This window comes from Aspergillus viridinutans, assembly GCF_018404265.1.
Source record: "Aspergillus viridinutans IFM 47045 DNA, scaffold_8, whole genome shotgun sequence".
Classification (NCBI taxonomy): Eukaryota; Fungi; Ascomycota; class Eurotiomycetes; order Eurotiales; family Aspergillaceae; genus Aspergillus; species Aspergillus viridinutans.
Window position 1 is genome coordinate 793,952 of NW_025091224.1, and position 72,089 is coordinate 866,040.

Here is a 72,089-nt window from a genome sequence, read left to right on the forward strand (position 1 = left end):
AGTATAGATAGGGGTAGTATAATGAATAATACTATAGTTATTTAATACCTTTTAAAAGTATTTACTAGTATATTTAGATCTATTATTAGAAAAGAATTCTATTATTCTTTTCTTATTATTATTATTCTCTACTTCTTTAATATAATTTATAAAGGTCTGAAAAGCCTTATTTTTATACCTTAGCAGGAATAACTATAAATACCTAGAATTCTTATCTAGGAAGGTTATATAATACCTATATTTATTATAGGTAGGTAATAAGGGGCCTCCTATATCACTATAGATCCTTTCTAGGATATTATATTCCTTTTTATTAAGGGATTCTTTATTAATATATCTTTTATCCTTAGCAAGGATATAGGTAGGGCATGGATTACTTTTAAAATTATCTAAGTTATACTTAGATATAGTTATTCCTATATTACTTAATAGTAATCCTAGGGGAATAGCATTTATATGCCCTAGCCTTATATACTATTTCCTAAATTTAGATAATTCTGAATTATCTAGGCAGGCATTAATATATTCCTTAGGATAGAATATAGTAAGTAGAATATAATAAAGGTTATTAGTTTTATATCTAGCTATAATAGGCTGGTTATTAAGATATAGGGATACTATATCTTTAGTAAAGATAGTAGTTATTCCTAATACCTTAGATATTCTATCTATACTAAGAAGATTAATTCCTAGTTTAGGGATATAATAGATATCTTTTATTATAGTTATAGATCCTAAAGGATATTTTATAAGAATATCACCTTAATATTTAGCCTTTAGGCTTTTAGCTTTACCTTATAATATTATTTTATTTATTTCTTTATACCTAAAGAAATAGTCTATACTGATAATAGTATTTATAGTAGCAGTACTATTAATAATAAAATCCACTTTTAATCCTTTCTAAGGAACTAAGTAATTATTAGTAACTAGATAATCTAGTTTACTATTATTATTAGTGACTGCCCTAGTATTAGGGGTTATTAGAGGTAGATATACCTTATCTCTAGCTATATTAAATAGCTCATCATTAGGGATATCATTCATAGTTAATGGATCAGAGTCCATAACATGAAGAGTATAAATTTTAGGATCCTTAGTTATATCTTAATCTAAATAATCAGATTAATGACTATTAGGAGAATCATAATTAGGATTATGATTAGGATTTATATTAGAAGAATTATATAAAAGATTAGGATCTAGACTAGATAGGACTGCTACTAGGCTATCCTTATCTTTTTGTCCTTTCTGATTCTTTTAATTCTTCTAATTCTTATAAATCTTTAACTCCTTTTAATTATTATTCTTATTTCCCTTTTTCTAACCTTTAGGGGCCTTATTAGGGAATAAGAAATAGTAATTACTAGTATTAATAGATGCTATATTAAATATAGCTTCTATAGGCTTAGTATAAGTATATAAGGATATTAATTAGTATATAATTAATAGTATAGATTACTAGGTTAAACCTAGTATAAAGTATAGCCTTTGAGCAAGGCTGGGCTCATAACCTGTGAAAAAGAATAAGAATACTAGTAAGTTATATATATGGAAATAATAAAAGGAAATTCACTAGTATAAAGGAGAATAGATAGCTTAGTAGAATATTTAAAGGAATAGTATAAGATAAATTATGATAAGTTAATTAGGAATAAAGATGTAGACTATAGAGAGGATATTAAGGGTATATTTATAGGTAATCCCTCCTAGGCCTAGACTATTCTATACTTTGAATAATCTTGCCACTGGCCTTATATTTGCCACTGACCTCATAGTGATCTAACTAGTGATTCATAGTTAGATCATAGGCCCATGATGACCCATGGTTATAGTCAAGGGTTATCCATGGTTATAGGTAATGGTCAACCATGGTAGGGATCTACCATGGTAAGTATGGATATGACTAGGGATGAACCATAGTATAACTCCTTTTCTAACACTACTATATATCTATTAGGTTCTAAAATAGTATATATACTAAGTAGGTATAATTATTTAATCTTATATAGACTAAATTATTTATATTAAAACTTCTAAAGGGATTTATTCTAAATAGGGATGTATTAATTTTTTATAAGTTAAGATTCTTTTATATTACTATCTTAAATTAAGTTCTATTTAATTATATATACTAATAGCTTCTTATTAGCTAGGGATTATATATAGTTAATATATTATAATTAAGTTTTAATATTCTAGGTAGTTAGTTAATTAGTTTATAGATAACTAGATAATAATAGATATATACTATAGAGAAAGTAGAATAGTAATAGCTTTATCTAGATATAGATATATACTCTAGTAGTAAAGATAGCCAGAGATAGGTATTTATCTTATAGATATATTAATTTATCTATAAGATACTTTATTAATATCTTTCTTAGTAAGCTATTTATATTTTTATTCTTACTATTAMTTCTAAGATAGTTTAGAGTTATTATATAATATTTTACCTTAAGAATCCTAAGGTATACTACTATAACTTAGGATAGAAGGTTAGAATTATTATCTAAGAGTAGTTCAAATACTCTATAATTAATAAAGATATCTTTATAGAAAAAATAGGCTAATATATCCTCTTTTATATTAGGTATAGCTTTTACTGTAATCTAACTAGTTATATAATTAATAGCTATAATAATCTATTAATTACTATTTAGTATTATAGATAGACACCTGATAAGATTAATTCTTTAATATTTAAATAGATAAATACCCTTTTTTACTAAGTGCTATATAGCTTTATATTTAAGATTTAGTCTTAAAGGCTTTATTACTTAATAATTTAGATAGGTCTTAGTAATATCTTAGATATCTTTTTATATTATAGGCTACTAGGTATAGGTATAAATTATACTAAGTAAGGCTAGATAAGCTAGATAGCTAAACTAGTTATAAAGTTATAATATAAACTTCTTTTAAAAAGGAATTTTAAGATATAGTATTTTAGTATCTTTATTAATATAATATAGGTAATTAGTAGATTATCTATTAATATATTCTATCTTTAGTTAAAAGTTTAGTACTAATATCTTAATTTTTATTTTAATATTATTAGATATATCTAGATTATTACCTTTTAAGAATAAGATTATTAATAGATGCTATTCTAATATATAAAGATATTCTTTACCTATTATCTACTATAACTATAGTATAGATAGACTAAAAGTAGATATTTATACTTAATTTACTAGGCCTTCTTTAATAAAGTCTAGTTAATAACTTATTATATTAGGGATGACTGCCTTAGATTCCTTATAATACTTAATAACTAGATTATATATTTAAAACTCTTTAATCTATTATATAAGATATTTTAAATATATCTTTATATAGGTAAGATATTAAAGGCTTTTATAGTCTATTATACTTATAATAGGCTAACTACTATTAATATAATAGTCCTATTATTAGAGTACTTCCTTAATTATAAGAAGTTCTTTCTTATATATAGGATAGTTCTTTTTAGTATTATTAAGCTTTTATCTATTAAATACTATAGGATACTACTATCCCTTTTTATCTTATTATAATTATAGCAGGCAGGGCCTGCTAGTGCTCATGCTTACTAAGCCCTCGCGAACTGCCTTAGGCACTAATAAACTCTCATCTAACATAGATAGTAGTAGTTATATAACCTTACTTATTATTTATATACCCCTTTTTATGTTCAGCCATTACAGCCCTAGTTAGAAACTCTTTAGTGATTTCTTACCATCTAAATATAGGTTATAGATTTATATAGCTTCTAGCCTATGATATTAGAAATCACTTACTATAGATAGTTAGATGAACTAATAGGACAGCTAGACTGAACTAGTAAGAGATAGCTAAACTAGCTAAACTAGCTAGATAAATAGATGAACTAGTAAGAGATAGCTAAACTAGCTAAACTAGCTAGATAAATAGATAAACTAGTGAGATAGCTAAATAGAACTAGTAAGAGATAGCTACACTAGCTGAAATAGCTAGAATAGCTAAGGTAGATAATATAGATAGTATAGATAGTATAAGTTATAATAATATATTATTATAGATATTAATATCTCTAGAGGGACCTAATAAAGAATATCTATAGTAATAGAACACTATATAAGAAGACCCCATGGCCTAAATAGCCTAGTAGTTATAGGAGATTATAGATTAAATAACCTAAATTAAGATATAATAAGCTACTACTACCCCCTAGATAGATACTACTCCTATAGTAGTAATATCCATCCCTTAAGTAATATCTATAGCACCTACCCCTGCTACCACCCCTATAGATAAACTAGTAAGAAGGCCTAAACTAATTCTACTAGATCCTAACTAATATAATAGTATTAATAAGGCTATATATAATATTTTCTACTCTAACCTACTATAGAAGCTAGAAGTTAACTACCTTATATTTAGTAGTTACTATAACTATATATAGTATGCCTTTACTAAGCTTAAGGATTAAGCTACTACTATAATAAGGTAATTACCTCTTTTATAATATACTAGTAGACTTTAACCAGCTGCTAATAGAAGCTAGGGGTTATAGCTAGACTAATAATATAAAGTAAACCTTTATTAATAGTATTTTAAATATAGAGATATAGATATAACTCTTTAGTATAGCTAAAGAAGCTAGATTTAAAGGGTATTATTAGTAATTATAGATAATTATAGACTAAATTAAAGCCTTCCATGCATAGGGAATATGTTCGAAAAGGAGTTATACTATGGTTAATCCCTAGTCATATCTATGGGTTAAACTACTATAGTAGATCCCTACCATGGTTGACCTTTGACTATAACCATAGATGACCTTTGAATATAACCATGGATCCATTAACCATGGATCACCATAATAATATAATCTAATTATGAATCATAAGCTAGATCACTATGAGGTCAGTAGCAAACATAAGGTTAGTGGTAAGTTTATTTAAAATATAGAATAGTCTAGGCCTAAGAGGGATTACCTATAAATATACCCTTAATATCCTCTCTATAGTCTAGAAGTGACTTTCTTAATTAACTAAATAAATTATCTTATACTATTCCTTCTAATATTCTAATAAGCTATTTATTCCCCTTTATACTAGTGAATTTCCTTTATTATTCATACATATATAACTTACTAGTATTCTTTTTCTTTTTTATAGGTTATGAGCCCGGCCTTGCTCTAAGGCTATACTTTATACTAGGTTTAACCTAGTAATCTATATTATTAATTATATACTAATCAATATCCTTTTATCCTTATACTGAGCCTATAGAAGCTATATTTAATATAGCATCTACTAATAAGATTAGCTTACTAAAGCTAAAAGGCTCTAATAATTATATAACCTAGTCTATTAGGACTAAGGCTATCCTTATAAAGGAAGATCTATCTTCTACTATAGAGGAAGATTCCTCTAGTAAGAAGAATAATAAGGTATTAGCTATTATAAAACTATTATATAAAGATAGACCCCTTCTTTATATAAAAGATATAGCTAAGGCTAATAAGGCCTGGCTAAGGCTTTAAGATCTTTATAATCCTAAAGGATTTACTACTAAATATCTTATCTTAAAAGATTTCTTTAATACCACATTGGATGATTTCTAATTAATAGAAGAATATCTTAATAAGGTTAAGGCTTTAGTAGATAATCTAAAAGGAAAGGATATCATCTTACCTAATTAGGTTATTATAGCCTGGGTTTTAAATAGCCTAGGTAATAATTATAAAGGGTTTATATCTAATATTACCCAGGCCCTTAGGAATAACCCTAAAGCCTATACTATTAAATCTCTATTTTCTAGCCTTGCAGATAAGGCAAGAGGAAGGGAAAATAATAATTATAGACTACTATATACTAAGGGTAAATTCTATAAAAGGGCTTCCCTAGATAAATATTACTAATATTATAAGCTTACTAGTTATAATACTAGTAATTACTATTTTTTATTCCCTAATAAGGCCCCTAAAGGTTAGAAAAAGGGAAATAAGAATAATAATTAAAAGGAGTTAAAGATTTATAAGAATTAGAAGAATTAAAAGAATCAGAAAGGATAAAAAGATAAGGATAGCCTAGTAGCAGTCCTATCTAGTCTAGATCCTAATATCTTATATAATTCTTCTAATATAAATCCTAATCATAATCCTAATCATGATTCTCCTAATAGTCATTAATCTGATCATTTAGATTAAGATATAGCTAAGGATCCTAAAATATATACCCTTTAAGTTATAGACCCTAATCTATTAACTATAAATAATATCCCTGATGATGAGCTATTTAATATAGCTAGAGATAAGGTATATTTACCTCTAATAACCCCTAATAATAAGGTAGTTACTAATAATAATAATAAACTAGATTATCTAGTTACTAGGAATCACTTATTTCCTTAGAATAAATTAAAAGTGGATTTTATTATTAATAGTGCTGCTACTATAAATACTATTTTTAAAATAGACTATTTCTTTAGGTATAAAGAAATAAATAAAATAATTTTATAGGGTAAAGCTAAAAGCCTAAAGACTAAATATTAGGGTGATATTCTTATAAAATATCCTTTAGGATCTATAACTATAATAAAAGATGTATATTATATCCCTAAACTAGGAATTAATCTTCTTAGTATAGATAGAATATCTAAGGTATTAGGAATAACTACTATCTTTACTAAAGATATAGTATCTCTATATCTTAATAACTAGTATATTATAGCTAGATATAAAACTAATAACCTTTATTATATTCTACTTACTATATACTATCCTAAGGAATATATTAATGCCTACCTAGATAATTTAAAATTATCTAAATTTAGGAAATAGTATATAAGGTTAGGGCATATTAGTGCTATATCCCTAGGTTTACTACTAAGTAATATAGGAATAACTATATCTAAGTATAACTTAGATGATTTTAAAAGTAATCTATGCCCTACCTATATCCTTACTAAGGATAGAAGATATATTAATAAAGAATCCCTTAATAAAAGGGAATATAATATTCTAGAAAGGATCTATAGTAATATAAGAGGCCCCTTATTATCTACCTATAATAAATATAGGTATTATATAACCTTCCTAGATAAAAATTCTAGGTATTTATGGTTATTCCTACTAAAGCATAAAAATAAGGCTTTTCAGACCTTTATAAATTATATTAAAGAAGCAGAGAATAATAATAATAAGAAAAGAATAAGAGAATTTTTTTCTAATAATAGATCTAAATATACTAGTAAATACTTTTAAAAGATATTAAATAACTATAATATTATTTATTATACTACCCCTATCTATACTAAAGAGCCTAATAGCTTAATAGAAAGGATAAATCTAACTTTATTAAATAAAGTTAGATCCCTTCTGATAATAGTAAATACTCCTAAATATCTATAGGGTGAAGCACTATTAGCTAGTATTTATTTATATAATAGAATCCCTTATAAAGCTTTAGAATTCAAAACACTTTATAAAATATTCTATAAGGATAAGCCATATATTCTAAATATTAGAACCTGGGGATCTATTACATACTATTATAGTAATATGCCTAGGAATAGACTATCCCCTAGAAATAAAAAAACAATTATTATTAGCTATAGCCAATATAATCACTATAAACTATGGGATATGAATAAAAATAAGGCTATATGGTCTAGGGATGTTACTATCCTTAAGAATAGTTTCCTAGACCCTAAGCTAAATCATAATACCTCTATATCTAAGGATTCTAATTAATATGATTATATTGATATAAAGGCTGATAATAGCCTTATAAAGGAGTCTAGTAAATCCAGCCCTAATTAAAACAGACCATTAATAAGGTCTAATATAAAGGAGTCTAGTCAAACTAGCCCTGATTATTCTAAAATAAGGGATATATTAACTATTCCTAATCATAGGATTGAAATTCAAATTCCCTAGAGAAAAGAATATAATAATAAAATAAACTTCTCTATAGTAGGAGAAGATAGGGCCCTATTCACTATTAGTAATACTATATTAAGGAATTATTTAAATTCCTTAAATAAGAAGAAAGAGGTAGTAAAATTTCTTCTAACTACTACTATTATAAATAAGCCTAATATCTTCTAAGAAGCTATAAATAGCCCTAATTCTAATAAATAGCTAAAGGCATGCTTAGAGAAAGTAAATAAGCTAGAAAAGTAATATACCTATAATATAGTTAATCTTCCTAAGGGGAAAACTATCCTAAAGGGTAGATAGGTTTTTAAAGAAAAAGCTATAAATAATAATATTAATAATAGCTATATAACTAATAGTGAAAAAACTATTAGATATAAAGCTAGATAGGTGATTTAGGGTTTCTATTAAAGATTAGGAATTAATTTCCTAGAAATCTTTTCTACTACTTATAGAATAGAAACCTGGCATCTACTTCTAATAATAGCTATTAATAAAGGATGGCATATAATATAATATAATATTAAAAATATATTTATGCATGCTAATATTAATACTAATATATATACTATATTACCTATAAGGATCTATAATATTAATAACCCTAAATATAGGAATAAGGTCTGCTATCTAAATAAGGCTATTTATGGCCTAAAACAATCCCTAAGGCTTTAGTATAAATATTTAACTAAAGTACTAAAAGAACTAGATTTTTATATCCTTCCCTATGATAAAGGTATATTTATAAATGCCACCAATAAATACATTATTATATGCTATATGGATGATATTCTTATAATATATGAAAATCTAGCCTATATTAAAGAGATATTAAATAAGGCTTAAAAATATATAAAAATAAAAGAAATAGGTTCTGTAGTAACCTTCCTGGGGAATGATATCTCTATAAATTATAAAGAAAAATTAATATTCATCTACTAAGGATCATATACTAAAAAACTTCTAAAGAAATTTAGTATATATAACCTCTATAAGCCTGTTTTAATCCCTGGGGAACCAGGAATTAAACTAAGAAAGAATACTAGCTAAGCTAGTGAGAATAATATTAATATATATTAAAAATAAATAGGTTCTATCCTATATCTTATCCTTAAAACTAGGCTTAATATCACCTTTAGCACTACCTACTATGCCAGGTATATAAGCAATCCTAATAGTAAGTATTTTAATACTCTAAATAGGATCTAGAAATATCTATTAAGATATCYAGAATTAGGCCTAGTATATAACTATAAAGGAAATGACCTTTTTATAAAAGGGTATTCTAATTCAGACTAGGGTAATAATTTAGATTAAAGAAAATCTACTTCAGGATATATATTTAGCCTAAGTAGTGATATAGGGATTAATAACCCTATAAGTTAGAATTCTTAGCTATAGAAAACTATAGCCCTAAGCAGCTATAAAGCTGAATATATAGCTCTAAAAGAGGCTATAAAAGAGGCTATATATCTAAATAGTATATTCTAATATCTAAATAATTACCTAAAACTAGGTTATAATACTAGGACCCCTAGGATCCTAGTAGATAGTGATTTAGCTAAGAAACTAGCTAAAAATCCTAAATTCTATAAAAGATCTAAATATATTAAAATAATATATCATTTCAATAGACAGGCTATTCAAGAAGGAAAAGTAGAACTTATCTATATTCCTAGAAAATACTAGCTAGCTGATTTCCTTACTAAAAATGAGAATAATCTACTATATAAATCATTTATGAAAATAGCTGGCCTAGGACCTAGTAAGGATATAAAATAATAAGGTTTTATCCCCTAAGAGGGTTTTATCCTTATAAAATCAGCTATATTAAAAGAATTGCTATTCATTCTTAGCTAATATAACTAGTATAATTTTCACCTATAAAGGTTTTTAATACTAGTCTATATACTAGTGCCTTTTTCCTAATAAAAAGTTTTTTTATACTAGAAGACTAAAGATCTAATCTAAATACTCCCATATTTAGCTTAAGGGGGGGTGTTAGAAAAGAGGTTATACTATGGTTAATCCCTAGTCATATCTATAGGTTAACTTACTATGATAGATCCCTACCATGGTTGACCATTGCCTATAACCATGGATAACCTTTAACTATAACCATGGATCCATCAACCATGGATCATTATGGCCCTATGATTTAACTATGAATCACTAGTTAGATTACTATGAGGTCAGTGGCAAATATGAGGTTAGTAGTAAGATTATTCAAAATATAGAATAGTCTAGGCCTAGGAGGGATTACCTATAAATATACCCTTAATATCCTCTCTATAGTCCAGATCTTAATTCAAAAAAAATTAACTAATCATATTTTTATCTTATACTATTTATTCTAATATTCCACTAAGCTATCTATTCCCCTTTATACTAGTGAATTTCCTTTGTTATTTACATACATATAACTCACTAGTATTCTTATTCTTTTTCACAAATATATCTTAGGCATTTAGCCTATGCCCTGCATAGTAGGTCTACTATAGTTAGTTCTAATTCTAAAGTATAAGTAGCCTTATGCTATATAGTAGCTTTAGCTATAGTATATAATACTAGAATATCTAGAATATCTATATTATCATTAGTATAGCTCTAGGGGGTATTAACTATTAGATCTACTATTAGCTCCTAATTTTATACTAGTATTCTAATCTATATTAGTTTCTCTTCTTAGATTAATAGACTATCCTATATTTTAGCTTATAGTTTCTCTAGCAGTGACTCTGCTGTGTATTCTTTAGGATTAATAATATAGTCTAGATAATAGCTAGGTATATCTACAGGATTATTCTTCCTAGGGTAATATTTAATTTAGATATTAAATATAGATAAGAATTCTGCCCATCTTATATAACACCTATTAAGTATTTTTATTATTAGAAAAGCCTATAGGTTAGTATAGTTAGTAAGAATTTTAATAGTATTACTATTACCTTTAATATAGTGGTGCTATTACTTAATATATTCTACTATAGTAAGTATTTCTCTATTATATATATTATATTAGGTTTTAATATCTTATATTTTCTATAACTAGTATGCTACTAGATACTATTATCTATTATCTTAGAGCTAACTAAAGATACTAGTAACTATAGCCTTTAAGATATTAGGCTTAATATAGCTTTTCCTCTTTAAATTAAAATAGTATAGTACTAGTACAGAGGTAAATCTCTACTTTAGTTTATTAAATATCTCTCTAATTTCTATAGTAAGGAATTCCCCTTCCCTCTTTAGAGGTTCTTAAGTATATTATTTTCTACCCTTTATTATATATCCCTTAGTTAGGTTAGTTAGAGGTATAGTAATCTTAGAGTAGTACTTAATAAATCTCTAGTAGAAGTTAATAAAGCCTAGGAATTATTATATTTTATAGATATTCTAGGGTTTAGGCTATTCTATAATAGTAGTAATATAGCTAGGTTCTATCTTAATACCCTCTATACTAATATTAAACCCTAGGAAATTAATTTCCATAGTGTGGAATTTATATTTACTATATTTATTATAAAGTCTATATTTATAGAGTCTAGTTAGGACCTCCTAGACCTACTAGATATATTCTTCCTTAGTATTAGAATAAATAATAATATTATCTAGATATATAATATAGTAAGTATCTAATAGATTACTTATAGCCTAGATAATATATAATTAGAATATAGCTAGTACATTTACTAGGCTAAATAGTATAATTATATATTTAAAATATCTATATCTTATATAGAATATTATTTTCTATTTATTACCTTTCTAAATTTAGATCTAGTGGTAAGCATCTTAGAGATCTAGCTTTATATAGATCTTAGCACTTAATAATTACTCTATTAGCTTACTTATAAGTAGTAGTAGGTAATAGTTTTTTATTATAATTTTATTTAGGCCTTAGTAATTAATATAGAGTTATAGACTACTATTCTTCTTTAGTATAAATAATACTAGGGCATCTATAAAACTCTTAGATAACCTAATCTATTCTCTCTATAGGTATTCCTTAATATAATTCTAAAGGACTTAGAGTTCTTCCTATAATAGTAGATATAGTAGCTTATAAGGTAGCTAAGTTCTCTTTTTAAGTTCTATTATATAATTATATATAATATTCTTAGGTAGGGTACTAGCTTACTCTTTACTAAAGATATCTATAAATTCTATATATTCTAGAGATAGAAGTAGTATATCTTTAATACCCTTTATAGTAGTCTATAGGTGGATGGTTTTTTCTATCCTAATAGATATAGTAATTATATAAAATAATACTTTATAGGCTTATAGTTCTTCTGCAGCTATAGTAGTAGATATTAGTTTAATATTTAGCTTATTATTTCTATTAGAGGACCCTAGATAGTAGTGCTAAGCAAGGTTTTTCTAGTTAATATCTAAATTAATAGCTTTTAGCTAGTATATTCCTAGAATTAAATTATATTCTACTATATTAACTGCCTTAGCAGCTAGTTAGTAAATTCTAATATTTCCTATAGAGTTAGTAATCTTAATTTCTAGATTATATTATCTATAAGATATCACCTTATAGCTATTAATAGCCTGTACTAGTTATAGTAGACTTTCTATATTAGGTAGGAACTCTTTTATCTATTATTAGTTAATAAATATTTATTTAGCTCTATAGTTAATTAATATTTAATATTAGTAGTAGCTTCCCTTAATAAGAATATTTATTAGGTAAGCTAGTACCTATCTACTATTAGAATTTCTTCTAATATCTAATACTATAGTAGTATATAGCACAGGCTAGCTTAGTTTTTTAAATACTTAGGAAACTATGGTTTAGTGCAGTGCTTTAGCTAATGGTTATATTCTCTATATCTATTATAGTATAGCCTAGGATATCTAAGGGATAGGGAAATGGGAATCCCAATTATCTAAGGGATTAGGATGGGATTCCTATAGGGTAATATTAGAATAGGAAGGGAAATCCCATAGGAATCCTAAACCTTAATATATAGGGTAAAAGTGGGGTAAAATAGATAATATACCCCTAATATAGCCTATTTTTAGGGCTATATTATCTATTCTACCCTATTTTTACCCCATAATTTAAGGTTTGGGATAGTTTGGGATTCCCATGGGATTTCCCATGCTTATCTAGATGGGATGGGATCCCTAATCCTTTAGTAGGAATGGGATGGGAAATTAATATAGGATTCCCATATTAATTAGGGAATCCCATATATCTAAGGGATAGGGAAATGGGAATCCCATTTATCTAAGGGGTTGGGATGGGATTCCCACTACTAAGGGTAAAAAGGGAAGGGAACTAGCCATGGGACTCCCATAGGAATTCCCTTCCCTTCCCAACAGCCAGCCTAACTGCAGTAGCCGAACATAAAAAGGGGTGTGTGAATATTAGGTAAGATTATATAATAAAGTTAATTAGTATATTAATTATAATAGAGTCATATGACTGCTGCTGTCTAGACTGGATGAGAGTTTGTTAATGCCTAAGGCAGTTTGTGAGGGCTTAGTAAGCATGAGCACCCAGTGGGCCCTGCCCGCTACAAATAGTAAATATATTTATAATGTAAAGAAAGGTGGAATAGATTAGTAAAGATATTAAAAGGTAAGTTCTCTCAGAGGTTCTTCTAATCCTAGTAATTTATATACTAATCTTAGAGTTGCATAACTGAACCACAAAAATCAAACCCAAACCTTACCAAACCTGGAGTGTTGGGTGCCTAGCCTAGGGAACCATACTAGTTTTAATTTCTCTTAGCACCAAATTAAATCCATTAGGGGAAACTGTTAGTTATGGTTTTTATGATTTTTATAGATTAGGTGAAACCACCTCATCTATTTTACCCAGATATCAGTTATTTCTAGGGACCTTCTAATATTTTTAATATCATTAGATAGCCCCTGATCTAGGCTATCTAATGATATAAATATGAATTTAAAATACCTAGTGGTTACTGAGATATAGAGGAATAATCATTTTCATTATGGGGTGGTATGAAAGTGGTGTGGATATATATATATATATAACTAATAGTTAATAATTACTATAGTTAAAAAAAAACATTTTTAACCACCCCCCATTCAGCCCTATAGATATTGAATTAAAATTTTAGATATAGATTAGTATAATGATAATTATAATATATTTTATATAAAAATGATAATTTTTAATTAGCATAGTGATATTATGATAGATAATATGGCATTTGATGAGGCATTAAAATTCACTAAGGGGTAGTGGTTTAACCAACTCAAAATTAAACTAAATCTAACCATGGTTAGTTAGTAGGGGCCTAGCTAGGCCTAGCTAGGCCTAGTGGCGGGTTTTTACAGTAAAACTGCCACTAACCTAGATCAGATCTGGGTTGGCTGTGGGTTCTAAAATTTAAACTCAAAATCACAGTGGTTCAGTGCTAACTGGTTTTGAACTCACCCAAACTCACACCAAATGCAACTCTAACTAATCTAGAACCTCTCTCACCTAGGAAGTTCTGATTCTAAAGCTCATTCCTTTCATAAAAGAATGTCAGAAAGATCAACCTAATACTGTTATTTTAGAAGATAAGGCCCCAGCCCATATCCACTATAGTTAACAGTATGTATATAATATCCATATAGTTTAACAGCTGCTAGATTAGCCAGGGAACTCACCTGATTTAAATGTAATTAAGCTATACTAGCTATTTCTAAAGAGGCTTATAACCATACGCAGAGCCCCTCAAGATAAGAAGACTAGTAAAGGTGTTTAGATAAAGGCATAGAATAAGCTTCTGTAAGAGAAGATTTAATAATGGATTAAACACCTTATTCACCATATCTAGGAGGTTATCAAGCTACAAGGAGGGAATGAATACTAAGAGGGCTGAGATAGGCCTAAGTGTAATTAATCAGGAAGATAAATTAAGGGACAGCTATCTGGACATCAATATCTAGACTAGGACGACATTTGAATAGCTTCATATTATCACTATTATAGACAGATTCATTTGAGTAATTTTCCCTCTGGACATGTTTCCATACAAATTACTAGGGGCCTGCGTCAGCAGGATACAGCCAAGCTTACTAGCATGCATCAAAACATTTGGTGCACGCCTCCGTACATGGTTAAAGATTCTGAAACATCGTTACATAAGCCGGTGAACCCGGACAATCCGGGGATGTTGACACGGGTTGTTTGGATCTAGCCATCAGGGTCCAGCCAAGTGGGGAAATTGTAAGATCAAGCCATAGGAGGAATTTTGACCTCCGCACCGGGATGCACCTGCTGATGCTTCAAGGACTATGCATGTCTCATCTGAAGACCATGCGATTTGCAGTCTTAAGAGTTCCTCAAATCTATGCATAAGTATATACCACGCGAATGTAACCATGGGGCCAGAACTAAACCTGATGTGTCCCCCTTTTGATTTTGGAGTTCTCCATAATCACAGTCTTGTGGCCAAGCTATGACATACATCTCTTCTAAGATTATGCATAGTAGAGCAAAGTGGACCAGGTAGGTATACCTCGGGTCATAAACGGCAATTGCATTGGCTAATAGCTTTCAAGTATTTGCACCCTTGACAGCTCCTTAGTAGTCATGAGTGCGAGTGTGCGACACATTGAAAATGGATAGATACTCCCCACGGTGTACAGCCCAACCAAAATATCGTTCGATATGATATTCTTGAGGGGTTTCCATTGGCAGAATGGTACGAGTATTGCTCAGTCCCGTGAATGTTCAAGGCTAGTATCCTATACTATCACCTATAGCTCGTTCGCAGCTGGGCCCAAGAAGGATTGTCAGTCAAGATTTAGTCGGCTTGAGCCGATCCTAGCCATCTATTTCTCGCGCGGCCAAGTGGTATGCCGATCAAAGTGTTGCCTCTGGACCCTCAATAGAAAGCAAAAAAGTAAGCTATGCAGCTAGTGGAGAAATTGAAATTTGAAACAGTTCTGCCTGATTTTTGGGGGCCGAATCAATCCCCTTCACGTGCTACGGGGACCAGCCCTTCTCGTAGACAAGCAAACCATCTGTCTGGAAACTTCTAAATTACTGATCGTCTGCCATGACATCTAAGACGGACCAAAAATTCCCACCCGCTGGCGACCATTCTCTTTGGAACTCATGATGATAAATGTCACGCAGAAGTACAGGTTTCGCAACAGCCACCTTGGGGACATGGCGTGCATAACCAAAGGGTTATTATATAATTGGACTTTGCGTTGCGCGAGATGTAGAAATTGCAAAATTTACAGAAAATTACTCAAAGTCATGCAATAATCAATGCGTGAAGTATCTTGACGCAAATGGCTTCCACCATAGTGATTTCTTGACATGGTCATGAAAGTCCATTCCTATTCACACTTGCACAACAAAAGTAACCTAACGCCGATACCACATGCGTGTGACTTTTCTATTCTTCATCTTCTTCTGTATTAAGAAGATTCCATAGAGCAACGCCTCGGCTGTCGGGGTGGCCTGCAACAACATCAAGTAAGCAAGCTGTCATGAGCAAATGACATATCCATGAAGACTCACAACCAGGAACATATATATCCACCGGGATAATCCTATCGCAGCCAGAGTAGCTATAGTGGTAGTATCCGCCCCCATTCGCACAGCTACCCATGCTAATCACATATCGCGGTTCAGGCATCTGGTCATATACTTGACGAAGTGCGGATGCCATCTTGTTGGTAAGTGTGCCAGCGACAATCATGAGATCCGATTGTCTAGGGGAGGCCCGAAACAGAAGACCAAGGCGATCGCCGTCATACCGTGGACCAGCTATATGCATCATCTCCACGGCGCAGCACGCAAGTCCGAAGGTCATAGGGTAGATAGAGCCCTGTCGGGCCCAGTTCGCGAGTTGGTCCAGCGTTGTTCTGGTAGGATTCAGATCTCAGTCAATCAAGCCAGAGGCATCATATGAAGAAGGGGCTCAAACAATACATATTGCACCGGACTATTTGGCATCTCTTCACTCATTAAGGAGACGTGTTGTCTACTGTTCCCACTAACTGTACGAGAGGAGTGCAGTCGTCTGTTGTTTATGCTCTCAAACGTCGGAGTTAACAACTGTAGCGTGGACACCCTACGGATGGTCACACTCTGCCCTTAAAAAGCAATGTCAACCCAGGAACTGAGGTAAGTTTATAGCATTTTGGCAGTAGATAAGACGGCAACTTACTCTTGAACATGCTTGGAAACAGTGACATTGTGGGTAGCCGGTCTTGATGTACGAGGACAATCTTGAACTCCGGGGCAAATAGCAAAATAAAACCAAGTGCTTTTCTTTCAAGCTCAGAATGACAACGGAAGAGTCTGCATTTGAATCCTATCACCGAAAAATCTTCTAACATCATCCGAACAGCAGTACCTACATTGACAGTCGTTGACCACAAATAGGGAATATTTTACGAATCTTACGAGATATACCGCTAAGGTAACACTTTGATAGCTCCACTTTTGACCGGAAGAGGCTAACCTAAACCATGCGTTCGTTCCATGCCTGTCGACCCCCCGCGAACCACGTCCACATTTGTTCCACATTCCTAAAGCGACATCTGATCATTAAAGTATTGCGATCACTCGGAGAGATCTGCAAGAGTCAGGTACTTTGGCTCCAACAGCCCTCAGTAGCCATGGCCAAGATACTTGCCCTCCCTATTGAGTTGCGCATCTCCATTTTGCAAGAGCTATCCGATATCCGGGATCTTTCCGCGGCAGTTTCGAGCCACCGTCTGCTGGCCGAGGCGCTGCGCGAATCCCCTACTATTGTTGGCCGTGTCCTAGGAAACGAAATTGATCCTCGACTTTTGCCGGTCGCAGTGACGATATGGCAAATGCGGACACTTAGAAAAAATACTAAAGTTCATGACGAAGAAGCCTCGTGGTCCGTCCTTGACGAATGCCAAAGAACCTCTCCCCAAGAAGCATGGGAATATCTGACCACTGTTGATTTGGCCGAGGCGCACAAATACTTCCACCAACTACATCGCGCTATTGACTATTTTACGACCGACTTTATATCTACGGCCCTTGACTTCCTGGCTATTGAAGGAGTGCTAGACCACTCTCCACCCGCACCGTCACCTACTGTGGTCTACCGTGTCCAACGTGCTTTCTATTTCTTTGAATTTTTCTGCTGTCTCTGGGATGACGGTCCGTATATCGTGGATTATGATCGTCACTGGTCAATGCCGTTATATATTGGATTTCACCCTTGGATAAACGAGCAGCTCGCCTCGGTGTATGAGTATTTGTTGAGACAACACTCCCTCGGTAACTATGCTCATCTACACCACAGGGATCAGGATAGAGCTGACGAAATTCTTCGCCTAAAGCTTTCAATGACGTATATCGCATCCCCTTGGGTACCGGGAAGACGGCCGATTTGGAGCTACCAGACAATAAAAATACAGAAAAAGCATTTCTGGTTAGTAGTACATCCACAAAGAAGGACATCTACTAAACTTTATAGGTCTCTCGCGGTATAGATTACGTCTACAAGCTTACCAGAGCACCAACACGTGAAGCCCGGTCCCGACTACTGGCTGCCGAGACGAAGCCGGGAAGAAGATTCTTTTTGCTTGATGTCGCTATTGAGGATCTTATCGACTCCTATATACACGAACGGCATTCTGCTCGAACCCCCCAGTTTGGTGCAGCCTACATGAGACAGCTGCAAGGCTTGACGCAAGACCCTGATTATTCGACTTATGACCTCTTCCTACCAGATCTAGGCAACTCCGGGCCGGCGGAAATTTGGTGTCAGGCGCATCTATCCGATGATCATGCCCAGTGGGGCTTGGATTTCGTTCTGAGCAAGAACTTTGCTGATGAACGGAGAGCGGGCTACGTGATGTGGGACGCATGTCGTATACCGGATTTCGAGAATTTTAAGCGGAAAAAAGACGTCTCAAACAGAAATTACCACTAGAAAATTGGTTAAGCCGAATGGCGACCGTCACTCGCAAGAGGCTGTGCTTGAAGAGTGCGGCGAATTTTGTACAGTTACTAGGATATTGGCAATTTCACATGGACTCGAACTAGTGAGCAGTTCCTAGGAACTCAGTTTTTTCTCAATGGCTGATTAGTAGACTACAGCCGCTGAAAGAGCTGGAGTTTGTAACACCTAGGAGGTCTGCGTTAGCTTGGTCAGGGGTGGTCAGGTATGATAATGGCAGCTGTGCAGCTATAGCATACTTGCAGAGTTGCATCTAACAAACTTCATTGGTTTGATTAAATCGTGATGGATGTGGTATCGTCGATCGCACCCAGGCAATATCAGTCATTGAATGCAGGTTGACTGGTGGAAAAATCCTAAAACGAATCGAGGGCATAACACCGAAGAACCTCTTTGTGGAACAAAACAACATATATATGAAGCCAGCCTGAAGGCAACTCATGGCCCAATATCACTCCAAATAATATGTTAACCTTGAGAATCATGAACCATTCCCCTATCGCACTATGGCGTTGGCTGACTACCAACGAACCCAAACCCGATCATCCAACAAATCCAACGCATTCTGCCGTCCCCTCTGCTCCAGCTTCAACCTCGCATGAACTGCATCAACCTCCTGCTCCGCATTAATTCTCGCCCCCTCAAGCAATACCCTCACCCTCTCAACCTCCGGCTGATACGGTGCAAGCGGTAACATATCCCGAGGAATATCACCCCACTCTCTCCAAACCGGCAACTGGAATGCCTGCATAGCGCGATTGAGCTGCCCGCATGACGCAGACGGGTTCAGAAGCACACCGCAGATTGTAAGGTCCGTCCAGCCTCGGAATGACAGCATGGGTTTTTTCCCTCCGGAGAGCGAGTTCGCGGATGTGGATTGGGCGGGCATGAATGCGGAAATGGCAGCGCGCTGAGCGGGCGGGAGATAGGACAGGGGATCTAGAGGGGAATTGACGGGTGTTGAGGGTGGAGTGCGTGGACGGAGGGCGAAGTCGACGGCGTATGCTGTGAAGTGGTCGGCTAGTTCGCGGTCGGCCATGTCGTAGCCATATTGTGGGTTTTTGTCGCGGCTGGTTTTCCCTGTGTCGTGTGTTAGATCGTTAATCTGGTTGGCCGTGTAACGGTAGGAAGAGGACTATGGATATACATACAAACGTTGTGGCTAGGTGGTGCGCCACATACGTCTACGTACTTAGAGACGGCTTCTGGACTGAGATACCCCGTGCGCTGCGGGTCTAGGTGGCGGAAGAGCTCTTCGATTAATCTCATGAAGGAAGCCGAGGGCTTCATGTCCTCGGTGAAGAGCGGGATCCAGCTTGTAGATGAATATGGATATGGTGGATGACGAGATGGCTCGGTGCTTTTCGGGGACGGACTCTGCGGTACTGGTCTCGCTGCATATGGAATAGTTGGGACAGTTCTTTCCGGTTTCATCGACGTCGGCGTTACTGGCACCGTGTTCTCCACCCGTTCTTCACTTCTTGGTTCTGGATTTGTAGGACGTGGAGGTTTCCTCGGCGGGACATCGCTATCTCTGTTTGAAACAGATACAGGACGGCGCGGGGGAGGACCATATGGGCTTCGGACAGACTGCGCTCGTGGTGGAGGTGGCGGAGGGACAGGGATGAAACCGCTTTGTGCGTGTAGCGAGATTGCGTGCGAGGGGTCATCCTGGTGCTGCGGAGGATAATTCTGTACAACGAAGCAGTTGGCGCATAGGGTTATGCGGGGCGCGCAGGAAGCACATGAGAGACGCGCTTTCTTAGGCTGGATGAGCTCATTGCAAGATGTGCATTTATACAGCGACGACATACTGATGTCGGGCTGCAGTAAAATGAAAGAAAAATTTGCCTAGATCCTGCTCATATCGGGCGAGCTGCTGACGGCTTATACGAGAGCTCGTCGGCTAATAAAGCCAACTTTGACGCTTGGCAGGCGGGGTCAGATTGAAAGTTAAATAAAGCCTAAGGACATACTCTGGCCCGTAAACAAATACCAATAACGGCCCTGCGCCTCAACTATGCCCCGCTTCGTGGGTGCCGAGGTCGAATTGAGGCAAGATTTCTGATCAAGCTGAGCTGAACGGGACGGAGAAGACTTCCGGCCAAGCTGAGCTGAACCGGGACGGAGACTGGGCGGGAATAATCAAAGGGTTCGACTGTTCGTTGATTAAAGAGCTACATGAGCTCCAGTACTTTGTAGTCCCGATCCTCACCTCCGACAAATCCGTGGACCAGCGGGTTACCGAAGCTAGCTCTGAAGCAGTTAACTCATTTCCTAATCTGGAACAATGCTCCAGCAGGCCTTCTCTCTCAGTCATAGTTGGCCTCAAATCCATCATCTTTCTTCTTCTCTTTCAGCTGATACTTGATGTTCTGAATCCATTCACCTGGGCACACGGAAGATCGGGCTGAGGCACTACCTATACCAACGTGGCGTACCGGATAAATCAGACGAGAACCTGACAATGTTAAAAGATAGTCAGATGGTATGACATATACCCCTCTCCTGCCATATCTTCCAAAATCTATGCGAGGAAATCTTCGGGAGATTGAGCGGAGGTCCCAGAGGAGAAGGAAACAATCTCGGACACGCCCAAGCTTGCAATCTAAGCAACCGAATTTGTTCAACAGACCGGGCTCCTTGGGCAATTTAGAGCCGTACACAGAGAGTATAAAAAACCAGGCAGAAAACTGGGGCCATTGAATATATGGGAGCTAAACCCCAGACCTTCTCTCATACATAGTACATGATTGGCTTTCAACTACTGACATCCTTCTAGTTACGAATAAGGTTGGCTGTCAGTTGTGACCTCGCAGAGGATAAGGTACTACATGATATGGTAAAGACGGAGTACTACGGAGGTTCATCACGAATATAAATTCCATCCAAGACATTACGATGAGAATAAGTTGGAAGAGGAGCTGGTTGACTCCACAATTTGATTCAGGCCTTTGTATTCACACTAGAGTACAGGGAAAACCCTATGGGGCGAAAACCTGTACTAAGGCTCGACTGGTATACCTTAGGAATGTCGCGAGTGATGCCTGTAGCACCACAAAGTCGCTCTTCTGTACTGTTAATGATGAGCCTGAGTCCGGTTGGATGGTCGAATCTATTATGCGTATTAGTGATGAGTGGTGCCTGAGTTATTTCTACCTTCCTTATCCTTGAGTTTGGCGGCGGTCTCTTGGCACTGTTATCGGTGTCAGCATGTTTGACCTTTATATAAGACGAAATCAACGAGTATAGCATACATTCTGTTATGGCACGTTAGTTGGCCACTGCGGCGTAATCTGATTCGCTTTGCAGCCCGATAGAATGTACTCACGACCTGGAGTAGACTAATGTCAGTGGAATACTCGATTCCTATAAGAGAGGAGAGAAGGCCAGTGAAGTGACTTACGATCTGTGGATTCGAGGATCGAATATGATTAACCCAGGACTCACAACTGTCGGGTGATAAACATACACACTGTGATATTCAGCCATGGCGAGTCAGTTCATGGAGATTCGGATAACAGAGTCTCATGGATGAATCTTACATCCTAGAATGTCAAGTCAGCACTATCATCAACAGCTAAAGAGTTGATCTGCTTACAAACTAATTTCGCCTCAGCCACATCATACATCTCAGTCAACATTTTCGAGGGGCAAGGTTCATACACTCTATCACATCCGGCAAGTTAATTGACAGGACGTTAGTATTTCTTGGAAAGAGTCTCCTACAAGCTATGTTCTTGTCAGCTCAAAACTAGATCAATGTCATTTCGCGGAATGATATGACATACTTTCTTGATTTCCCATATAATCAGCGTGTGTTGTAAGCTCAGCCGCATTTGAAGTATGTGAACATACCACCTGTCGAATTTTTTCCCGTTAGTTTTCGGTCTCGCATCTAATAGCGAGGGTCGTACATCCTAAGAGTCACCGTTGGTCAGCTAACGTTTCAATTGAAGTTCCCTTGGTAAAGTGACTTACTTTCTAAAACCTTTCGTTCAGCACTGTTGCATCAATAACCTGGGAGAGCCAAAGGTTCAATTCCGTACAAGCTATATTTCTGCGTCAGTCAGGTTTAACCGTAGTCAGAAGACGGGATGCCATACCACCTAACGACACAATCAGAGACTTTGGTGATCAGCAGTAAGCCTTGGGATACTGATTTCGTACATCCTTTGTGTACTTGTTAGTCATCGTAGAGGCTGACGCGCAAAGGATAGTGGAATCAAATCATACATGCTAGAAGTGCTGTTAGCATTGGACTGGAGCTCATACAAACCGGTGGCTACTTACAAACTAGATGCCTGTTAGTGGAGGATAATCAGAGTATTCAGTGTGTTTAGAGATCATACACCCTGCAGTTCTGGTTAGTTATGTCTTTAAATAGCTCTGTGATAATTGTCATGTTGGTCATAACGGTGCATGATGAACGTACAATCTATGCAGTCATCAAGTCAGTGGAAAGTATTAGGATTGATCCATTCAGTCTTGCCACTTACAGCCTTTATAATATGTGAGCAGGTGCCTCAGCAAGCCTATAGTATATAGGAGTTACGTACAAGCTGCGCATTATTGTGAGCATGAGTATGATAAGTAGAGCCATGTCTTCCGTACCACCTGAGTTATTGCTGTTAGAGCTGACACATGTAGCAGTTGCTCAAAGAAAGGGGATATGTCGCTCATACATCCTGGAGGTTCGCTCGGATTAGTCAAGAGTTGTTTTGATTATCCATTGAGGACATAACCCACAACCTATCGAATGATCAGTAATTCAATCTCTCAATAAGGAATCTTTAGTTTCAACGCACAAACTAGATATATTCGGTCAGCCGGTTTCGAAGTCGACAGTCGAGAGACAAGGTTTATACCGGCTTCAACCGGGTGCATTATTGTTAGTCGACTCTGTCGAGACTGTGCTTTTTGAGGAATTGATCCTTACATCCTAGGAGGGTTGTGAGTATTCTTGAAAGTTCAGAACCAGTCTGATGGAGAAGAAGACTCACCACGTCGCGATGTTTTATGCTCTTCTCTGTGAAGAATGGGAGAGGTGAACCGACGGCGAGGCCAAGCAAGAAAGGAAGCAAAAATCGCATGTTTGGAGTCAAGTAAACGAAGTGATAATCTAAAGCAGAGAGTGAGAATCGAGAAAGAAAGACTAAAGTGAGGGGGCAGAAACATTCAGGATGCAATCTTTATGCAGGTCCTTGAGCAACTTATATTCAAATTTCCCTACCTGTGCAGGGTTGAACTGTGTTTTCGGCCGCCAGGGGTACGCGCCTCGTGCCTGTCTGTTATGGTGACCCTATTGGCGCCGGCGCAGGGGCTCACATTTAGAAGGTGGAAGACAAGGCAGTGCTGCGTAGATCGTAGTCGATTCAGCAAGAAGTGGAACAGTTACCCCAGTGACAGGCCTCAAATATGTCTGACCTATTGGACTAACGGGGAATGAGTGTATCATTCCTTAGGGCTTGAGTCTCCAAATGACAAGTCCAGCCACATGAGTTTAGCCTACATGATAAAAGCCAATTCAAATTAAAATTAGGCTAGCTACTTAAGGTTAGCTAGGGACCGTGGTAAGCATCCCCCACACTACAATCCTCCGATTACTGCTATTACTGCCCATCCTCCCTGCCTGCCACAAAAATTCGCCAAGGCGAAGGCAAGGAAACTCCTCACAAAAATGCAGCTTCCGCCTCGTCAAAGGCTTTGCTGATCTGCTCAATGGACGGAGCAGCCTTGCTCATCGTCTCCTTGGGAATCTGTTGATTTGCCTGCTCCTCAAACATTTTCTCCTCATTGTGCAAATCCTGCACGGACTCCCGGGCTAGACTGGCTGTGGGGTGGATATGGGTTGACCCACAGCATGTCTGATCCAACCCATGTGGATTATGGGTAAATCACCAGGTATCTCACCCACCCCTTATATCCACGGGGGTTCAACTGTGGATACTATGGATATCCATACTATCTAGTCAGGTGACCTTTAGTATTTAGATTACCCCCTATTTCTTTAGTATTCTAGCCACACCACTAGGATATCTATATATTTAATAAGTAATATAAGAATAGATTAGTATAAATATTATATATTACCTATTATATAAGCTAAAATAGACTTATATAGGGGAGWAGGGGTCCCCCCTAAGCTTAGGTTRAAAGRTRRTGCAGAGAKATATATATCTTACCCTTACTATCCTAATACTATCCTCTAAAATCTAAAAACTACTATAACTCTAGCCTTTCTTAGTAGATCTAATATTTATTTTATATATAGATAGATATGACTATTCTCTATTTATATATATATAAATATCCCCCTATCTAGGCCTGGATCTAGTTAGATAAGCTTATTAGTTTCTAGAGGCTCTACCCATTGGTTAACCTATATCCACATGGATATAGCAGGTTTAACCCATATCCACATGGGTTGGATTAGGGCCAGCCCTTATCCACCCAAACAGTGGATTGGGTGGGGTGGGTGTGGATTTATGGGTTGGGTAAGCCAGTCTATCCCAGGCTTGCAGACCCAATCCAGCCTCCTTGTAAAGAGGCGCCTGTAATTACTTAGAGCCAGAAGATCGAGTACCAAGCGCGGAGTCTAATGTACCTTGTCCTTGGCAACCGCCAATGCATCAAGCAGAACCGGGGACATTTTGGTGTAAGCCTCGTAGTACTTTGTCGCTTCGTCAGGAGTAAGGCCGTTGCTACCAGCAAGGCTCTCTCGAGCGGTTCTGGCAGCGAGCTTTGCGTTGTTAACGGCGCTGGCAGTGTCGAGGACACCAGAAGTGCCTGCCACGGTCAGACCCTATTGAACTTCTTACAACCGCAAGACACGTCAGAGTCAATGATCGCGTAGAATCTGAATGGTATGAGTTCGCTATAATGTCGTATAACGGGACCGAGTGGATCAGACATGCTTTTGGTCGAGCGAAATCCGGCGTCAACAAGGTTGATTCCGAACTACGAGCGCCACAAGTCTTCCCTCGGCGCGTTTCATCCGAGCATTGGTATCGGATGCTGGAGAAGGTGGGATTGAATTATGGACCTACCTTCAGAGGAATGCAAGATATCACCGCCGACCCTTCAAGATGTGTGGCTGCGGCGTTGATGCGCGGCCGCCAAGATGGCAAGGCTGTCCATCCGACGGTGATCGATGAGTGTCGGCAATTATTCACCGTAGCTGCATGCAAGGGCAGAGCAGTGCACATGACCAGGCTCTATGTACCTATATTTGTGGGAGAGGTTCAGCTCGGTTTGGGTCAGGAAATGATGAGAGCGGAAGCGACGACCAGCAATCGCACAGCAGAACTGGGTAACGGAAATGTGCTGCTGATGGCTAACGACCAAGAAGGCGCATTTATCAAGCCAGTACTTTCAATGGCGGACGTCACGGTTGTCCCGCTCGACAACAATATGAGGGCAGCCGACGAGGCAGACATTCCTTTAGCATCACACGCAGAATGGCGCCCCGACATTGATCTCGTGAACAAGCAACAGCTACCGCTACGCTACTCCCAGTCTACTGAAGCTGGCTTTGCTCTGATTGCCAAACTTTCCGCTCTGTCTATTATTCAGGTGCATCGACGGATTGTCGATGTGACACCATTTTCACCATCGTTGGAACAATACCAGAAATTTATCAGTACTCAAATTGCAGAAATCCAGCGAGAAGCGTTTTGGGGAGTCTCTGAAGCCGCATCGTGGCTCAAGTGCTCGGAGGAAGCATTACAGCGCCAGCAGACCGCTCTGGATGAGGAGCTCCGAACAAGCAAGTTGGAATTCATTTCCTCGATGAGTAACTGGGCTTTGGAAACCGTCCGGGACATTGTCGACGGATCGCTTCCGACGTCGGCTGTTCCGAATGTCATACGAAAGCAGATATGGCAGTGTGAAAGCTTGGTTGCATCGATGAGCGATATGTCTGACTGGTTTGGCCTTCTCCGGCACTCCAACCCCTTGCTACGGATCCTCCATATCGCCGAGGGAAATGGAGTGGTATCCCGTCAGGTTCTTGAGTATCTCAATTTCGAAGGTCTCCCATTCTACTCGAAGTATACATACACGAGCACGAAAGATATCAGCTCAGCCGTAGTTGAACGCCTGAAAGAATTCAAGGAAGTGAAATTCGAGAACCTGGATATAACTACGGATCCCTGTGAGCAGGGCTTTGGAAATGGAACGTATGACTTGGTTATAGTGTCAAATGTGTGTCCCGTTAATCCCAGAACTATATGGCACTCCAGATTGCTGACATCTTTCCCAGACAGGCGTTCCGACTTCTCAGCTGCAAACTGCTCTTCAAAACATTAAAAAGCTCCTTGTGCCGGGAGGCCGAGTTCTGCTTCATATACCAAATGCTGGTGAGTGACTTCTCGTCCTTCTCGGAAGCTTTTGGCGCTTGAACCATCATCTAATTGCCGCCTGTTCTAGTGCATTCTATGATGGGGTACATCAGGGTAAGTAATTCCTGCTTCTCAAAGCGCTCAAATTAACCAACCGACAGTGCTTAAAGAGTCTTGTGGGTAACCAAGAATTGGAATCCTTGAGCGGTATATCACCCTGTCCCATCCAATGGGTGGAAACACTGATGCAGGTCGGACTCGATCAAATCCAGGGTACGCATGGCGAACACCCTTATTGCAACCTGACTGCCCGTCTGCCGTATCCCAGGGAGGACCATACCGAGCTCATCTACCTTCTTTGTCCCGGCCTGGTCCATAATAACGGCTGGATCTGCAATGTGGAAGCACAATTCGAGAGAATGGGTTATCAAACCCAGCGTTGCACCCTGGGCGCTGAGTTCACAAACAAACAGCGCATCGTATCGCTGCTAGATGTTCAAAAGCCATTCTTCAAGGATATTAGTGAGACGAGCTGGAAGGCATTCCAGTCGCTGGTCACCGCCGCGCCCCCGATCCTTTGGGTAATGCCATCCGTCGAGCTCACTTGCCAGAGTCCCGACTTCGCGATTGTCCTTGGGGTGTCTCGCACGGCCCGTCAGGAACAAGAATTGCATTTTGGAACCTTGCAGATCGACGAGTTCCATGCTTCGGCAGCAGCGGCACTGGTGAAGGTCACTGGAAAGTTTTTCTCGCAGCTGGATTGCCAGACCGGCTTGCGTGATCCCGAATATGAATTCGTATTGCAGGAAGGGCAGGTATATATTCCACGTTTCCAATGGACTCGGTTGAAAGATCGACTTCATCAGGACCCCTTGCCGAATGCTTTGGTCAAAATTGATGTTAAGGCCTACGGGTTGATGGAGTCTCTTTGTTGGTGTGAAGACGAACCACAGCCTCTGGGACCAGACGATGTCGAGGTGGATATAAAATATGTTGGACTCAATTTCCGCGTATGTGAAATAAATCATATTCTGGCAAATGAGAGCTTGTCACTAACTCTTCTTACCAGGATATCATGATTTCAATGGGGCTTATGGCGCACAAGGGCGAGCTGGGTATTGAGGCAAGCGGAATCATCCGACGATGCGGCAAGAACATTACACAGTTACACCCTGGTGAAAGAGTCATTGTCACCCAGCCTGGATTGTTTCGCACACGCGCTATCGTGCCCTCCTCTCGATGCGTGGCCTTGTCACCATCCATGTCGCTTGAAGAGGGCGCGTCCCTAGCTGTTGTTTTTGGGACTGCACTCTATTGCCTTATGGATATTGCAAGGCTAGAGAAGGGACAAGTATGTTGACGTTCAACTCTAGTGCGCAGTAACTCAACTGATATGTCTAGTCCGTACTGATCCATGCGGCATGCGGAGGGGTCGGGCTGGCTGCTATTCAAGTGTGCCAGATGGTCGGTGCCGAGGTATGCCTTTATGAATCTGGATCACTAATAAATCGTCGAAAGTAGTCGACTCTAACAGCCTCATGTGTAGATATATGCTACGGCAGGAAGCGACGCAAAGGCAGACTATCTTGTCCACAACATGGGAATTCCGCGCCATCGGATTTTCAACTCGCGCGACGGTTCTTTTCTGCCGGTGTTGATGAGTGCGACTCAAGGCCGGGGAGTTGATGTCGTGCTAAACTCTCTGGCTGGGGAGCTGCTGCATGCATCCTGGAAATGCGTCGCAGAATTCGGCAAAATGATTGAAATCGGCAAGAGAGATTTTCTCGAGCACGGCACGCTCGACATGGAGGCGTTTGGCGGCAACAGAGCCTTCTTCGGGGTCGATCTCATTCGCCTTGGGGAGAAGCCGGGCTTTATTTCGAGGTAGAGAATTTCCAGTTAATGTTTCACAGCGCCTGCAAATTATGCTATAAACGTGATGAAACTAACGGAACTGTTGGCGTCAGACTTGTCACCCGAGCCTTGGCTTTATATGAACAGGGCCGAATCACCCCCGTTCGGCCGCTGGAAGCCATTGATGCATTTGATGTTCACAGGGCTTTCCGACTGATGCAACAGGGGCTCCACATGGGTAAACTTGTCATAAAGATGCCAGAGGGCCCCAGCGAAGTGGTCATTTCCAAATCACAGTTGAAGGTGGCTCTGTCGGACGATGTCTCCTATCTTCTAGTCGGAGGACTCGGAGGAGTAGGACGAGCGCTGGCAACCATGATGGTAGAGCGCGGCGCTCGTCACTTCATATTCCTGTCCAGGTCAGCGGGGAAGTCCGCGCAGGATCAAGCATTCCGGTGTGAATTGGAGGCACAGGGATGCAGCGTAGTCATGATCCAAGGAGATGTCGGACTACTTGACGATGTCAAGGCAGCAATCCAACGCTGCAGACAGCCCATTGGAGGCGTGCTGCAGCTGTCGATGGTGCTCCATGTAAGTGCAATGCCAGCAGAACCAGACAAATCAATGGACCGCTAACCTCTCAAAGGACCACTTTATTCCTGAGATGGCGCACTCCCACTGGAAGGAATGTCTCTCCGCCAAAGTGGCGGGTACCTGGAACCTTCATGAAGGACTGAAAGGATACGATAGCCGTCTTCGATTTTTTGTCGTCTGTGGATCCATTACCGGTGTCATGGGTAATGCTGGCCAGGTCAACTACTCGTCCGCCAATGCGTTTTTGACGTCCTTCGCCCAGTACCGACTCCATGCCGGTCTTCCCGCCTCCGTCGTGAACCTGGGGGCCGTGGACGAGGTAGGCCATTTAGCAAACCAGGACCAGAAGTTGCGAGATAGGATGCAGGCAGCTCATGTTCGCCTCCTCAGGGAACAGGAGGTGCTTGATGCATTTGAGATTGCCATGCTTGAGTGTCAACCATCAAGCACGCCGGTGAATGAGTCATCTGACGACATTCTGCGCGTCCGAAATGATATTATCGTGGGCATGAGTAGCACAAAGTCTCTTGCAGACCCCTCCGTTCGCCCGCTCTGGGGACGAGATGCAAGATTCAGCGTCTATGCAAATTTAGACATCAACAAACGGCCCCTTCGATCGAAGGAACTAGACGCAGTAGAGGACCTGCAACAGCAATTGGCAGCAATCGAAAAGGATCCAGACCGGCTGAAAGACCCAGCACTGCCGAAACAAATTGTGACGGAGATTGTCAGGACCATACAGGAATATTCGGTTTTTGCCCGCGGACAAGAATATTCGCAGGTAGCTGCTCTGCCTATTGATTCCTTGATGACTGTGGAGTTCCGTAACTTTGCCCGCCGGTATCTCAATATGAACCTCTCCTTGACAACGACTGCCGAAGCAGGCACCGTGGAGGGACTGGCCAAATTAATCTTCGCTTCTTTTCAATCGAAGTATCTCAAGTAACGAGAACGTGGCAGTTGAAAGGGAATTTGTTCTAACAGGTGGAATTGACATTCTCGCATGAAGCAGTGGGTATCAGATTCTCACCAGGTGTATGTTAATAGAAGGTGACTACGCCGCAAGTCTGCGCATTTCCCATAGGATATTTACCACCACTTTTTTGTTTGACCCTTCTCCTGCCATCTCTGGAGTTAATTTTGCCGCCCTGTAGAATCTGAACCAGCCGGACCTGTTATCACCTTGTTCGCGTTAGCAGGAAATGTAGCCTGGGTTCAATCCATGACTCCATATCAAGATAAGACGGCTTGTTTCGATCTATAAGTCTTACCACAGGACTGCGGTATGGTTTCACTGAGCGCCGTCTCTTCGGTCCTGAACAACCCTGCCGTTCTCGACAGCTCCTGCAGCGTTGACGCGCTCTCACTCAGTCGAGCTATTATTACCTCAGATAAGCGTATACACTTGGTTGATCTTCCTTCCTGATCTCTACCAACCTGCCCAGTGGACCAATCTACTGCGTGACCATGAGGTACAGCTGGGAAGGACGTCAGGCATGACTGTTGTATGGAAGTATACTAAAATGGTGCTGTTATTTCGAGCCAGGGTTATTTCTGCGGCGCAGTCACTTGCAGCACTTAGTCTGGCACTGCCACCCCGTTACAACCCCAGAATAGCCTGCCTCGCACCAATGTTGGAGACGACCCCTCAGAACATATAATCCCTGACTTTCCCGTCGAGGCTTTCGTGAATACCACGAGTATTACTGCCACTGGACAAATCTAAATCCAGCATGAAAACTGCCCCTGAACCAGCGAGCATCCATGATGTGGACGAGGACGACAATATTCTCTTGCATAGCAAAAGATCAGCAACTCGAGTCATGAAGGAGACAGCAAAGTCACTTCCCAGAGGCCAGAGCAGGATCAACTCAAGGACGCCGCAGAAACGCATTTTCGGCAAATCTATATGTAGAGGTCCCATCGAAACCATGGTCAAGGAATACAGTCTCAATCGGGATCATCCCCTCACAATATTCACCCGGAGCCAGGATCAAAGTCGTGAGCGCAATGAGGTTCCAGGGTTCCGTTTCAGGAAAGTATTCTTTACTGGTAGGAAAGTCCTAAGGCCATTGACTTGGTCATTTTGCCGTGAGTGATTACTGACCCCAATGGATATACCAGACGAGACAGAGATCCTTAACCCAGATGCGATTTATGACAGGGGCCGGTATGTGAGGTTGGCTGCTTTCATTGCTGAGAGAGAGAAGACCCACCCCGATCCCAGGATCTATGTGGAACAGCGAGTTTACCAGGGCAACCGAGAGATGATTATGATCCACGAATTGATATTCGGCGGTACGGTCCAAGTCGGGATTGAGTACGTGTTCACAGCCTGTGGCGACGAGGATATCCACCTGGGGAAGCGCGACCTGAGGCTCATGATTAAATCTGTAAGTGTGGAATTTTATGCTTGCGCAATATTAATGAATGCTCAGACCCCGGATTAGCTACAGCAGGATACATTCGACGAGTACATGCATCGCGCAAAGTACTACGGCTACGATCGCAAAGACACTGTTTTTGTGACCCAGTACTCGCTCTCGAATGGGCTAACCTACACCGTGCGAAACCTCGGTAGTGGCCAAGAGTCTCCATACAAGGTCTTTCTTGAAGCCGACGATCTCCGGACCATCCTTGACGCAAAATGCAAGATGCGGTCTGCTATTGGTGCTGTACCTGGTGAGGGGATTGAACTGCTTAAACTGCGTTTCCCGGGATATGGAGAATATACTGAAGACAAAATGGATAGGGGTGCCCTTGATCTTCGGATTGTGTATAAGCTTTGATAGGATCGTGCACCATACTGCTGTGCTACAATACGTCAAGAGAACCCTTTTTTGTAAAAGCGTTGCTCTATCATTTTGTCACCATGTCGTTATCGAATATATTGGTAGTACGTACTAAAATACCACCATTCCTGCAGTACTATGTCTGAACATCCGTCCATAGATCTCGGCAGAGCCCGTCCATAGGCGACACCTCTATTTATAAGCCTCCCGGAAAAAAGATCAAGCTTAGATTGCATATTGGAGATGCATCTAGATGGAAATGGTCGACAGGTACGTTTCCCCCTGGGAGGGATACGAAGGTCACACGCTAGCTATACGAGGTGGCGGCATGACAAGCGGCAAGTTTTGTGCTGCAAGCCTGCAACATCCCACCCTCGTCAACTGCTCCTGAATCTTCAAGCAACTTGTTCAACCATTCAATCTAGGGAAGACAGCAAACAGAATATCAGGTTAAACAATCTGAGATCATCAATCATGGTAGGTTACCTGCTATATTATCTGTCCGCTGCTAATGCGCCACAGAATCACTTCCAGCCTCTGTCCGTTCGCCTGATGTACGGCTCTGCCTTAGCAGTGCAGGGGTTTGACGCTTTCGCCTTTCTGTTCGTCTCGCCGATTGTCATACCCAACCGCGACGAGCTGGCTCATCCCTTGACCCGTTTCTGGATGCGCGTGACGGGCGTTTCCTTCTTCCCGTATGTGCTGAGCACTTGGCTGCTGCGAGACTACCATATCCGTCACACCAAAGTTGGTCGGATCGTGGGCTCCTGCTTTGCATTTTACAATGCTAGTCTTGCTGCGCTGTACGCATGGAGCGCGCTGCAGGAGAATGAATATACCATCCGGCCGTTGTGGTATGCCGCCGGATGGCGGGTTGTGTGGGCCACCTGGGCTGCCTGGGAGTTGTTAGCAGCTCCATGATCGGTACTCGTCATGATATTCTGGAGTGTCACTGCAACTTCTGGGAGACAATTGGGTCCCGGCAAACCTGTATTCAAACTTCCTTCCTATTATAGTTATTTCATCCGGCCCTGCCTGGTAACTGTCATCCAGATTATGTAAACTCACATATGAGCTAGCCTCTCTATGTTTGATATAGGCTCATCCACTAGGACATTGCTCCACTACTCCAAAACCATATAGCTCTGAGTGATAATACTCTCTCTCAAGGGCACGTTATATAGGTGCCTTACCTCAAACCTAGCACATACGACCATAGGGTGTGGAAAACAGGGCTTCCCGTCCGCTCAGCCATACTTAAGCCACACGCTAAATGGTCACACCAGCCAGTCGCCTGGCCTAGCCTTGCGGGGTAAGAACCAATCGACATTGCGGTCGCGCAACTGGAGTGAGAAAGCCGCGTGAGAGCAGGCGATTCTCACCCTCCGTCGCGCGCTTTGTCAGACCGCGTACTAGAAAGGAATGAACAGTGCTAGATATGGACTCGGCACGGTCTGCATACTTGATTTTTTGGATACTTTTCCTTGAGACAGGCCGAGTTATACAAACTGCTTCGAAACGGCAGTAACATGGGACCGAAAGACCAGCCGCGATTAAAGCAAAACGATGTTTTTCAGTGGTCTCCATCGACGACAAAATAGATATCCTCCTCCCCCTCATCGGACACTCTGGTCGTCGGTCTGCCCACCTGCACCGCATCATCCAGTTGCACGGCGATCAATTTGGCTTCTGTCCTAAGCGCTGCTTCCCCATGATGCACGAGGACATCCTCCCAGAGCGTCGACAAGCCCACGGATGCTTGCCGGACACCGTCCCGAGGGAAGGTTTTGAATCGTAGTTTCTTATATTGGATTGCAAATACTTGTTCGCCAGGTGCCACGTATTGCTCGTTCTGTTGGTCAAGTGTCTTCTGCTCCGCCTGGATCCCGATCTCCAGGCCGGTAGGGACGGGCAGCGGAGCACCAGCAGCAGCGGAAGCGACCATGCCAACGTCGACCATGACATTGATGCCATTAGTCTTTTGGTGCTTCCTGTGCAACGTCACCCGCGCATCTTGCAACGAGCGACACCCCGTAACCAGAAAGATATCCGCACCACGCCGGTTCATCGTTTGCAGCCACTCGCGCGAACCAGGTTGCTCGATCAACGCATTGAACCATTGCAGCGGATTCCGCAGCTCATACGTGAACCCCTCCAGCGCCTCAATCTGCACCGCCACGTCGGGATGCTCGCGGGTAAAATCCCAGCCCAGCACGCTCAGATGCGGCCGCAGAACGGTCCGACTGTACGCGCACAAGGGTCTTATAGTTCTTCTGGGGTGCCTTGAGCACTGTTTCAGTCGGTGCATCTTGTAGCTGGATGTCGATTGGGGCGTAAACGTTTTGCGTCGGGTGGGAGCGGTCGATGATCAGACTGCCAAGTTTGAGATCGCCGATTGGGATCGGGACGGTTGTTACGAGGAGCGGTTTACGCATCGTATAGAACGCTTGTCATGTACACGGGCCTCAAGAATAGAGAAGAAGTATTGTGGGTAAGAAGCATTTAAATGAAATCGGGAAGGTTTATACCCGTTCGCTGGTTGAAGGTGGTGCGAGAGTGCGTAAAGAAGTAGTCGTGAGAATCCAGGCTGCCTATCAGTCAATGGCTGCAAGCCGTCGGTAGAAATTACTACTGTCAAAGGCGCTACATCAGAGGAAGCAAACTAAAAGGACAATCACTGGTCGCAATTTGTTGCGGCGTTCAGACGCACATTGATTTGATACATGTCAGCCTATCAATGGACAAGGCTGAGACTGACACATTATGATGGACTCACAAAAGCGCCAAAAAAAGTATAAAAAAAAGTATAAAGGAAAAGGCCGGAGAACATGTGCATGGCAAGGCTGTGAATTGCATCTGTCTCTCTTGTATTTTAAACTTGGCACAGCCCTTCCTGGGGATGCGCTTCTCCCGTAACCATGCTTTGGATCTACCAAGTAGATTTTGGAAGGTTTAACTTCCATCACAATCAGAGGCTCAGAGCTCAGCAACAACATGGCGAATCCTTCAGTCCACGATGACATCTTCCATGCCATTTCCTTGGGCGATGTCGGCCTCCTCCAGGCATTATTGGCCAGTGACATCTCTCCAGATGTCGAAAATAATAAAGGCGAAAGAGCACTCACTGTTGCCGCGAGGGCTAACCGGCCAAAAATGGTTTCAGTACTCCTGAAAGCCGGTGCAAAGCCCTCGATGACAGATCGCGAGGATAAATCGCCTCTTGCGACAGCAGTGGTGGCAGGAAATTTGGAAGTCGTGCAAACAATTTTACAGTTTGATGGCGTAGCGAGAAAGGACAGACAGGTCGCGATGATGGAAGCCATCAAATTAGGTAGACCTCTTCAGATGATCGAGCTTCTGCTCCGTCTCCCAGACGACTTCCAAATCGAATGGTCAGAAAGCGGGATCGACCTCCTCGGCTGGGCTGTCCAAGAAGAACATATCCCGGCCGCAAAGTTGCTTCTGGCACGAGGAATTCTTCTTACGAAACCGCGTTCAAACTGGACTTCTGCGCTGCACATCGCTGCAGCAAAGGGGTTTCTGGAATTGGTGCAGATGATGGTCGAAGCCGGGGCAGATATCACTGCACGGAATGGGAAAGGCTTAACGCCGTTGATGGTCTCCTGCTACAATAGGCAGCGGGTAGTGGCTGCGTACCTCACAGAGCAGATGCGTCGGAAAGATCTAGATATTCACGACAGTCGCAAGCTTACTGCCATGCATTACGCGGTCATGATGGCTAAAGACATTGACATGGTGCGGTTTCTGCTGGATCGAGGTGCGGACCCAAACCTCTGCCCCCCAACCGCTTTCAGTGCGCTGTATGCTGCAATTTGTGCAAACTGTCCAGATATAGCTGGTTGCCTCCTCGATGCTTGGGCGAGACCTGCCAATGATCGAGAAATACGTGAAATCTGGTATATTACTATCACTAGAGATTATCGCGGCTTGATATCGCGTCTGATCGACAATGAGATTGACCCCAACATCACCCTTGTCCACGGATACACGCCCTTACATCTTGCTGTTCAGCAAAACCGGTCTGATGCGGTTGAAGAACTCGTCAAAAGCGGTGTAAATCCTAACTGTGTCACCGATATGTTTCAGCTGTCACCTCTGCATATGGCATCCTCTCAAGGTCTAGGCCAGATTACGAGTCAGCTGGTAGAGAACGGCGCCGACGTCAATGCGCGAGCCTCTGATGGAGCGACGCCATTACTCCACGCGGCACGGCGCTTGCGAGGAGACATCGTCAAAATCCTTTTACATTCCGGGGGTAATCCAGACCTGGTAGATGCCTACGGACTGACAGTTTTCAACTTTGCAAAAGGCAATGCAGCGATTGAAAAGTTGATCAAGGAATCATCCGATCTACTCAAGACTTCATCGGAACGTGTTGTCGAAGACACACCATCTCCCCCACTGTTATCTCAGAACTTCCAGGACTTCCAGGCAATGTACTGGGCCGCTTTCGACGGCATAGCCAAACTATCACTGACCGATGATGAGCTCTATCTGGAAGTTTACAAGCACTGGACAAAGACTGTGTTCGAGACGGCCCTCTTTCTCAGCAGATGGACCAAGGCCGAAACGCGGCTTCGGCACTTTTATTCAGCTTATGCGGACAGGTGGTATTCACTATTCAAAGAAAAGCTCAGTCTTCTCTGCAGGTGGTGCCAGGGGAGCACGTCGGATGAAATATACCAGTGTGAATCCTGCATTGCCGTCACGATCTGCGGCCGTTGTGCGAATCGGTATAGCCGAGGGGATGCTTTTGAGGGTTGTGAGGGACATCATTTGTGGCGCATTTCACTGGAGCTCAACCATGGCAATGACCAGATAGTGTCCTCGCCCCAGATGATTCAACATTCGACTGAAATCTCGTCAGATACTCCTGGGGAAGCTTCTACCACAAACCCTCCGGTAGCACAGTCAGGCAAAACTCCGAGCATTTCCAGGGCCCGTTTAATAGAAGTCAGTAAACACGAGGAAATCCCAATTGAAGCTACACATTGGATCGAGCTCAAGAAGTGGGAATCTATCGCTGAGCTCGACACGGCCATCAAAAACAAAGAGTCCCAGCTGCGGCATCTTGACGATTCCGACACAACAGACGTAGAAAGCTACTGGACGTATTCCCTTTGGCTGTTTCAGCGTTATATGATGGATCCGAACCCAGACGCCCTGATCAAACTTACTGCCGCCGCTGCAAACACAAAGTTGCTCGTCCAGAAGACAACCGCTGAAAAGAGAGAGATTTATTATCTGACCGCACGAGCGAAAGCTCTCACGTTTATGCACATGCCGACAACCCCAACGAGCTGTGCTGAAGCTTTGCACGAAGTGCGAGAGGGTATGCGCGTATGTCCTCCCCACACTGTAGAGAGGCAGATACTGGTGTCGATTTTCGTCGTGGTTATCTCTACCCTTTTGAAAACCAAGCCACAAAATGTGCCCTTTTTGGAAGATTGTCTTGCTTTCGCGCAGGAGGCCTTGACGAATTCGCAATCTCGAGACACCTCTAAATGCCCGGAAGGTCTTGCGGCAGCTAGCTGCGAACTCACTCTCGCGTCCTTGTTTACCCTAAGACACAGACAAAGCCATGCCAGAAGTGACCTCGAAAACGCGATCAAACACAAGAAAAACGCACTGAGGAGACCGAATGCGGACGAAGGAAATATAGATGTCGATACACTCCTGGAACTGAGCGATCTGCTGGACGAACTCTACGAGCAAACAGGAGCCAAGCAGTCTCTCGATGAAGCGATTTTCTCCCTGAGAAGGATCTGTAACCTCGACACGGTTTCTCTTGCTGATTTTATTCACGCGAAGAATAACTGCGCGTACTACCTGCGAAAGCGATACCTGCTGACCGCAAACCTCTCCGACCTTTCAGACGCCTTGAAGCTGGCCGAGGAAACTCTGCGACTTTTCGAAGATAAGCGGATCAAGGGATCTCTTGCGCACGCCGCCGCTCTGACAAACATAGCGAACATACTGGATCATCGCTACAATCGGCTCAAGGATAGAGCAGACTTGGAAAGCTCGATGACCTATGAGCGAGAAGCATTGGCCGTGACGGGTATTTCTCCCAGTGAGAGAGCAGTCAAACTGTCGAATCTAGCTCAAAGATACAAAATGCGTTACGAGCAATATGGAGTTCTAGAGGATGTGGAGCTAGGAATATCTCTCGCGAAAGAGGCTCTCGGTATCCGAAAGATTGGGCGTGAAGCCCAACAGCTAACGATCAACTCGCTTTGCAACCTCCTGAATCTTCGAGCTGACCGCTTGGTGTCATCTCCCGAAGACTATAAGAGAATCGTTCGTCTCCGAAAGATCGCAGTCGGACTCTCCTCGGCGGCGTCTTGCGCAATCAATTTCCACAACCTTGCCGTCGATCTCACGAAGCGATACCACAAGTTCTTGGATGAGAAGGATCTCCATGACAGCATCCGCTATGGCTTCAAGGCCTTACGGTGCTCCTCACTCTTCAACTGCAATCGATCCATGTATCTATCCTCTCTGGCAGCCCGCTTTCAGATGCTTGTGAATATCTCCAAGAGCGCATCCGATTACGACATCGCGATTGGTCTCTTCGAAGCGGCCCTTGCCTGTCCCCTGATGTCGGAGCTTGCATATTTGGGGCTATCGACAACTCTGCAATTGCGGTGGTCCGAAGCCGGGACACTGGGCGACGAGGACCTACGCTCGGCGCTAAAAGCTTTGGAGTTTGGATTAGCCCAGTCGACCGCTCCGGTCAAGATTCGGATCCTGTATGGAGTCTGTGCCGCCAAGGTCGCCCTGCAACTGGACGATGCAGATCGAGCGGTCGCATTATCCAGAGAGGTCATTGGCTTCCTGCCCACAGCACATTATCCGTTGACAGATCGAAGCGATATTGAATATACTCTCAAGTCTCTTCGGGGATTTGACGCCGTTGCCGCGGCAGCCCTCTTAAAAGCAGGATATCCACCTGCGCGGGCCATCGAAAGCAATGAAGCTTCCCGTGGAGTGATTGCACACCTGACGTTGTCAGCGAGGGCAGAGCCAGTTGTATCGTCTACTGATAGACTGGATAACACAACGCTGACAGCACAAACATTTGACCCAACAGCGCCCGATCTGGTCGAAATCTCACGCGGCGTCATCATCATCGACTTCGCAATTTCAGACTCCAAATGCTTTGCTATTATCCTCCGAGATGGCAAGATCCGCCATATGGGACTCCCTGACCTACAATTAAAACATGTCCAGGAGGCAGGGAAGGACATAGCTGGTCCCAATCGTATCAGTTTGCCCCGTGCAGGAAACGCACAAGAACGGAACCGTCGACTCTCGCGTTTACTGTTGTGGCTTTGGAGGGCAGTAGTGAAGCCGCTCTTCTCGGCCGAGGCCCTGCTTCGACAGAAGGAAGACACGAGTCCACTGCCCCGTGTATGTTGGATTTCTAGCGGTCTGATGGGGTTGATGCCGTTCCACGCTGCCGGGGATGACAACCTCGGATCTATGGAGAATACGATGGACCATGTCGTGTCGTCGTATGTGCCTAGTCTTCAGATTCTGCAACATGCTCGAGCACGACGGCGCCAGCTGCGCCAACTCGAACAGCCGCGAACTTTATTCATAGGAGCAGCCAAGGTCGTCGGACACGACGATCTGTCAGCCTCGGTGAGTGCTGATCGGCAAGTAATCCAGCAACATTACCCCAATACGGATGTCCTCCTGTCTCCATCCGCGGAAGAGGCTCTGGCGAACATGCAGCTAGCGAATATCTGCCATTGCACCTGTCATGGTGAAATGGACCCGAAAGATCCCTCGAACGGGCGATTGATCCTCGGCTCAGATCCAGCAGATTTCTTGACAATCAAGACATTGAGCAGCCATTCTCTCGCCAATATGCATTTGATTTATCTTGCTGCGTGCTCGACGGCAGAAAACGGGGCTGAAGAACTGCTCACAGAGGTGGTGCATCTGGCCAGCGCCTTCCAACTGGTCGGCGTTCCCCATGTCATTGCCACCTTGTGGCCGTCGCTGGCAACGTCCTCGTCGCTCGTTGTGAAGCGCTTCTATAGCCATCTCGCACATCTTAAAGATTCTGGTCTCGATGCCATTGGACTTGCACTGCATCGGTCAGTCGCTGAGTTGCGGAGGGATTGGCGCGATGACCCACTGGCCTGGGCCCCGTTTGTTCACTTTGGTCCAGAATGCCAGTAGAGTTTCATGGATGGAGTTTCATGGATGGAGTGTTCAATGTGATAGTTTTGAAACCGCTGAAGCTTCTATCAGGATTTATTTTTTTTTTTTATTCTTACTGTTGAAAAGTGAAGATGCATGTCTACCCATTTCTATTGCCTATTTAACAAATGCAGTAGATTATGACAGTGATTACTATTTACTACAGCGGGGCATAGAAAAGCATAGCTGCATACCTGTGTAGACTGGTAGTGGGTTGGATATGGGTTGATCCACACCATGTCTGTGACTCTGATCCAACCCATGTGGATTATGATACTCCTGTTGCAGCCGGCAATCTACATCGTCTGCGATATAGATGGGATATTCACTGCGGTATCGCATCATCGATAAGCTTATTGTAGATCTCCCGTAAACAAGAAAAGGTTGTGGCTTCCAATGTATTAATAGGCCCTTACTGTACATCCGTGGAGATCACATCCACCATACTCTACTATTGGATCATGATTCTCGCCTTTAGCTTCGGTGAGGGCCCGATTCGCTGGTGTTCAGTCTGCTGTTAACTTGTAGCCTCCTAGCCTATCCAGTAATCAGGAAAATAAGCCAGCAGGCTTTGCCAGGAACACCATCCACCAGCAGAATATCTCTGATTCCAATGCTGACAACTGTGGTGGTGGGTTTAGGCGCACAACCACTGCACAGACCCACTCAGCCATTCTGAGTGGGCCAAAGGGCACAAATATTGATTCACATCGTCCTTCTTGAAACCACGGCCTCTTGGCACCTGCAAGTACGTTCAAATGACGGTCCCTCGCCCTACCACCGACAGTTGTCATCCTCAATGACAATGATTAGACTTCCCAGGAATTTTGGGGGGCTCGGTAACCGAAAATTACATGAGAAGCCTCGTGCTCCCTACTTTTCCCAGAATATGAGATTCTTTTCATATTTCCGACCAGATGGACGCCAGACAGCAGCTCGTAACCCTGAGCTTTACCTAGAAAGACAGAATGGCCCAGGTGAGATTCTCAGGTATCATCCCATAAATTGAGCATGCCGAGTGATTGACGCTGTTCTAATAGAACAGAGAATCCCCGAAGAAGACTTGCATCGATACACCAGACATCGATGGCTGTAAGCAAATTCGTTCGTCATCTTTGGACAGTGGCTCATTCAGGCCCAAATTCAGATTCAACGAAGAAAGCGAACTTGCAAAACGCTATTTGAAATTCAATTTACAACAACTTGTCGACATTGCAGTTAATGTTTGCGATGGGGCCCAGTATTGTGTGTTCCGATCCCATCGAGACTAGTGAGATTTAATTGCCAACTCCATTCAAGGCACCAGAATTACCAAGTGTGTAGAAGGGCTGCATAATAAAGCCTTCATCTTGAAAATGGATAATGGGTCAGAGGTCTTCGCGAAACTTCCGAATCCCAACGCCGGCCCTGCACATTTTTCCGTTGTTTCTGAGGTCGCCACTCGTGAACTAGTAAGATATTCAGTGTCGTTTAGCCGTTACCGCGTCACTAAAATTGAATAGCTTCGCGATGTATTCGATATTCCTGTTCCTCGGGTGTTGTCTTGGTCTTCCGATGCAGCGAACAACTTAGTCGAGGCCGAATATATTATTGAGGAGAAGGCCCCTGGTGTACGACTGGGCTCTGTCTGGAATCAGTGGCCTCGGCAGCTGAAGCTACAACTAATAACTCAAGTGGTTGACATGGAGAACAAGTTGGCCACCATTACGTTTAACAAGCACGGTTGTATCTATTTCAAAGAAGACTTACGCTCACTTGTTGGGGAAGCAGAAGACATTCATTCACAGACTGTTGGATCCGACGTCCTCGAACGTTTTTCTATTGGGCCGTTGACCACGAACGAACTGTGGAGTGGAACTAGGAGGGACATGAATTTGGATCGTGGCCCTTGTAAGTAGGTGAATTATCGAATTTCCTATTCTATTATATCTAATATTTCCTCTTTCTTGCCGCAGGGAAAAATGCGCTCGAATACACCCGTGCGATGGGCCACAATGAAAGAATATGGATCAAGACACATGCTCTTCCCCGAATAAACTATTACCGGCCGAACAAGAACAAAGAGCTTCCCGAAGATGGTATCTCGCTCTTGGAGAAATATATGAATGTCTCCTCCTATCTTGTCCCCCAACCAAGCGATGAACCTTCCTCTGCCAACGTTTTTTGGCATCCGGACCTTCACCTGGATAACATTTTCGTTGATCCAGATACTTGTCGGATCACCCGCATCGTGGACTGGCAGTCAGCGTGCGTTGCTCCATTGTTCTACCAATCTGGCGTTCCCAGAATGTGTAGACATCCTCGGCCTGTTCGGGAAGGCTGGGTCGTCCCTGGACGACCAGAGGGATTTGAGAGCATGAGTAAGGACGAACAGAAGCAGATTGACGACGATTTGGAAAGCGAGACGATCCACAAATACTACGAGGCGCAGGTGTATAAGCGAGCGCCTCTTCATTGGGCTGTGCTCCAGCAACAGGCAATCCCTATCCTCCGGAAACCTGTTTGGCTCGTGACCGGAGTGTGGGAAAACCGAGACCTATTCTTTTTCCGCGAAGCACTCATGAACATTACAGATCACTGGAGCGAGTTTTTCCCAAACGCCCTTTGCCCGATCGATTTCAGCAGCGAGGACATTGAGCTCCAGTCCAAAGAAGAGGAAAACATCAATGGGGTCGGTCGTATGTTGTTACTGTTCCGAGAGCAAGCTGTACTCCCCGTGGATGGGATGGTTGAACCCGATGACTACGATCTGGCCCGTGAGAATAATCGCAAATTCAAAGATACGTTCATTGGGCTGGCGAAGGATGAAGAAGAAAAGGAGCTGTTCAGGAATCTGTGGCCATACCAGGAGTCTGGGAATATTTGAGATTGAACGGTGTATTTTATACAGCATTCAAATAAATTCAGGAGAAATATCTTATTTTGACGCAAAATCCAGTGCTAAAGCATCTTTTGAGAGACAGGATGATAATCAAAGGACGGCCAGAGCTGTGAGTGGTCAGAGTCCATTTGATTGGTGCGTGTCAAGACAGCAAATTCAGCAGCTGAATCAGCAATTGAATAAAGACGCTGGCCATTATTGCACCACTGTGGGTGATTGTGGGGTGTGGATGTCTAGGGAGTCTTTCAAGATTATTAGTGCGTGATATGCACAGTCATTAGAAAGGGGACAGCTGATTAACTTTAGAAAGAGGTATCTAATGAAACAGTGATATATTATATTCTCTGAAAAGCATAAGGATCTGCAGTACCAGTTTTCCTTAGAATAGTGCACTAGAGCAGTACAGAGTGCTGCAGATAATATATATAAATCATCCTCTTTAATATGTTCCTACACTCAGTTGGAAGCAAATATATAGTTATACACTAGCTCTTAAAAGCCTTCCCTCATGCAGGTCTTAGAAAGAACAGATGTCTATAATCTAGGTTGTGCTTACTGATAATTTACTTGAATTAGTTGCATGTACTAAATTGGGCGTTAAAGTGGAGTCCAGGACTAACCCCCCTAAACCTTTTTCTGAATAGGTTTTCTTCGCAGAGAATCAACTTTAAAATCCAGTAAGCACTATCTGTGCTGGGTGCCCCCACCCTGCTTCCCGGTGTGGGTGCACCACACTGTAATTTCTAACCATACGTAGAGTGGCATAATCGAATCCAACCCTCACCGAACTCACAGTGGGGGGGTTCAGGGGCAAGCCTAGGGAATCACTTCGGGGGCGGGTTCCCTACCCCAGGCCCGAAGTGGGTTCGGTTAAAACTGTCAGTTATGGTTTTTGAGGGTTTAACTGTTAGGTAATGCTTATTATCATTATATCTAGCACTCTTAGTTTAGTTCCTTATATTTAATATCAATATCTTACTTAGGTATAAGTTTACTAGTCTAATTTATTAGTTACTCTCTTACTATTAAGTATATATACTTAATAGGCCTTGCTTCTATCTCTACTACTATTATTCTTATGTACCTTTAGATTATCTTTAATCTTAGATTAGATCATTACATCACATGTTGCCATATACCTGGGTTGGTATATAGAAGGCTACCTTGGTTGGTAGGCCTCAGGCAAGTATTGGATATAGTCCAGGGACTATATCACCCCATTCCCAAAGTAGTTGACTAGCAGAGAACAGCAGAGACAGATCCCAGGGTGTGACACTCCCCTAGTTGTAGGATGGGTTGTCTTAAAGGTGAACTGTCAAGTGCAAAGTACCAAAGGCGGTATTCAAGTAACAATATGTAAGATTGATTGCAAAGAACTAAATACATGATAGTAAGTGAGTGTCCTTATATATCCAGCTGGCGCTTCGTGGGTCCGTGTCCTATCCTGGGTAGTCCTGATTATACCATAGGTAGTTTCTGATAGGCTACTGATCCAAGTTGATTGGTCATCAGTGTTCCTTCCCCTGCGTTAGAGTATTGCGCCTAAGGACATTGTAACAGGAAGGCATGATAGTCATAACCACAGGATGATAATCTCTAAAGGGAGATACTGCAAGCCAGGCTATCCCTATATATATAGTTAGTCTTTATTTTCCCTATTATATTCCATAAAAGTCTTAGAAGACAGTTATAGCATGATTTTGATCCCATGTACACCAATGCTAGTACATACCAAAGACTGCTTATTAGTCTCCGTGCTGAGACTGCTGACCAAAACATTGCAGTTCCCCACCATTATTTCCAATCCAATCATCTGTTTACTATTGTTAATAGCTATACTAGTACCAGTGATTAGATATAGAGACTTACTTGTATTAATTAAAGCACTGACGTAGCCTTTTCTACCAACTTTACACTGGGCATGGAGAAAAGTGCCATCCATACTTACGTCCTTGCAGCTAAGACCAGCAAGACCACTGTAGATATGTTAGCAAGAGAGATTAAGTTAAGAAATATAATAAAAGAAGAAGTAGGTAACTGGGTGAAGAGGGAGTAAAGAGATATAGAGATATAATTATAGATAGTAAAGGAGAGACCTTACTTCTTCCGGCCAATGAGATGGCCAAAACTATTGGCAAAACATAAATCCATATTGATTGAGGTCATATTGCGGACAGGGTTATTAATGTCATGTTGGCACCAGGCAGTAATGAGCCAAGGGTGATCAGGGTCACGATAATATTGAGTGCCAATATTGCTGCAATAATCTCCGTAGCCAGATTCTGCAATAACTTCAAGAGTGAAGTAGCTTAAAGCTGAAAAAGCAAGGATTAGTAAATTAATAAAGTGCATAGTGTGGGTTGAAAGAAACCAAAAAGTCTTGTAATCAGTTAGTTAATGCAGATGAAGCAGTTGAATATTATTTTTAAGGGGGGAACATAGTGTCCTTTATAGAACTGAAGTCAAAGCTAATTTAAAGGCTCCAAAAAGGAAGGCATAGCCTGAAGGTAAAATTCAAAAATTAAATTAGCATCCTTCCTTATCTCACTAGGGGCATGCAGTTCAGCAAGGTCTCAGGATAGTTCAATAAGGGCTTAAATTATTGCCAAGAGAAAGTTCATCTATATGGATCAGGGAAATCTTGGCTTCACCCAGCCGCGATGTTTTTAGGGGCTTTATTATCATCACTTTTAGAGACTACATAGGTCTATTAGGGAGTTATACTATTACCTCTTCCTTCATCTTAATCACTTATCTTAATAACATACTCTTTTCTATCAAGCCTTATCCTATACCTGCCTATTAGGCTCCTTAGCCAGTAAAAACACCCAGAATCTTGGGGTGCCTGATCAAACTCCAGGGCAGTAGATTAGGTGCTAGTCTCTGCACTAGGATTGGAGCTGACCTTAGTAAGTTACATCTAGATCCCTTTAAGTATACCTACTTTTAAGGTTCCAGGGATGGAAATCCTGACAAGTAAAGTAGAATAATAAGAGTTAAGTATTATTACTAGGTATAGAATAGATACCTCTATCCTTGCTAGGTACTCTTTATACCTCTGTAGTGTGGCATGGAGGGCTGTTCCTGAGCTAGCTAAGAATAATAAGGTGATAGGACAGAAGTCAGTCTCAGGTATAGTAATGCTATTAGGGAGCTGTCTCAGGTCTTTTGGCTTTCCATAATGGCGTGGCAATTAGTGCCTCCAGAACCAAATCTATTAATACTTACCCGTAGCAGTGTGTCTGGAGGCACTATGGACCAGGCCTTAGGTAAAGTAGCTATTGAAAGGTGTTTGAAAGAAGGATCTACACTAGGGCTAAGGTTCTAGAAATATTGGCTGGCAGGAATAGTTTTATGCTGCATAGCCAGGACAGCCTTCAAAATTCCTGTAATACCAGCTGACCCGAACAACTGATGCAAAAAGTAGGGTTCTACAAGCATCCCTTTCTGTAAGCTAATTTTTCATCTTCAGTCACTGGGTGTATGCCTCTAATTAACCTATCCCATGTAGTTCTCGTCTCTATCTTCGGATTCCACGTTCTGTACTACCGGACCTGTCAACTGGTTTGTGCAGTGCATACGTGCCATCTACACATCTTATTTCTGGTGTTTCTCTGTTTCTCTTTTTTCTATCTTTTGGTCTACCGTGGAGAACGACAAGAGAAGATTCTGCAGGATGCTAGATTGGGATCATTACGCAGCTCGACGAAGCAGCAGTGTGGCTATAAAACAAGAGGATCTTCAAGGAGTATCTCATCTCCGAAGAATAGTCTTTCCATGACTTACCGCGAAGGAATGTCCTTTCAAGCGGGCTCCTCTTTGCTTCGACGCAGAAGAAACATGCACTAGATAAAGGAATCTTTGCAAACACTTAATCGAAATCTTTGATAATGAGGAATCGTTCTACTGCAAATTAGCTGAAAATGGCCAGGTGGGTCTAATGCCTTAGGCAGAAATGGCAGCCTATCCCAGCATCATATGGATTTCAACTTGCCCCATGACATTCGTTCTTTCTTGAATCAATGAACTCAATCATCTTGAATTGGTTCCGCTTGATCTCGCCTAGTTGCCTATTCGTCCGCCAGGATTACTAGCCCATACTGTCTCAACTTGCTCCAACAATTGGACATCTATTACCTACCAGTGTTCTGTAACTTCAGGCTCATAACAAACCTTAAACTATCCTAGAGGGACTTATTGTTTGAGCCGGATGCGAAGGGGCCTTATTCTCAGGTTTCCTACGTTGTAAAGTAAGCCTATTGGCACATACAGGATAATTCATCCTGGTCATACTTTGTTAGCACCTTGGATGGTTGGCCCTGTGAGTTAATATATGCCACGTTCATTGGTCCTTACGTATGTGAGAGGATATTTAGGATACAGTTGCTTGCATGGGTGGCTTACCCCGCGCCAAATCTTTCTGTTTTGATCACGGGGTTTCGGCCCATTGTCCCAAATGCAGGTTAATATAATAATATGACCTGTTAATGGCGCCTATTTTAGGTGGCCCGTACCTAAAAAAAGAAATTCGATTTCATATGCGGAGTACTGTCAAATAAAGATGCATTATATGGCTGAAACTCTGTATAGAGCCAAAGGTGTAACACTACAATGCTCCATGCTCTGATTGAAGAAGAGAGAGGCATGTGAAGAATTTTGGTGTCTAGTATCTCAGCTAACTCTCCAAAGTCTAGCCCATGTTCATCCTTTGCAATTTCCATAACCACAGAAATAGGCCTATAAAGAGCTCACAACCCTTGACTCATATTTACTAGCATTCATCGCAACACCTGCGCCTCGCTCTCTTACACGCGCACATAAGCACATTATTTCTGTTATCATGTTCATGTTTAAGTCAATACTTCTCCTCTCGGCCGTATCCCTGCCTTTTGGCAGTGCAGCACCGGCAGATAACGCAGTGCCAGCTGTGCCAGCAGCCAGCTTTTCCCCTTGACGACTCTGTGGATAGTATAGTGAATATCACACGCTGTGGTGTCACCAGTCACCAATCCAGCGGTCATGTACACGCGCTTTGACATAACTTCTTATGGGACTTCCTGCAACACTAGTGCCGACTACTGCACCGATACGACTCCGGATGCCACCTGCATCGAGTTCTCAGCAGGCTCCATAATTATCGATGAGTTTCTCGGGAACTGCCGCTTCAGTAAGTTTGCCTACAGCAATCATGGCAGGAAAATCATTGAAGACCTAAGGGCCAAGTTATTGGACACTTCTCACGCAAAGGAATAGTGAGAGTCTAGAGTGATTCTGGCAGTACTGGAAGCTCCTATGCTAATCTGGGGATTACCAAGATGTGCTGGCAAGTTAGTCTTTGACACTCGTTTCAGATCTACTGCTAGCTTTGTTGTGAAGCTTATATGATCTTGGGAACTTCGGAATGCAGCAGGGTAGGTGAACACCAGAACCAAGATTAGTCATGTACAGAGCCTGCACAACTTTTCAGATAGCAACATTTTAGCAATCCAGACCTGTGATCCATTCTATTGGTACACCATATATTCTGGTCTTCTCCAATGCCTGGTATATACAACCATAGGGTGTGGAAAACAGGGCTTCCTATCTGCTTAGCTGTACTTAAGCCACACGCTAGCTGGTTAGTAGTTAGGTAGGTAACCACTAGTGAATCCTAGCTGTTATATATTAGTATTTACCTAATTTTTTTAATTTATTAGGTCTAGTACTCTTATTACCTTTCTTTACCCTCTTTATCTAAAGCTTACCTGAACTGCCTAAACCTTAATACTATATATCTAGTAACCCTGCTCAACCCCTTTCCTGCTGACATGTCCTCTAAATTAGTAGTAGTCTCTAAGTATATAATATATAGGGTGTAGCTTAGTACTTATAGTACTACTATATATTATTATTAATTACTATAGCTCCTAATAATAGAGTTACTATTATATATAAATATAGTTAATATATCTAAATATTAGGCCTAGATTAGACTACTTTTCTTTTAAAGTATTAGTTTTAACTAAAAGTAGAGATATAGGCTATTAGGCTATCTTATTTAAGTTATATTATTATAGAGTAGTACTTATTTTTACTAATACTCTATTAGGAAGGAAGGTTTTTAAATATAAATATAATAAATAAGCTAAACTACTAACTTTTTAGTAGAGTTAATTAGCTAATTAAAGGTAACTCTAGATTAGTTATTCTTAGTTAGAGTTAGCCTTACTAAGTTAGTATATATTATTATAAACTTAATAAGGTAATGCCTCTACTAATATATCTTTAATACTTATTTTTATTCTTTATTCTATCTCTATAATATCTATGTTAATAAGTTCACTATCTTATCTAGAGCTAGTAGAATAGATTATTAATTTAAAAGAGATATTATTAGAGTAAAGCTAATTAGTAATAGTTTAACTACTTTTTACTATATCTTATTATTAACTTATAAAGCTAAAGGTCTTCTATGCTCTACTATATTACTTAATTAGTTAGATACTAAAGATTAGTAATTTCTTAAATTCTTTTAGTATCTTTAATAGTAAGTAGTTCTTAAAAATTTATCCCTAGATTTTATAATAATATTATTTATAGTTTTTACTTTCTATATTTTATCCTTAGTTAGAAGAGGTAAAACTCTCCTTAGTAATCTTTTAAAACTTAACTTAATTATTAATTCTAATAATTTTAACTTTAATAAGCTCATTCTATTATTTATTATAGTATCTAATAAGGAATTAGATAAAATTATATAGAATAAGATCTATACTATAGTTACTAAATTAATTCCTTCTCTAAAGTTACTATTACAACACCAACACAACCGCGCTAAAGTTAGGCGGATGTGACAGACAGAATCCTGGAATAATAACAGCTAACCAAACCATAACTACTAAAGTACAGAAAGACCATAAGTTTCTAGCACAAGGCTATATATAATTATGGCCTTTCTATCATCACCTAGAACTACTTTATAGTGCCCTGGGCACCAGACTAGATTCACTAGAATAAGGATTACACCTAATATATGACTAGGTAGTATATAAATGGTATGCTAAGACTACTCTATTAGAGTATATAATATACTATATCTATATTAAGCATATACTAATATATATACTACTGGGAGGAACTATAGATATATAAGGATACTTATTATTATTATATCTAGAACTCTTAGTTTAGTTTCTTATATTTAATATAAATATCTTACTTAAGTATAAGTTACTAGTCTAATTTATTAGCTACTCTTTTATTATTAAGTATATATACTTAATAGGCCTTGCTTCTATCTCTACTATTATTATTCTTATATTATTATTAGATTATCCTTAACCCCTAAGTAGTCATTATATTACTATATCTATAGGCTACCTGGTTGGTAGGCCTTAGGCAAGTATTAGATATAGTCTAGGGACTATATTACTTATCCTAAGCAGTTAACTAGCATAGAATAGCAGAGATAAATCCTAGGGTGTAATAAATTAAATACCATACTATATAAATTACTTTAGAAAGTTTAATTAACTATTAATATTAAATATTATAGTAGGAAATGCATTAACCCCTACTAGCTTAAATATTAGAAGGGTAATACTATAGTAGTAAATAACTATATAACCTTAGACTATAGTTAAGGGTCTAATAGGAATAGTAGAATAGCTCTAGAAGTATATCTAATAATTAGAAGGTTAACTTATAGTTAAACCTATTAAGGTCTAACCTCTAGAACTATTTAATAGAATATAATCTAAACTGTGTGTATTCTTAATATAGATAGATATATATATATAAATAAATTATAAGGTACTTATTAATAAATCTAATAAGGTCTTATTTATAGCTATATATTTTATTAGACCTATGTTTAATTAGTTTAAACCCTTTATAAGAGACTACTAGATATATACTAAAGACTTATAAGATAATAAGACTATTATAATATTTACTAGTTATAAAGAGTTTAAGAAATAACTTAAAGGAATATTTAGTAATATTAATAAAGAATAAAATATAGAATAATAATTATAGTAACTTAAATAGATAGGGTCTGTGAATAACTATACCTTAAAGTTTTAATAGATTATAGCTTATTTAGACTAGGATATAGATGCATATATTATATATTTTAAAGAAGGGTTGAAGATAGATATCTAGGAGAAACTAATCTAGATAGATTAACTAAAAATATTAAGTAAAATAATTAAGTAAGTAGTTAAGATTAATAATAAGCTTTATAACTTTACTATATACAGGAAGGAATGAAACTAGGGAAGTTTTAGTAATAGATATACTATAAACTATTAATTAAATAATAGGAGGCTAGCTTAGCTAAGGAGCTAAGGATATTTAGATCCTTATAAGTTATAATTAATAGAATTAGATATAATATAATTAGCACTTTCTAAGGAGGAAAGAGAATAGTAATAATATAATAAGTTATATTTCTATTATAGAAAACTAGGATATATATTAAAAGACTATAAGTAAGAACCTAGGAAGGGTTAGTAGTATAGAAATAAGAAATAGCTTAGGGTAATAGTAGAATTCTATATTATAAAAAGAGAAGCTTATAATATAACTAGTACTATAACTCTAAAGAAAAGGAGTAATAAGTAGCTAAAAAAATTATTTAAGAAATATATAACTCTTAATAATAATAAAATTAAGAAGGAGCTTTAAGAGGAAGACTCTATAAAGTATAGAAGTATAAAAAGTAATTAGCTTACTAAAGAACCTAGTATCCTTATAGTAACTAATTAAGATTTACTAACTAGTAATAGGTATAGTTCTATTAAGTAGGAAAATATTATACCTAAAGAACTTATTTATAAATAGATAATACTTACTAAAGATAAAGAACATCAGGCTATTAGTACTAATAAAGAAAAGACTAACTATAAAGAGCTAGATTAAGTAGATTTTCCTATAATAGATTAGATTATAATTAACTAACCTATTAATCTACTTAATAAAGAGTATAGAACTTAGTAGATAAGTCTTAATCCTAATAAGGAGCAGCCCTATAAGATTCCTAAGATATCTTAGAAAAATTCCCTAAGAGATAATAATAAAGTAGATTATTATATAGTATAGCTATAATAACTAGATAGAAAATAGTTAGTAGAATTAAAAGCACACTAACTAAATATATAAATTCTTAAAATAGTTAAATAAGGAATAAAAGGATGTATATATTAGAACCTAGAATATTAGACCTAAGCTAAGTTATAGGACCTATATACTAGTAGATATACTAAATATCTACTAAGATATAATAAATATAAGTAATAGCTAAATAAATACTTTTATAAGCTTAGAAGGGTATTAGAAAAAAGACTACTAGAACTATTTTATAGAGTATATAATTATATCTAGTACTTATATAAATATTTCTAAGGATACCTAAGATATTATAAAGTACTATAGATTACTTATTATAGTAATAACTATACTAATTATTATAATAATAAGTATATAGTAAAGTTTTGGCTAGTAGTGCTAGTAGTTATAAAAGAAAATATTAGTTATCCTTATTAGAGACTTAAATACTTTTATAGAGGATATAGAAGATACTAGGAATATAATATAATATATTAGACTATATATCTTAAAGACTAGTATATAATATACTATTAAGGAAAGCTAGAAGGAGGATATTTTTCTATATTATTAAGAAATCTCTAATCACCTTAATAGAATACTAAGTACTTATATCTTATAGTAATTAAAGTATAATAAGGGAGGTATCTAAAATTCTAAGCTTATATTTTAAGCTAATTAACCTAAGTAATAATTAACTTAGAAGTAATAGGGAACTATATAAATCTAGGATTTATAAAGAAGTTAGAGCTTCTAGGAATTATAAAGATAGTACTTAAATTAATTATAGATCTAAATAGAGAGAATTTAGAAATACTCTTAATTATAACTAAATTAGGAACTATACCCATGGTTATATTAGGATATTTTAAATAATTAAACTTTAATATAGTACTAATAGGATAGTATAATATAGTATTAGGGATTCTATAGCTTAAGAATTATAACCTAGTAATTAACTAGAAGATAAGGAGTCTATAGTTTAACTATAAATATCTATAATAGGACTAGACTAAAGGGAAGGCTAGGATCTTATAATATATTAGATTAAAAGAAATTAATAATAGCACTAAGTAATTAAGAGGTGAACTAAAAGATATAGTAATTAGCTAAAATATAATAGTAGTACTAGTAGTAATTAAGCTATTATAAAGAATAGTAATAATAGAGCTACTAGAATAGGTACTAGAGTAAGATAGTAATTATATAAATATTATAATACTAGATAATATAAATAAAATATTATAGGATGAAATCCTTAAGGATATGAGTTTAGGGTTAAAATAAATCTAGGACTATAGACCTAGGCCCTGTATAGACCTAGCTATAACCTAGATATAAGAACCAGGAACTAAGACTAAATTAGGCTTAGAGATATTACCTTAGGAATACTATAGCTATAGAGACTTATTTAAGTAACTAAAATAGTATATCCTACTAGAATATAGAAAATATAATTATAAAATCCTACTATAGGAAGGGAAATCACCAGTATATAAGAAAATATACTAAATATTAGAAAAAGAGCTATAGATGCTTAAGGAATATGTTAATAAATAGTTATAATTTAGGAAGATATAACTATTAACCTTACTAGTAGGGTATAGTATACTCTTTATACCTAAGAAAGATAGAAGTCTATAGCTTTATATAGACTATAGATTATTAAATATAATTATAATTAAGGATTATTATCTACTTCTATTAATCTATAAAATCTAAGATTAAATTTAAGGAGTAAAATAATTTATAAAGTTAGATATTACTAATACTTATAATTATCTTTAGATTACAGAAGGTAATAAATAGAAGATAGTATTTAGAATAAAATTTAAATACTTTAAGTATCTAGTTATACTATTCAGGCTGACTAATATACTAGCATCTTTTAAAAGATTTATAGAAGAGGTATTATATAAATATCTTTATCTCTTTATAATAGTCTACTTAGATAACATCCTAATCTTCTCTAAGGAAGAAGAATAATATATTAAATATATTACTAAAGTATTATAGGAGCTACAGAAAGTAAATATTAAACTAAAATTAAAAAAATATAAATTCTATATCTAAGGAACTAAGTTTTTAGGATATTAGATATCTATAGAAGGAATCTATATAGAAATTAATAAAGTAAAATTAATTATTAAATAGCCTTAACTAAGGAATATTAAAGAAGTTTAATAGTTTATTAGACTTATTAATTATTATTAATAATTTATTAAAGAATATATAAGAATTATATATTTACTTTTTAAATTACTTAAAAAAATAAAAGACTTTAACTAGAATAAAAAATATAATAAAGCTTTTTATTAAATTAAATAGTAAATTATTAATATACTAATATTAGTATAAAGCAACCTAGAGAAGGAGATAATAATTAAGACTAATATATTAGATTATATAATTAGAATAAGGATAACTTAAYTAGGAAGTAATAGAAAACTATAACTAGTTATATTTTACTTATAGAAGTTAATTTAAGCAGAACTTAACTATAATATCTATAATAAAGAACTACTAGCTATAGTAGTAGTATTTAAAGTCTAAAGAGTTTACCTAGAAGGAGCATAATATATAGTTATTATAAAAATAGATTATAAAAACCTCATATTCTTCATAACTATAAAGGAACTAATAAGAAGATAAGCTAGATAAGCTAAGATACTCTTATAGTTTAACTTTAAGATTATTTACTATAAAGGAATAGAGAATAGATAAGCTAATATACTTAGTTAATAACTAGATTATAAATTATAAGGGAAAATGGTTAAGCTAGTAATACTAAAATAATAAGAGAATAGATTATTAATATATAACTATTATAGTCTTATAGTAATAATTAAACTATAAGAGGACCTAATGATTTAAGAAATTATTAAAGTAATAAAAAAAGATAAAATTATTTAAGAAATACTTAAAAACTTAGCAGATAATAAGTATATAATTACTAATAAGCAGGGGTTAATATATCTATAAGAACTTATCTATATACTTAAGTATATAAGAAGCAAGATTATTACTAGATATTATAATAATCTAATATATAATTATATAGAAACTAAAAAAATAGCTAAAGCTATCTCAAGGAACTACTACTTTCTAAATATAAGAAGGAAGGTATAGAGCTATATTTATTAATATAAAACTTATATTAGAGATAAGCTAGCCAGACACCAGCTATATAGGAAGATATAATTACTAGAGATACTAAAGAAATTATAGAAATAGATTACTATTAACTTTATTAGGCTATTACTAGAGTTAAAAGGGTATAATTACCTAATAATAGCTACTAATAGACTTATAAAATTTATCTATTTAATCCTAACTATAATAATAATAATAATATTATAACTTATAAGCTTACTTATAGGATATRTAATTATTAATTATAGAATACTATAATATATTATATTAGATAGAGATAAACTATTTATATTAAAATTTTAGTAATTATTAATAGACTTAATAGGAATTAAGTAAAGACTTATAACTATATATTATCTATAAGCTAATAGATAAACAGAATAAATAAACTAGACTATTAAGTAATATCTATAATATTATATAAATTACTAATAGGATAATTAGGTAGTCTACCTACTAATAGTATAGTTTATATATAATAATACTATTTACTTAATAATAGGAGAAACACCATTCTTTACTAACTATAGATATAATCCTATATTAATTAGAGAACTATAAAATAAAGTATCTATAGTAGATAAAGCTATAGATTTAGTAAATATTATTAATTATTTAAGAATTTAACTCTTAAGGGATATTAAATTTATAAACCTTAAAATAGTAATTTACTATAATAAGAAGCATAGAAGTACTCTAAATCTTAAAAAAAAAGAGAAAGTTTACCTACTCTATAGAAATATTAAAATAAAATAACTAAGTTAGAAATTAGATTATTAGAAAATTAGACCCTTCATTATTAAAGAAAGAAAAGGACTAGTTAATTATAAACTATAACTACTAAAAAGTATATTATAAATTTATCTAGTATTTTATATCTTATTATTAGAACTAGCACTAGAAAATGCAAAAATTACTAAAAATATAGAAATTAATAATAATATAGAACAGGAGTATAAAGTTAAATAAATCCTAAGTTATAAATAAGTTAGTAGAAAACTATACTATCTTATAAAGTAGAAAGGATATAATACCTTAGAAAATATATAGGAATCTATTAAGAATCTAATAGGCTATTACTAACTTATCTAATAGTATTATTTAAAGAGAAATTAAAGTTCTCCTAGAAGGTAGGAGGCATCTAATTAATCTCTACTATTATTTAATTAAAATTAGGATTCTTAGAAGTTATAGCTAGCTATCTAATCTTAGCTATAGGATTAGGCTACTTAGAGAACTTCTTTTTATCTAAGATCTATAATAATTTAGTATTATACTTAGATATTTTAAAACCACACTCCTTGAGGAATCTTTATTATTTTTAGAGATAGGAATATTATATAAGGGTTATAATAATCTTTAACTAAACCTTAGCTAAGTAAGCTTAAAATTATTCTAACTTAGATTATAGAAGCTTAAATTTATTATTAGCCTTAGTAATACTATTAGTAATCTTCTTCTTTACTTATTTTAAAATATTCTACTCTTTTATAGTATAAAACTCCTTCTTATATAAATAACCCTAATAAGTATATATTATATATTTAGAATAATAATAAGTTTAATCTATCATGTAATCTTAACCTATTAATAAATAATAGTTATATAAAAAAGAAGAAATAAAGCTATTATAATAAATATACTTCTCTTACTTAGTATAAATAATAATATAGTCTTAAGAAGGCTTTTAGGGACTATTATATAAAGTATTAATATAATATTTAGGTATAATAGGTAAATATAGTTAAAGATAAAAATAATACTTACTAAGGGGAACTACAGCCTTATAACTAGTTTTAAGGATAAAATACTAAGAGAGGGGGAGGTAATATTATAATACTAATATAATTATATTAAAGTTAGGTAGATATAATAGGCAGAATCCTAGAATAATAATAGCTAACTAAACTATAACCACTAAAGTATGGAAAAACCATAAGTTTCTAGTATAAGACTATATATAATTATAGCCTTTCTATTATTACTTAGAACTACTCTATAGTGCCCTGGGCACTAGGCTAGATTCACTAGAATAAGGATTATACCTAATATATAATTAGGTGGTATATAAATAGTATGCTAAGACCACTCTATTAGGGTATATAATATACTATATCTATATTAAGTATATACTAATATATATATCACTAGGAGGAACTATAGATATATAAGGATACTTATTATTATTATATCTAGAACTCTTAGTTTAGTTTCTTATATTTAATATAAATATCTTACTTAAGTATAAGTTACTAGTCTGATTTATTAGCTACTCTTTTACTATTAAGTATATATACTTAATAGGCCTTGCTTCTATCTCTACTATTATTATTCTTATATTATTATTAGATTATCCTTAACCCCTAAGCAGTTATTATATCACTGTATCTATAGGCTACCTGGTTAGTAGGCCTTAGGCAAGTATTAGATATAGTCTAGGGACTATATCACTCATCCCAAGTAGTTAACTAGCATAGAACAGCAGAGACAGATCCCAGGGTGTGACAGTTACTTCCTCTTCTTAGAGAAACCTCTTATATATATACTATAAGCAGCTTTATTAACTCCTCTAAATATAGAAAATATATAGATATTATGCTAAAGGAGGAACTAGGACTAATCTATATTAGAATATCTAGCTTTTATAATATCTACTTTAGTAATATTAATAGTCTAGAAGAGATAAGTATTACTATATTAAGAAGATATAAGGAAGGGCAGAGCCCTTTATTTAATAAAGAAACTAGATAGTAAGACTAGCCTAAAGATACTAAGAAAAAGGAAGTTTTAGAGTAGCTCTCTAAATAGATAAATATACTCTATAAGATAGTAATTAGTAAGGGTTTTACCACAGTGCCCTATTATATAGTTTTAGTATAGCCTAGTTAATTATTATAAGGGTCTATAGCTAATTAAAAATTAGATATTAGTATTATATATAACTTAGATATAAAGGATTATACTTAATATTACTAGTCTTATATTCTAGTCCTAGGTAAGCTAAAGAGTAATCTAAGTACTAATACTACTCTAAAAATATAGTATAACCTTAGATACTATATAAGAGAGGTGCTTACTATCTAAGATATATATTAATTTACTCTTAGCTTTATACTTTATAGGTTAATTATATAGCTCTAGGAGTTTAACTATATAGGGTCTATTATATTAGTGCCTTTTAATATAAATAATAATAGACTTTAATTTATTTTATTAATCTTAGGGTTTCTTAAGATAACTAGTAAATGATTAGAGTATAATCTAAGTATTATATATATTAATAGTAAGAAGTATATTAATATCTAGTATAATAGATAGATAGAGTATCTTATTATTAATAGACTTATAAAGTATATACCCTATATTACTAGTAGAGCTATAACTTACTAAAAAATATATTATAAAGGAGACCAGTCTAGGGTGCTACTTATTATTAAAGACTTATAGTAGTATCTAGAGTAAGAGGAGAAGGGTAAGCTTCTATAGAAAGTAGTAGAGAATACTATAGTTAATATAGCTAGATACTATTATTATAAAACTATTTAAATATAGGGAAGGTTAGATAATATATTAGATAGTATCTATAAAGGACTTAATATAATAAAGTTAATAAATTACTAACTAATATAATCTAATATCTCTAAGAAGATAAGTAATATTACTAGAGGGGTAAGAAGTTAATCTTATAGAAGTATAAGACTTAAAAGATCTTCTAGCTATACTAATATAGTATTACCTACTAGTAAATAAATCTATTTAATATCTTTAACTAAAGGAGAAAGGAGTCCTGCTATATAGAATAAAATATATTAATAGGTTATTATATATAACTTTAGAAAGCTAATTTATATAGCTAAAACCTAAAGTTCTATACTCTCTATACTTTAGACCTATATAGAAGGTAAGCATCTCTAACTATTATATATTTAACTACTAATTAACTAAGGCTATAAATTATTATATATATAAGTAGGATATCTATAAGAGGATATCTCTACTAGTAACTTAATTATTAGAGAGCAAGAAGACTACTTAGTATAGTTAGCTTTTCTAATTAATTTAGACCTAGTGTTATGACACCAACACAGCCGCGCTAGTAATAGGCGGACGTGACAGGCAGAATTATAGAATAATAATAACTAACTAAACCTTAGCTACTAAACCCATAGAAAGACCACAGTTTCTAGCACAGGAACTATGTATAACTATGGCCTTTCTATTATTATCTAGAATTACTCTATAATGCTTAGGAGCACTAGGCAGAACTTACTTAGAAAATAATTATACCTAATATATAATTAACTACTATATACCCTAGCTTAGTAATAGTAGATGGTATATAACTACCACCTATAACTACTATAAGATAGTAGTAATAATAGTAGTTAGAGGAGGGACTATATAAGAATACTTATTATTACTATATCTAGTGCTCTTAGTTAGTTCCTTATATTTAATATAAATATCTTACTTAAGTATAAGTTACTAGTCTAATTTATTAGCTACTCTCTTACTATTAAGTATATATACTTAATAGGCCTTGCTTCTATCTCTATTATTATTATTCTTATATTATCTTAGATTATCCTTAATCCTAAGGGAGGTTATTATATTATTACATCTATAGGCTACCTAGTTAGTAGGCCTTAGGTAAGTATTAGATATAGTCTAGGGACTATATTACCCTATTCTAAATAGTTAACTAGCATAGAATAGCAGAGACAGATCCTAGGGTGTAATAAATTAAATACTATATAGTATAAATTAATTAGAAGTTTAATTAACTCTTAATATTAAATATTATAGCTAGAAATGCATTAACACCTACCAGCTTAAATATTAGTTAGGTAATACTATAATAGTAAAATACCATGCAGTCCTAGATCATAGCTAAAGGCCTAATAGGCATGGTTAAGCAGCTCTAAAAGTATATTTAATAATTAGAAGGTTAACTTATAGTTAAATCTATTAAGATCAGACCACTAGAGCTATTTAATGGGTAATAATCTAAGTTAAGGGTATTTCTCACTTAGTTAGATATATATATCTAGATAAATTAAGAGAAACTCATCAACAAAGTAGACAAGGTCTTATTTATAATAATCTATCTAACTAGACTAGTGTTTAATTAGTTTAAACCCTTTATTAGGGATTATCAGGAACACACTGGAGACTTATAGAATAATAAAACTAAGGAAATATTTACTAGTTATAACATATTTAAGAAATAATTAGAATAAACTTTTAGTAATATTAATAAAGAGAGAAATGCTAAACAACAGCTATAGTAATTAAAATAGACAGGATCTGTCAGGGATTATATATTAAAATTCTAATAGATTATATCCTATTTAAATTAGGATGAGGATATAAACATTGTATAATTTAAAGAAGGGTTAAAACTAGAGATCTAGGAGAAGTTAATCTAGATAAAATAACTAGATACCCTTAGTAAAATAATTAAATAAGCAGTTAAGATTAATAATAAATTATAAGACTTCTATATATATAGATAAGAGTAAAGTAACTAGAATAGCTTTAGTAATAGATATACTATAAACTATTAACTAAATAATAGAAGGCTAGCTTAACTATAGAGCTAAGGATATACTAATCCTTATAGGCTATAACTAATAGAGTTAGATATAACTTAATAGATGGCACTCTCCAATAAGGAGAGAGAATAGTAATAAAAAGAGAAACTATATTTTTAGTATAGGAAGCTAGGATATATATTAAATGCCTATAAATAATAACCCTAGAGGGGTAAGCAGAGCAAAAAGAAATAGTTATATATAATTAAAGAACTTAGTACTATATTTAGTAGAGATAGTTATAACACCACTAGAATTATTACTAGGAAGGTAGATGAGTGACTTAGAAAACTATACTAGAAATATATAAGTTTAAGTAATAAGGAAATTAAAATAGAACTTAAGGATAAGGACTCTATAAGTTATAAAAATATAAATAAAGATTAGCCTACTAAAGACTTAAATATTCTTGCAGCTACTAATCAGGATTTACTAACTAGTAACTATAGTTATACTAAATAGCAGGACACCATTAACTAATGGATAATATCTATAAAGGAAGATAATTAGAATATTAGTTTTAATAAAGAAAAGACTAACTAGGAAGAGCTAGATTAAGAGGATTTTCCTATAATAGATTAGGCTATAATTAACTAACCTATTAACCTACTTAATAAAGAGTATAGAACTTAGTAGATAAGCCTTAATCCTAATAAGGAGCAGCCCTATAAGATTCCTAAGATACTCTATAAATAATCCCTATAAAATAATAATAAGGTAGACCAGTACACCACATAACTATAATAGTTAGATAGAAAATAGTTAGCTAAATTAGAAGCATACTAACTAAATAAATAAATCCTTAAAAAGATTAAATAAGGAGTGAAAGGATGCATATATTAGAATCTAGAGTATTAGACTTAGGTTAAATCTTAGGAATAATATATAACCTATTATACTTAATACTTTGTGTATTATTAAAGGTATAGGAAGTGGAATAGAGACTTTTACTAAGAACTTTAAGAAGTCTTATAAAAGAAATTACTAGGACTAATTTATAACTTATATAGCTATAACTAGTGCCTATATAAATACTTCTAAGGGCACTTAGAATATAGTAAGGTAATATAGATTACTTACTATAGTAATAGTTATAGTATCTACTATGATAATAAGTATATAGTAATATTTTAGCTAGAAATACTAGAGATTATGAAATAGAATGATACTTATCTTTATTAGAAGCTTAAATACTTATACAAAGGATATAGGAAGCATCTAGAATATAATATTATATACTAGATAGCATGCTTTAAAGAGTAGTGCGTTATGTATTATAATAGAAAGCTAGAGGGAGGATATTTTTCTATACTACTATAAAATACCAGGGCACTATAGTGGGAAACCTAATATCTTATAGTAATAAAGGTGCAGTATAGTAAGTATCTAAAGTTAGATATATAAATTCTTAGCTAGCCTATAGGAGTAATAGTTAACTTAGGGGTAATAGGTAATTATATATATCTAGAATTTATAAAGAAGCTAGGGCTTCTAGAAAGAATAAAGGCAGTATCTAAACTAATTATAGATCTAAATAGAGAGAATTTAGGAACTCTTATAATTATAACTAAATTAGGACTAGTTCTAATGGTTATATTAGGACACTTTAAATAACTAAACTTTAATGTTATACTAATAGGATGGTATAATATAGTGTTAGGGATTCTATAGCTTAGGAATTATAATCTAGTAATTAACTAGAATATAAATAAGATCTAATTTAACTATAAATACCTATAATAGGACCAGAGTTAAGGGGAAACCAGGGCCTTATAGTATATTAGATTAAAAAGGAAGAGTAATAATACTAAGTAGTTAAAGAGTAAACTAAAGAAAGAAGTAATAATTAGCTAAAGGATAATAATAGTATTAGTAGTAATAAAACTATTATAGTAGATAGTAATAATAGAACTATTAGGATGGGCACTAGAGCATAATAGTAATTATATAGATATTCTAATACCTAATAAGATAAGTAAATCATTACAGAATAAAGTTTCTGAATATATAGACCTAGAGATAAGAAGATCTTAGGACTATAGACCTAGGACCTACACAGACCTAGTAGTAACCTAGATATAGGAACTAGGAGCTAAGGCTAATTTAGACTTAGGCTTATTACCTTAGGAATACTATAGATATAGGACTCTATTTAAGTAACTAAAATAGTATATTCTACTAGAATATAGTAAATATAATTATTAAATTCCTTTATAGGAAGGGAAATTACTAGTATATAAGAAAATATACTAGATATTAGAAAAAGAGCTACAGATACTTAAGGAATATATTAATAAATAACTATAACTTAGGAAGATATAGTTATTAAACTTACTAGCAGGGCATAGCATACTCTTTATACCTAAGAAGGATAGAAATCTATAACTTTATATAGATTATAGACTACTAAATATAATTATAATTAAAGATCAGTACCCACTTCCATTAATCTATAAGATCTAAGATTAAATTTAAGGAGTAAAATAGTTTATAAAGCTAGATATTACTAATACTTATAACTACCTATAGATAGCAGAAGGTGATGAATAGAAGATAGCTTTTAGAATAAAATTTAGCTACTATAAATATTTAGTAATGTTATTTAGACTTACTAATGCACTAGTATTATTTAAGAGATTTATTAAAGAGGTACTACATAAATACCTATACCTTTTTATAATAGTCTATTTAAATAATATCTTAATCTTCTTAGATAATGAGGAGTAACATGTGGAATATATTAGTAAGGTATTATAGAAACTATAAGAAGTAAATATTAAGCTAAAGTTAAAAAAATATAAATTCTATATCTAAGAGACTAAGTTCTTAGGATACTGGATCTCCATAAGTGGAATATATATAGATTAAAATAAGGTATAGGTAATTAGGGATTAGCCTTAACTAAAAAGTATTAAGGAAGTATAATAATTCCTTAGATTAATTAACTATTATTAATAATTTATTAAAGGATATATAAAAGTAATAATACCACTCTTTACTTTACTTAAAAAGGAAAAAGAATTTAAATAGTAGAAGGAGTATAATAAAGCCTTTAATAAAGTTAAGATATAAATTATAAATATACTAATTCTTATATAATATAACCTAGAAAAAGAGATAATAATTAAGACTAATATATCTAACTATATAATCAGGATAAGAATAACTTAATTAGGAGAGGATGGAAAACTATAACTAGTTATATTCTATTTATAAAAGTTAATTTAAGCAGAACTTAACTATAATATCTATAATAAAGAACTACTAGCTATAGTAGTAGTATTTAAAGTCTAGAGAGTCTACCTAGAAGGAGTATAATAAATAGTTATTATAAAAATAGATTATAAGAATCTTACATTCTTTATAATAATAAAGGAATTAATAAGAAGGCAGGCTAGATAGGCTAAAATACTCTTATAGTATAACTTTAAGATTATATACTATAAAGGAATAGAAAATAGATAAATTAATATACTTAGTTAATAACTAGACTATAAACTTTAAGGAAAAATAGTTATACTAGTAATATTAAAGTAGTAGGAAGATAGCTTACTAATATATAATTATTATACTCTTATAGTAATAATTAAGCTGTAAAAGGACCTACTTATTTAGAAGATTATTAAAGTAATAAAAAAAGATAAAATTATTTAAGAGATACTTAAAAACTTAGTAGATAATAAATATATAATTATTAATAAGTAAGGGTTGATATACCTATAAGGACTTATCTATATATCTAAGTATATAAGAAGTAAGATTATTACTAGGCACTATAATAACCTAATATATAGTTATATAGGAACTAAGAAAATAGCTAAAGCTATCTTAAGGAACTACTACTTCCTAAATATAAGAAGGAAAGTATAGGGCTATATTTATTAATATAAAACTTATATTAGAGATAAACCAGCTAAATATTAGCTATATAGGAAGATATAATCACCAGAGGCACTAAAGAAACTATAGAAATAGATTACTATTAACTTTATTAGACTACTACTAGAGTTAAAAGGGTATAATTACCTAATAATAGTTACTAATAAACTTATAAAATTTATCTATTTAATTCTAACTATAATAATAATAACAGCATCACAACTTCTAAGCTTACTTATAGGATATATAATTATTAATTATAGAATACTATAATATATTATATTAGATAGAGATAAACTATTTATATTAAAATTTTAGTAATTATTAATAGACTTAATAGGAATTAAGTAAAGACTCATAACCATATATTATCTATAAGCTAATAGATAAACAGAATAAATAAACTAGATAGTTAAGTAATATCTATAATACTATATAAATTACTAATAGGATAATTAGGTAGTTTACCTACTAATAGCATAGTTTATATATAATAATACTATTCACTTAATAATAGGGGAAATACTATTCTTTATAAACTATAGGTATAATCCTATATTAATTAGAGAACTATAAAATAAAGTACCCATAGTAGATAAAGCTATAGACCTAGTAGATACTATTAATTATTTAAGGACTTAGCTTTTAAGGGATATTAAATTTATAAACCTTAAAATAGTAATTTACTATAATAGGAAGTATAGGAGTACTCTAAACCTAAAAAGAAGGGAGAAGATTTACCTACTCTATAGAAATATTAAAATAAAATAACTAAGTTAGAAACTAGATTATCAGAAAATTAGACCCTTTATTATCAAAGAAAGAAAAGGGCTAGTTAATTATAAACTATAACTACTAAAGAGTATATTAAAAATTTATCTAGTATTCTATATCTTATTATTAGAATTAGTACTAAAAAATGCAAAAATTACTAAAGATATAGAAATTAATAATAACACTAAATAAGAGTATAAAGTTAAGGAAATCCTAAATTATAAATAAGTTAGTAGAAAACCATACTATTTTATAAAGTAGAAAGGATATAATACCTTAGAAAATATATAGGAACCTATTAAGAACCTAATAAGCTACTATCTACTTATCTAATAATATTATTTATAGAAAAATTAATATTTACCTAGAATAAGGTATTATTCTATAACTAACTTAGGCTAGGATATTCTATAGCAGTAAGAACTGTAGCCTTATAATTATTAGTAATATAGTCTAGTTCTTAAAGATCCTAAGGACTAAGAGGATCCTCCTTATTTAGATAATCTATTACTATAGTATTATGATCTAACATCTTTTTACTATAGTTATTAAGAAACTTATAATAAGTCTTAAGACTCTTTAACCTTATAAATAAAGTCTTAATTTAATTTTTAGTTTCATTAATTTATATAGATAGAGTATTATAGTTATAATTTAATCTTTTCTATTTACCTTTACTATAAAAATATTTCTTATATTTCTAATTATAATAAGTATATACAGCACAGTTTTAACTCTTTAAATCTATAATATAAGAAAGGTTATAATAAAGATAATATTTATATAGGTTCTTAATAGGAATACTCTGCTTCTTAATCTTATTAGCTTAAAGGCTAAACTCATAGTAATAATTATACTTTAGTATAATAAGAGAATATAATAAGAAAAATAACTACCTAGGAAGACTTACCTAGGGGGAATAACAGCCTTATAACTAGTTTTAAGAATAAAATACTAGGAGAGAGGGAGATAATATTATAATACTAATATAGCTGCACTAGTAATAGGCAGATATGATAGGCAGAATTATAGGATAATAATAATTAACTAAATCTTAGCTACTAAACCTATAGAAAGACTATAGTTTCTAGCATAGAAACTATACATAACTATAGCCTTTCTATCATTACCTAGAATTACTTTATAGTACTTAGGAGCACTAGGCAGAACTTACTTAGAAAATAATTATATCTAATATATAACTAACTACTATATACCCTAGCTTAGTAATAGTAGATAGTATATAACTACTACCTATAACTACTATAAGATAGTAGTAATAATAGTAATTAGAGAAGGGACTATATAAGAATATTTATTATTACTATATCTAGCACTCTTAGTTAGTTCCTTATATTTAATATAAATATTTTACTTAAGTATAAGTTACTAGTCTAATTTATTAGCTACTCTCTTATTATTAAGTATATATACTTAATAGGCCTTGCTTCTATCTCTACTATTATTATTCTTATATTATCTTAGATTATCCTTAACCCTAAGGGAGGTTATTATATTATTATATCTATAGGCTACCCAGTTAGTAGGCCTTAGGCAAGTATTAGATATAGTCTAGGGACTATATCACCCCATTCTAAACAGTTAACTAGCATAGAACAGCAGAGACGGATCCCAGGGTGTGACACCTAGCTATTAAGGAGTAGAGAGAAAAGCTATCTAGTATTAAGAAAAAAACTAGAACTAGAGCTTTTATAGCTATTAGGTTATTACTAGGTAAGAGATATTCTTTTATATATAATCTAGAATCTTTCTTCTAGGTGCTGTTTTAGATATATATCTATTAGGTTATTACTAGGTAAGAGATATTCTTTTATATATAATCTAGAATCTTTCTTCTAGGTGCTGTTTTAGATATATATCTATTATAATAGACTAGGACATAAGGGCAGAGTTATACTATATTTTAATAAGTAGAACTATATAGATATAGAAGAACTAGTAGAGATAAAGAAAGGAATAGTAGCCTATAAGGGTAACTTCCTAAAGTTAGTAGGTAAGAACTTTAGTAAATATTACTAGCTACTAAAAGCTTAGGTTAACTAGTTATAGAAGGTAGTTTTCCTAAATAGTAGAAGATAGAAGAAGGAGAATTAATTACTTACCTTATAGATAAAAGATATACTTTAAGCAGCAGTAGAAGATAAGAAATCTAGACTTATAAATATAATATAAAATTTTATAATATTTCTATCTATAGTAGCTTTATAAATTTAATAGGTTAACTATATCTATACTAATATAACTCCCACCTAAAGGCTAAGAGAAATAGGATTTTTATTAAAATATAACCCTCTTATCTATAGTATAGCTTACTTCCTTAGTAATTAATATAAAGATCTTAGTCTTATCCCTAGTACCTACCATCCAATGCACTGGTATTAATTAGTTTATAATTTTTCTAATATATAATACTTATAATCTACTAGCTTAGGTAGAGTCTAAGTACTTTTAATCTAATATCCCTTAGTTATTATTTTATCTCTTAAGATATTTATATAGAGAGATATTCTCTCTTACTAATTCTATAAAAAAAAATTAATATATAGTATCTTATTTAAATATAACTAGATATATATTATAGACTTATTATATATACTACCCTTTTCCTTATAACTCTTTAAAGAATTATATTATAGCTACTATTATAGATAACTAAAATACTATTAATAGCTAACCCTAGTAAAAGTATTAAAGTAATCTAGAAATTAAGTAATCTTATAGCCCTAATATTAAAGTATTAGACTAAAATTTTTATATTCTTTTATTCTCTTTATCCACCCCCTTCTAGTATAATTATAGTCTTTAAGCTAACACCTAGGTTTAAATCTATTATTACTAATATACTAAGCCTAGATAAATATTCTAAGGTCTTCTTTCTTAATTATCTTTTATTACCTATAGTAATCTAACTTTATATAGGTCTTATCACCTCTTAAGCTAAAGATAGTATCTAAATATAAAATAAAAGAACTTATTTACTTTTATCTATTAAGTTTAATTAGAAAGTCTCTAATAGTTCTAGTACCTCTCTATATTAATAGGACTGCATGCATTAAAGAGAAATCTATAAGTATAGACTTATACTATTATATCTTTTAGTAATCTAATATTAAAGTATCTAAAAATAGAAGACTTGCTATATTAGTAATCCTATATAAGTAGACCCTGGAAGGTTATCTACTAGATAATTAGAGAGGATAGTAAATATATAGTGCTAATATAAAACTAGTATACTCCTTAATTAATAGAAATTAGTAGATTACCTTTCTATGTTATTCTTATACTAAGGATATAATATGTTATCTTAGTAAGGACTATTAAGAATAACCTAAAAGAGACTAGAGATTAATAAGGTCTATTTATTTATAAGAATTAGAGGGGATTAGTAAGTATATTAGAGAGTATATAAAAGCTAAAATAATAAATAGTAATTATAAGCTATATTTAGACTAGTATATTTATAGGTATATATATTAGTTTACCTATGCCAGGAGGAGAAACCTATATAGATACTAAGCCTATTATATATTATCTTCTATAGTGTTGACTATGTTGCTAACTAGGTTACTATAAGTATAACTATAATCTAGATATAATTAATAAGCTGTATTTTATATAGCATTATCTATATTATATAATTATAGGAAACTATTATTTATATATAATTAATATAGGGTACCTTATATTATCCCTAGTATAGAGTCTATTATATACATTATATTAATAGGAGAAGTAATATAAGTCTTATTTAGGAGATTATTATTTAGAGGTACTTAATAGATAATATTTTATATATTACCTAGGCTAACTATATTACTAATATATATACTATACTAAATACTATTACTTAAATATAATTAATATACTATAGTCTAGAAAGCATTATCTATATCTCTTAAACTAGTAAATATATAATAAGATAGCTCTAAGGATAAAATATTCTTATTAATAAGTATTTAGGCTAAAGTAGGAAAGTCTCCTAGGCTACTTCTATACTATAAAACTAAAACTCTTAGTAAAGTACTATAAGATATAGACTAACTTACTAGCTATAAGGTTACCTAGGTAATTATATATACTATACCTTAGGCTTACTTTACCTATAGTTAACTATTTATCTATATAGAACCCTACTAGCCTATACTTTAGTAAGTTATTAAGCTATCCTACCTAACTCTGCCCTAGTTATAGTATTATAGCTAAGCTATTTTAAAAGGAAGGGTATTTAATAGTATATACTATAAATAATAAGTTCTAGTTATAAAGAAGCTATTAAGTACTTATAAAAGTAAAGTTAGTTTAAAGATATATCTTTATAAGATAGCCCTCTTCTTATATATACTCTAGCCTTCTAATTAGCCTTCTTTTTTTCTTAGCATTTCCTTAGCCTATCCTAAGTATTAATAAATCTAATCCTAGAATTGTAAAGGCTTGGCTACAGCCCAGCCACTTAATTATGCAGCCACCCCTTGCGTCCTAATTATTTTCAACCTCCTGTTTTCATACCTTGAGCCGCTTTTGAATCATCGCTGAATGCATCTAGGATAGATAGTGAAGATAAATAGTATTCCCCTTATCTGATATTTGAGAAGACAAGGATTAGTTTTATTATAAACTGATCTACTACTCTCTATCATTCTTTTCTATTAATTATCATCACCAATTCTTACCTAGTCAACAGGTTATCTACCCTGCGACGTAGATCCTTACAAGAATAGCCTAAAAAGTTAAGTAAGCACTTAAATAAAGAAAAGGGATAGTAATATAAATATATTAGAAGGATATTTAGTATTTAAAGATATTATATTTAGTCTAGGTAGGAGAGTATTAAACTTATTAGATAGAGTATACTTAATCTTCTCCTATATATAGCTAAATACTCTATTAGTAATAATGTCTAGGCTATTCTTAGTAATATAAGTATAGATCTTACTCTAAATAAGTTTATTAATAACTATATTCTATTTATTACCTTTTATTAGTAGGTTAACTTCCCAGCTAAGATATATTAATTAAAAGGGAAGTAATTAATATAAATTAGGGATATATAAGTTATTATACTCTTTATTAAGATAAAATAAGAAACCTAGCTACTTATTTTCTTTAAATATAGTAACTAGAGTACTATATTTAAGCTATAGAGCTAGCTTATTATAGAGATTATTATATTTTTTACTATATTAGATCTATTTTATAACTTTATTACTAATCTCTTTATTATCTCTAAGTGTTCCTGACTTATTTATTATATTTATAAGTTAATTATAATATTCTTTAGTAAGATTTAAAATATTTAGCTTCTTTTTTAATTAATAGAAAATAAGTTTAATAAATTAAGTTTATATCCTATTAAACTAACTTCTACTATTTAAGTAAGATATATACTTATAGATCTCCTTAAGGGGTTCCTAACTAAAGCTAGCTTTTAATAGATCTATATTATAGAGGAATAAGTAAGGCTCTTTATTCTAATATAGAAGATCTTCTAAAAGCTCTAATAATAGTATAATCTTCTTAATAATTACTCCCTTTTTTACTAATTATGTCCTACTACTTATCTAGTTTCTAATATTAGTAGGTAATTCTTTCTAGGTCTTTATTATATAATTTATAAACTTTAAAATATTAGTCTTACTACTATATAGAAAGCACTAATAAACTTATAGTTTCTTCTTTAAGGACTTTATTTAATATACTATCTCTATAGGCTATAAGGAGTCTTCTAGTAATAAATTTAATATCTATAATTAAACTCTCTAAGGCTCCTATAGTTAGTAAGATTTCTTATTAAAGAATTATATTAGAGTATTTTAGGTAGACTAGAGGAGGAGAGCTTAAATAAGATTATTTTTTAAGTATCTCCTAAACCCCTTATAAACTAGATATACTAAGAGTACTAATTCTATACTAAGTCTATATATTTATTATATATTACTAGCATAGCTGCCTACTTAAGAGGCCTCTAATATAGGAGTATAGTAGTACTAGCCTTACCTAATATATCTATATATTTATAAAAAAGGAATATAAT

At 35.8% G+C, this 72,089-nt stretch overlaps 8 protein-coding genes and 1 non-coding gene across 9 annotated transcripts; 7 read left to right on the forward strand and 2 right to left on the reverse strand.

Annotated features, from left to right (window-relative positions):
- Positions 1 to 17,527: 17,527 nt before the first annotated feature.
- Positions 17,528 to 18,825, forward strand: Aspvir_009360 (uncharacterized protein; the record flags this gene model as incomplete). Its single annotated transcript, XM_043272507.1, has 3 exons — positions 17,528 to 18,167; positions 18,230 to 18,321; positions 18,367 to 18,825. 3 exons carry the CDS (start codon positions 17,528 to 17,530, stop codon positions 18,823 to 18,825), a joined length of 1,191 nt encoding a protein of 396 aa, XP_043128442.1.
- Positions 18,826 to 19,372: 547 nt separating this feature from the next.
- Positions 19,373 to 20,664, reverse strand: Aspvir_009361 (uncharacterized protein; the record flags this gene model as incomplete). The annotated part of the gene is made up of 2 exons (XM_043272508.1): positions 19,373 to 19,932; positions 20,004 to 20,664. The coding sequence occupies 2 exons, from the start codon at positions 20,662 to 20,664 to the stop codon at positions 19,373 to 19,375; spliced, it is 1,221 nt and encodes a 406-aa protein (XP_043128443.1).
- Positions 20,665 to 25,734: 5,070 nt separating this feature from the next.
- Aspvir_009362 (uncharacterized protein) lies at positions 25,735 to 30,588 on the forward strand (the record flags this gene model as incomplete). The annotated part of the gene is made up of 9 exons (XM_043272509.1): positions 25,735 to 27,057; positions 27,116 to 27,212; positions 27,283 to 27,308; positions 27,356 to 28,204; positions 28,264 to 28,545; positions 28,596 to 28,670; positions 28,741 to 29,078; positions 29,162 to 29,639; positions 29,695 to 30,588. The coding sequence occupies 9 exons, from the start codon at positions 25,735 to 25,737 to the stop codon at positions 30,586 to 30,588; spliced, it is 4,362 nt and encodes a 1,453-aa protein (XP_043128444.1).
- A 787-nt stretch (positions 30,589 to 31,375) lies between these two features.
- Positions 31,376 to 32,431, forward strand: Aspvir_009363 (uncharacterized protein; the record flags this gene model as incomplete). The annotated part of the gene is made up of 3 exons (XM_043272510.1): positions 31,376 to 31,694; positions 31,767 to 32,035; positions 32,093 to 32,431. The coding sequence occupies 3 exons, from the start codon at positions 31,376 to 31,378 to the stop codon at positions 32,429 to 32,431; spliced, it is 927 nt and encodes a 308-aa protein (XP_043128445.1).
- Positions 32,432 to 32,908: 477 nt separating this feature from the next.
- Positions 32,909 to 33,355, forward strand: Aspvir_009364 (uncharacterized protein; the record flags this gene model as incomplete). Its single annotated transcript, XM_043272511.1, has 1 exon — positions 32,909 to 33,355. One exon carries the CDS (start codon positions 32,909 to 32,911, stop codon positions 33,353 to 33,355), a length of 447 nt encoding a protein of 148 aa, XP_043128446.1.
- A 652-nt stretch (positions 33,356 to 34,007) lies between these two features.
- On the reverse strand, positions 34,008 to 34,742 carry Aspvir_009365 (uncharacterized protein; the record flags this gene model as incomplete). The annotated part of the gene is made up of 1 exon (XM_043272512.1): positions 34,008 to 34,742. The coding sequence occupies one exon, from the start codon at positions 34,740 to 34,742 to the stop codon at positions 34,008 to 34,010; it is 735 nt and encodes a 244-aa protein (XP_043128447.1).
- A 686-nt stretch (positions 34,743 to 35,428) lies between these two features.
- Positions 35,429 to 40,648, forward strand: Aspvir_009366 (uncharacterized protein; the record flags this gene model as incomplete). The annotated part of the gene is made up of 1 exon (XM_043272513.1): positions 35,429 to 40,648. The coding sequence occupies one exon, from the start codon at positions 35,429 to 35,431 to the stop codon at positions 40,646 to 40,648; it is 5,220 nt and encodes a 1,739-aa protein (XP_043128448.1).
- A 1,376-nt stretch (positions 40,649 to 42,024) lies between these two features.
- Positions 42,025 to 43,535, forward strand: Aspvir_009367 (uncharacterized protein; the record flags this gene model as incomplete). Its single annotated transcript, XM_043272514.1, has 3 exons — positions 42,025 to 42,120; positions 42,172 to 42,559; positions 42,625 to 43,535. 3 exons carry the CDS (start codon positions 42,025 to 42,027, stop codon positions 43,533 to 43,535), a joined length of 1,395 nt encoding a protein of 464 aa, XP_043128449.1.
- Positions 43,536 to 49,096: 5,561 nt separating this feature from the next.
- Positions 49,097 to 49,216, forward strand: Aspvir_r0020. The gene has a single exon (XR_006253210.1). It is a non-coding gene; the product is annotated as a 5S ribosomal RNA (ribosomal RNA).
- The last annotated feature ends 22,873 nt before the right edge of the window (positions 49,217 to 72,089 follow it).